This window comes from Malus sylvestris, chromosome 8 (assembly GCF_916048215.2).
Source record: "Malus sylvestris chromosome 8, drMalSylv7.2, whole genome shotgun sequence".
Classification (NCBI taxonomy): domain Eukaryota; kingdom Viridiplantae; phylum Streptophyta; class Magnoliopsida; order Rosales; family Rosaceae; genus Malus; species Malus sylvestris.
Window position 1 is genome coordinate 20,040,205 of NC_062267.1, and position 72,089 is coordinate 20,112,293.

Genomic DNA, 72,089 nt, shown 5'->3' on the forward strand with positions numbered 1-72,089 from the left:
GTTACTTAATCTTTGAAGGTTTTTTTTTTTGCCATTTTTGGTGTATACGATCTCGAAGCATATGCAAACAAGTTTGGCGGTTGGATTGTTGAAACTAGTTTCGTACAATGCGCATCCCATTAAAACAATAGATTCCCTAACACTTCGATTTTATTTATACTTTCATCAAGTATAACATAAGATTTTGTGGTATCCACTTGTGTAAATATTTTAAATTGACGATCGAATTAGTTACTTGCATTCATATTGCTGTAAAAAATCACCAAAATCAGAGTTAAAATAACCGTTAAATCATGATTTTTTTGTTTATAACCGTCGAAATATTTTGTCCCGTCACTTGATCTGTGAACGTTTGTTTTTTGTGATTTTTGGCATATGCGATCTTGAAGTATATACAAACAAGTTTGACGGTTGGATCGTTGAAACTAATTTTGTACAATGCGTATCCCATCAAGTTCAATGGTGTGTATATATATACATATATTTATTTATTTATTAAGTAGATTTAAATTTATTTATTTTGTATGTATAACACTTAAGAAATTGAATGGTATGTGTATTTATTAAGTAGCTTTAAATTTATTATTGTAGCTTGGGTCTGAATTTTGTTAAAAAAATATATTATTGTGGGTTTTATGTAAAAAAAATAAGTTTAAGGGGAATAAAGTTAATTTTTAGTAAATTTTATAATAATTTTTTTTTAAATATACTTTGCGCGACGACAGAATGTGATCGTTGCGCAAAAGCACTTTGCGCGACCTCATAATTTATAGCTGCGTCGTGCAATTGTTAAAATTTTGGCGGTATAATTGAAACAAATAGGCGCTTTTTTAGGGCTTAATTGGAAAAGATTCCAGACGCTACCCGCCCATCTGTCTCTCTCTTCCCTCTGGCTCGCTCGGTCTCTCTTCCCTCTGGCTCGCTCGGTCTCTCTCCCATCTCGCTCATCTCGCCCTTTCTCTCACTCCATCTCGCTCACGCTCAGAGCCGAGTGCTCCTCCTGCTTATTTTCACACAGCACAAGCTCACAATCTCTCCTCTCCTCACCTAGACGACGTCGTTTGCTTCGGTTTCCTCCGAAGAACAACTTGGAGTTGAGAGTCCTTTCTCGTTCTCACAGTTGGCTCTGCGTGTGACTGTGTCTGAGCGATGAGCAGTCGAGCAGTGGAAGACGACGCACTGGCCAAAGCCGCAAGAGCTGCCGAAGCTCTTTACCTCCTCCGAGACACCTACTTTCCGACCGACCCGAATGACAAAATCTTCAGATTAAACACCGATTCCGATCTTGCCTTCACCTCATTGATTCCATTCCTCTTGGTAATTTTTCCATTTACCCATTTCGTTTTGTTTGTACCATACTTGACCAATCCCGAAACTACTGAGCACCGGTCAACGTTATACCGTCAAGGACCAAGAAGAGCTTCCTTTCAACCAGGAGGCCAATCACAATGCGACACGTGTCGACATCAGAAGCCAATCACAGCGCGACACGTGTCAACATCAGAAGCCAATCACAACACGACACGTGTCAATGTTAGAACAAAACTAGAAACTCTCTTCTATAAATAGGGATCATTCTCCCACAATAATCTCTAATGTCATTTTGTACTAAACTATTCACTAGAACTCACAAAATGAGAGCTTGAACCTATGTATTTGTGTAAACCCTTCACAATTAATGAGAACTCCTCTACTCCGTGGACGTAGCCGATCTGGGTGAACCACGTACATCTTGTGTTTGCTTCCCTGTCCCTATTCATTTACATACTTATCTTCACTAGTGATCGAAGCAACCAAGCGAAGGTCACAAACCTGACACTTTCTATCTCCAAAGTCCTCGCTGATTTTGTGCATCAACATTTGGCGCCGTCTGTGGGAAAGACACTTACTCCCACTCTCTTCAGCTTTGTTAAGCTGGTTTCCACCGCTCGTACACTTTCTTTTGGCCAAACATCTCTCTCCAACATGGGGAGCGAAAGAAGCTATAGCACACAGAATGACACCCCTATTGGACCTAGTATGAAGCAACGAAAGCAGGAAGGAAATAGAGTTACTCTTCAAGCTAAAGTCGATGAGTTAGAAGCTCAGAACAACAAGATAGTGATGAGGAACGAGGTCCTCCAGGAGCAGTATGAAAAACTTTTCGAGATGCTTCACGAGGCTAGGCATGCTCAAGCACACAAGCTCGTCGCCCCTGCTGAGGTCAACAATCATCTGAATGAGACTTCTCTCAACCCAGCTGCTTCAACCCGAAGTAGAAGGAGTAGAGGAAAGCACCTCCTCACAGAAGGAGTGGAAGGATCAAAAGCCGTCTATCGCGATTGTCGAGACTTCCTAAAGCAACGTCGAGAGAATCCCATCCACATAAGCTCGAAGATCAATGACCCAAGAGTTTCTGAAAGACTCGGTCCTCTCCCACGACCTAGGCCAGCAATAAATCTAGGGAATGGGCAACAAGTCCCAGAAGAACATGAAGGTACAGGGGACTCGGAAATGTTCCGACATACTCACTCTAGGAGTCAGTGTGACGAGTCCAAGGAAAAATCATGCTATCTTGATCAAACTTTCCTACTTCCAAGAGGCGATGGGGACTTAGGAAGAAAACTTCAGTGATGCACAACTCAACTCCTTGTCCTACAGCTTCTGGAGGAAGTAAACAAGTTGAAGGCTGAACGTCAAGCCGAGATACCTGACTGGAACCAACCCAGGCCTGGCCCCCTCACAAGAAGGATCCTCAACACCCCCTCCAAGCGAAGACAAAGCAGAAGCTTGACTTACAACTCTATACTGGAAGGGAAGACCCGATTGAACACCTTAACCTCTTTGAGTCCACCATGGTATACCGGAGACACACCAATGAAGAACGGTGCCTTCTCTTCCCATCCACCCTCTCTGGCGGAGTTTTAAACTGGTATTGCCGTCTTCCACCAGAGACGGTAGACTCATTTGAAGAGTTGAGGAAGTTGTTTGTCTCTCAACACATCTTCCAGACCAATCGCTTGCATTCCGTAGATGACTTGTACACTATTCGCCAGAAGCCGGACGAGTCATTACGAAAGTATGCTGGCTGCTTCAGCCATGAGTATTCCCTCTGCGCTGAGGCAGATGACAAGACCGCCCTCAAGGCCTTCACGGCAGGCTTACGTGACTGTTTCTTCAAGTACATGATCAATGCCAACACTTGGAAGACTTACTCTGAGGTGATGGCACAAGCTTACAACCATGCCTCTACCGAGGCAAGGACATATCAAGGGAAACCCCCTACAGTCACCCCTTATCAGCAAGTAGGGAGTGGAGGCCAGATCCAACCGAATGAAAAGACCTCAACCTTCCAAACGGTAGCAGCACACCCCCCGGCCTCATTTAATGCTTCGCCAAGTTAGCAGACATATCAATCCCAGGGCAAAAGGAAAGATTTCCATCCTCACCAATCTCATTTTAATAAAAAGAATAAGGGGCACTATCGCGATAACTCAGTATATCGTCACAATAACACCCATCCCCAGGCAGTCAACGCAGTGGGCCAATCGCGTGTCAAGACAGGCCCTACCCCGAGGTATGAGACATACACACCTTTGAACGCTACATGCGCGACCATCTACCCCAGTATAGCTTACCTGATACCAAAGCCAAAGCCAAGGCAGCCAGATTACAAGTCCACGAAGAACACGGGCGTGTTTTGCTGCTACCACGAGTACAATGGCCATGACGGCGAGAAGTGCATCATCCTCCGTGATCATATCGAAGCTTTGGCACGTGAAGGAAAAATTGATCAGTTCCTTCTTCACCCTCTAAGGGATAACCGTAACCAACGCCAGGTGAATGTGATATACTCCATAAGCGGCGGCACACCCATGTCTGAATCTTCCAATAGAGCCATGAAAAACAGTGAACGAACTTTGAGACATGGCCATCAAGTGTTTCACGTGGAAGACATCAGGGGAGGCAAGTATCAAAAACCTAACTGGGATCCAATATGTTTTTACCCTGAGGTAGAAAGAGGTATCATCTACCCTCACAACGATCCGCTGATCGTGGAGGCTCACATAGCAAATTTTGATGTGAAACGAATCCTGATAGACACAGGTGCTTCAGTCAATATCATGTTTGCTGAAGCTTTCAAGGCACTTAATGTAGCTGAACACTTGCTCGATCGCTCGATTTCTCCTCTGATAATCTTCTCTGGCGATATCGTGCAACCTTTAGGGAGTATACACTTACCCTTCACCATTGGTACAGGCCCCTACACAGCTACTATTACCACTAACTTCCTAGTGGTCAATTGCCCGACGGCATACAATGTGATCTTTGGGCGCACAGGCATCAATGATCTCAAGTCCATGGTATCCACACATATGTTGTTGATGAAGTTTCCAACCCCTTTCGGCAATGGATACATTAGGGGAGATCAACTTAGTGCTCGATCATGTTACAATACTTCAGTTAAGCAACAACACCTGCCTGTCCCCAAGGAGACCCTCTCTATACATAACCAGGTAGTAAAGACCAGTCCAGATGAAGCCAACTCGAATCTTCATGATGGCAACAGTCAACCCGACGACCTTCGAGATGACTCATTCACCCAGTAAGCACAACCTGCTGAAGAGTTAGAGAATGTCTCTATCTCCAAAGACCATCCAGATCGCATGGTGAAGATTGGCACCACTTTGTCACCACCCATTCGATTGTCGCTAATCTCCTTTTTGCAAGAGAACGCCGAGGTCTTCTCTTGGTCATATAAATATATGCCGGGCATCTCTCCCGATATCATCTGTCACCACTTGAGTATTGATCCTAAGACCAAACCAGTAAAACAGAAGCGAAGATCTTATGATGTTGAACGATATGAGGCGATGAAAGCAAAAGTTGAAAAACTCAAGGACATAGGCTTCGTCCGTGAAGTCAATTACCCAACATGGGGTAGCAAATGTTGTCCTTGTTAAGAAAAATCCGACCAAGGAAAGTCTCTTGCTTCAAAAGGTCTTGTGGAGAATGTGTGTCGACTACACCGACCTAAACAAAGGATGCCCGAAGGATAGTTTCCCCCTTCCTCTCATTGATAGACTTATAGACTCTACGGCAGGGTGTGAGCTCTTGAGCTTCATGGACGCTTATTCAGGATACAACCAAATCCTCATGAACCCCTCAGACCAAGAACACACAACCTTCACTACTGACAGGGGACTATATTGCTACAAAGTCATGCCTTTCGGCCTAAAGAATGCAGGAGCAACTTATTAGAGACTGGTCAATTTAATGTTCACCGAACAGATTGGGAAGAGCATGGAAGTTTACGTTGATGATATGCTAGTCAAGAGCAAACATGCTGACCAACACATCACCAACCTATCTGAAACTTTCACCATTCTAAAGAGGTATCGAATGAGGTTGAACCCCAACAAATGTGCCTTCGGCGTGGGATCTGGCAAATTCTTAGGCTTCATGATTAGCCAACGATGCATTGAAGCTAACCCCGAAAAGATCAAAGCAATCCTCGACATGAAAGAGCCAGTAACTTCAAAAGACATCCAAAGCCTTACTGGCAAGGTGGCAGCCTTAACCAGATTCATCTCTAAGGCCACAGACAAATGTGCTCCTTTCTTCAAAGCACTCAAGGGAAATAAGAAGTACATTACATGGACAGAGGAATGTGCCAAGGCATTCAGGAACCTAAAAAAGTACATGAGTAAAGCCTCTCTGCTCTCCAAACCAGAAGTTGGTGACACTCTCATTATCTATCTATCGGTCTCGGCTTCAGCAGTCAGTTCTGTTCTTATCCGAAAGGACAGTGGTGTTGAACGGCCCGTCTACTATGCTAGCAAGGCCCTACAAGATGCGGAGACACGATACTCCAACATTGAGAAATTAGCTCTAGCATTGGTCATGTCTGCTCGAAAACTTCGCTCTTATTTCCAAGCACACGTCATCATCGTGCTTACCAATCACCCTCTTCGACAGATACTCCAGAGTCCTGACACGTCTGGGCGAATGATCAAATGGGCGATAGCATTGGGTGAGTTTGACATCTCCTACCAACCAAAACCAGCTGAAAAGGGTCAAGCAGTAGCAGATTTCATCGCCGACTTCACATATCCTGTTGACATTGCTTCTACACCTGAAGCGATAACTTTATTACCATCGGAAGCTCAGAAGATAGAATCAACAACCCCAGCATGGAGTCTGTATGTTGATGGCTCATCCAACCAACAGGGCTGCGGAGCAAGATTAGTCCTCACTACCCTTGACAAAGTGGCGATAGAATACGCTATTCGTTTCAAATTCAAGGCATCGAACAACAAGGCCGAATACAAAGCCCTTCTAGCAGGCTTACGTTTGGCCAAGCATCTTGGAGTTAAACAAATTGATATCTTCAGTGACTCCCAATTAGTGGTCAAGCAAGTCACGAACAACTTTGATGCTAAGGATAGCTCCATGGCAGCATATCTTGCGCAAACACGACTTTTGCTCAAGCACTTCCACTACCAGATCACCCAAGTTCCTCGAGCGGCAAACAGTCATGCAGACGCTTTGGCCCGCCTCACCTCGGCAGTGGAAGACAAGATTGGGAGAAAAATTCATGTCGAATTGTTGGCAACACCAAGCACCATGGTCACGGAAGTGTGCAATTTACAACAAAGAGATAGTTGGATCACCCCAATTTATAAATTCCTTGCCCATGACACCCTCCCAAATGACAAAGTCCAAGCTAAGCAGATTCGATACAAGTCTGCTCGCTACCTGATCATTAATGACCAACTCTACAAGCGCGGTTTTACCCTGCCCTACCTAAGATGCCTTACACCTGCGGAGGCGAAAATTGTCCTTCGGGAAATACATGAAGGAGTCTGTGGAGATCATGCTGGGTCTCGATCCCTAGAACACAAGACTTTTTGCCAAGGATATTATTGGCCAACACTCCACCAAGATGCCATCAGAATATCTCGCTCATGTGATAAGTGTCAACGCTACGCAACTATCCCTCACTCCCCTTCCGAGCCGCTCACTCCTATAATCAGCCCTTGGCCCTTCGCCTAATGGGGACTTGATTTGATCGGCCCAATGCCTGCAGGGAAGGGCAAGGTCCATTATGCAATCGTTGCAGTTGACTACTTCACAAAGTGGGTTGAAGTAGAACCCTTGGCAACCATTACTGAGGCAAAAATAGAAGACTTCGTATGGAAGAATATCCTCTGCAGATTCGGCATTCCCAATGCGATAGTCACGGACAATGGGCGGCAGTTCGACAACAAGAACTTCAGGATGTTCTGTTCTAAGTTCAACATCAACTTATGTTTTGCCTCTCCAGCCCATCCCCAGTCTAATGGACAAGTCGAGGCCGTTAACAAAATAATCAAGCGCACTCTGAAAACTAGCTTGGACAAAGCTAAAGGTTGTTGGCCAGAATTCGTACCCCAAGTTCTTTGGTCATACCGCACTTCATATCGGACTTCCACAGGAGAAACTCCATTCTCACTTGCTTTTGGTACAGATGCAGTTGTCCCGGTTGAGCTTGAGCAAGCAACATACCGAATCCAGAACTACATGCAGAGTGAAAACGACAAACAACTCACCCTCAACCTAGATCTAGTCAAGGAACACAGAAATCAGGCTCACATGAGGAATGTCGCCTACAAGCAGCGCATCTCCAACTACTACGACTCAAAGGTCAAACCTCGCTCCTTCAAAGTGGGAGACTGGGTACTGAAGAAAAGATTACTCTGTGATAGAATCCCGAGTGAAGGAACATTCAGTCCTAACTGGGATGGACCGTTCGAGGTCGTCGGCATCAGCCGCCCTGGCTCCTACAAGCTCAGAAGCTCCGACGGCAAGACCCTTGGTCATCCATGGAATGCTGACCACTTGAAGTACTATTACAAATAGACTCACATTGTACAAGTGTTAAGCTACAACCGTTCGGCATCCTATGTAACAAAGACCATTTGGTATGAATTCAATAAAGAGGTGATTTAGCCAACTCGGCCCTAAACTCTTTTACATTCTGAGCAATGAAACACTCAAGTGTTGAAGCTTCAACGTAAATGTTTCCAATACAAAACAAAATCTAAGTATGTGTCAACAAGACTATACAACGGATCTACATCATACATTCCAACACATTCATACATAAACATCATACATTCCAACACATCCATACATAAGCCAACTGTGCTTCGAAATGGTTCAACACACTTTGTGTCATTCGACATTTGCCACAATGTGCCTCGACACCTTGCCCTTATTCTCACCAACTAGGTGATGAAGGAACTCACCTTCGTGCCACCAACTAGGTGATGAAATGTACAACCCGTACTCTAATATTATTTGGAAACTTGCCACCCTTATCACCAATCAGGTGAAGAAGGAACTCCTCTTCATGCCACCAACCAGGTGATGAAATGTACAACGCGTACTCTCCTTCATGCCACCAACCAGGTGATGACATGTACAACGCGTATTCTCTTTCATGTCACCAACCAGGTGATGAAATGTGATGAAAGGTGATTAAGGAATTCACATTCGTACCACCAACCAAGTGATGAAAGCAACCCACCATTCATTCCACTAACCAGAAGACGAGTGGTACAACTTGTACATGTGAACTCCTAGCATTCACAAATAATCAAAAACCCTCAAGCTTTACAACTCAACTAGGGGAGCACTTATGCCTAACAAGAGCTATAGTCACCAACAAAGTCTTATTGCAAGCCAACAATGACTTCAGTGCATGGTATACGAAGATTAAGCTCTTCAGCCCTCTTGCATCTGCTACAGACATTTCTCCTCTGTAACAATGCAAACACTACAACTCATAGAAAGCTTCACACGCTCTTGATCAAGACTGTTCGAAGCAAAGTCAATTTATATGGTTCATCCAAACCTTCGACTACTACAAGATGTGGCTTGCATCACAATCTCTCGCTCAACAGTGTGGAAGCAAAATTTGTATACGTTGTCTCTCCCACATTTTCAAATTTCTAGTTTTCCCAAAAAAAAAAAAAAAAAAAAAAAAAAAAAGCTTCATCAATGAAGGACAAATATCAATCTCAAAAGCTTCGCACTATCTTCATCAAGATAGTGTGAAGCAAAATCAATTTATGGTGCCAACAAAAGCTTCATCAATGGAGGACAAATATCAATCTCAAAAGCTTCGCACTATCTTCATCAAGATAGTGTGAAGCAAAATCAATTTATGGTGCCAACACAAGCTTCATCAATGGAGGACAAATATCAATCTCAAAAGCTTCGCACTATCTTCATCAAGATAGTGTGAAGCAAGATCAATTTATGGTGCCTACAAAAGCTTCATCAATGGAGGACAAATATCAATCTCAAAAGCTTTGCACTATCTTCATCAAGATAGTGTGAAGCAAAATTAATTTATGGTGCCAACAAAAGCTTCACCTATAAAGCTTCAACCCCAAAGCTTCACCTATAAAGCTTCAACCCCAAAGCTTCACCTATAAAGCTTCAACACCAAAGCTTCACCTACAATACAAAATTTCAACACCAAAACATATAAAAGCTTCACACACTCTTCATCAAGATAGTGTGAAGCAAAATCAATTCATGGTGCCCAACAAAGCTTCAACCTCAAAGTTTCACCTACAAAGCTTTAACACCAAAGCTTCACCTACAAAGCTTTAAAATATATATATATATATATATATATTATTTTTAATTTTTATTTTTTCGGAAATTCGAAAATTCAAAAATCCGAAAATTTGAAAATTCAAAAAAAAAAAAAAAACCGAAAAAAAAAAAAAATTGCCTAGGCCTCCTCTTCTTTGGGCCTAACAACTTTCATAACAAATATATATGAAGAAGGAGTTTTGGGCTACCACTTAAAAAGGAAATGCCTCATTCGTCAACTCCCTCAACCAGAGACTTGGGGGACTCCTACCATATGCTACTGCACCTTGATACTCGGAAGTCTCACGACCACTCAGTGACTTGGATTTTTCAAGTCTCCAAACGAGAAGTTTTCCTCACTCGGGAAATTAAGGGAGCACTACCTCAACCTACATGCTTCACTCACAAAGTTTCAACATACAAGCTTCAACAAAAGGAAAAATTCAAAGAACTTAGTGAAGAAGGCCTTGGTGTATTTAACACAATACGTTGAAATGAAGCAAATCTTGTTTATTGATATTTCCGATAAGTTACAAATATGTACATATACATGAATCAAAATAAACAAACAAAAGGGAGCCTTCACAAAGGTTGCTCAGGGGAAGTCTCAGCAGTCGGTAGAGCCCCAGAAAGAGAAAGCACCGGAGGGTGGTTATCCGGAGCCTCAGTACTGGACAGAACCCCAGAAGAAGGAGGCATCGAAGGTTGATCATTTGGAGCTTCATTACGCAGTACAGCCCCAGAAGACGACAGCAATAAATGCCTTTGGAACAAACCCACAAACCGTTGATGATCAAGTAAAACATGACCATCAGATTCATTCATCTGGTCAAGCTTTCTCTTCATGTTTGTAGCATAGTCATGTGCGAGCCGGTGCAACTGTTTATTCTCATGCTTGAGCCCTTTAATCTCCTGTTTGAGACTCATCACTTCAGCAGCCAATGATTCAACTTGGCGGGTTCTAGCAAATAAGCGTTAGGCCATATTAGACACAGAACCTGCACACTGAACACTAAGAGCTAGAGAATCCTTAACATCCAACTCATCAGACCGTTTGGAAAGTAGTCTGTTATCTTTGGGAGTGAGAAGGTTCCTGGCCACCACCGCAGCGGTCATATCATTCTTCATCACAGAATCCCTAACGGTAAGAGGACCAGTAGGGGATATGAAGGATGGGCGCCATATGTTGTCTGGAGAAGGCGTGGCTGTCTCTTCTCTAAGGTTCAAATCAAAACGACGGTCGGAGGGGCCAGACATTTTCAAAGGTGTTAAAGAAGGAAGAGGTCAGACAAATCAAGATCTTAGAAGTGCAAGAAGGGAGCTTCTACTGGTAGAGATTCAAGTGTGCTGTGGAACTTAATGCCAACCTCTATAAAAATCTGCACTTGACGGAGCTTCAGAAATCGAAGAGGCGTTTGCTTTCTCGAAAGCTGAGCTGCTCAGAGACCACGAGGGTCGATCTCAGAAATCGAAGAAGCACCTGCTTTTTCAGCCTCGTCAGCACCTGTCACATGCACACTCAACTTTGCGAAAATTACGGGCAATCTGTCGAAGATTTCTGGTGAAGTAGAAAGCACGTGAATCTTACTGTTCAATCACCACTCTCCACACGCACCATCAACTCCTCGGGTACCACATATAACTTTGCCAAAGATCTCTGACAAAGTGTAGGCACGAGAATTTCGAAGTTCCAGCTACCCTACTATTACCTAGGGGTGGGTTTGGTACGGTTACCGTACCAAAACCCTCGTACCAATTACCGTACCAAATTTTCGGTTTGGTAAAATCTATTACCATTACCATACCAAACTTTCGGTATACCGAAGTTCGGTATTGCCAAATGTTCGGTTGGCATGGTATGGCAATGGTAATTGCCACTTTATTTTGAGACAAAATCTATTTTTGCTTTGTTCAGCATTTCATATTTTGTGCCTCTATAATAAGACAAAGATATATAAACCAAATGCATAGACGGAAGAAAATTCTCATAACAAGTGCCCAAATGGATTTTGGATTTCCACCTTCAAATGGATTTACCGCATGAAATGTTGATGAATTACTTGAAAATTATAAGCCTAAAACAAAGAATGGAAACATAAAGTAGTAATTTAAATTGTAGCCTAAATTCATCTATTATTCATCATTCATAATTCACACACACAATAATTCAAATTATGCATCAAAATGAAAATTAAGCTTACAATCCAAATAGAAGTTACAAACCAAAACAAATAGAAGTTAACAATCCAAATAGAAGTTAAAGTTTCAAACCAAAGGAAAATTGAAACTAAACTTCAAAAGGTAAAATTCATTGATCAATTCTTCAAGTTTAAGATGTCGAAGCTTTTGGAGGAGGCATTGAACTTGTCGAAGATTGAGTTTGTGTCAAGCCTATATTACAAACGAAGAAAACATATTAGTAGCAAGAAGAATTAAAGTTGAAAACCATTTAACAAACAAAGAAAATATATTATAATTTATAAATGTGTTATATTATAATTATATATTATATAATTTATATAAATTATATATTATATTATATTTTCAGTACGGTATGGTAATACCGTGGTAATGGTATCCATTACCAATACCGTACCACGAACTTTCGGTACGGTACAATACCATACCATTACCGTTGGCACAAAATCGGTATGGCACGGTTGGCAATTCGGTTGGTATGGCAATTTGGCAAAAAAATCCACCCCTACTATTACCCACAAGGGTAAAGGAACAGCACCACTGCTTGACAACGGGAAAGTCCCTATGTGTGTCGACCTCCGTGTTCTGTGGCAAGACAGGCTGGCAAGAACGTCCAACCTTTACTCACATTCGAGAAAAGACTCCCAACATAATTACTTTCTTAAAAACCGAAGCGGTATCGCTTTCCGAATCTCGAGAGCCAAATCCCCGACGGGATTGCATGTTCGAAAACCGAAGAGGCACAGCCCTCAGAACTTCGAGAGCCAGATTTCCTTAGATAAAGCTTGTCTGTAATCTTCACACGCAACATCAGCTTTCCAGATACCACATACCACTTTTTCAAAGTGCTCTGACAAAGTTAAAACACGTGAAGCTGGCAGCTCTCACTACATTGCTGTGACCAAGAAGGGTAAAGGAATAGCATTACTACTTGTTATTGGGAAATCCCTATATACATCGACCTCCCTCCTCAACGGACAGGCAAACCTGCAAAAATGCTCAACCCTTTCTCGCATTCGAGAATGCACCCTCAACATAACCTCTCGAAATACTTAGCTTTATTTCCCCCCGATAATACCTCAGCAAATAAGCTACACCAAGAACAAGAGTATCTCATATCATCAGGGTCGAAAGCAAGAGTATCCCATATCATGCTTTCTCCCTGTCCTTGTCTTCATCCTTGTCCACACCTGCAGGACAAAGAGAAAGAGAGCAGTCAGTCGGAACCTGAAATCAAACCTCCAATCTGGAACTGACTGCCTGAGACCTTTGCCTGGTTGCTTACTTAGCATTGCTCTCGAGAACTCATCCTCAACTGCTGTCAAGGTCATGAATTCCACCGGCAAATACCTCATGACAGTTGATCAGATATTGGCTCTTTACACTGAAGCTGCCAAGCGTGGATGAGTCACTATGAATGAATGTTCTGAAGGAACATTTAAATGCAAAGGTTGCACACCACTTCTGCCATGCAAAAGATTGAAGCAGAAGGTTCAACGGTGAGCTGAAACAGATCATTACAGCACGACACCTTTCCATACCACATTCACTATTCCGTCAACAGCAAAAGTATCCCATATCATCAAGGTCGAACATACTCTAGATTTGATGGACTTGTTTTGACCCTCAAATTCTTGAGTCGGCCTTATACTCTGAAGGGAACCAGAAAACCCTCCAGCACAGTTCAAGAATAAGCCTGTGGAAAGTTACTTCTTCAAAAGCAAAAGTATCTCATATCATCTCTTCTTCATTTGCTTCTCCTTATCCTGGCAGCTGAATGAGAGACAAGGAGAAGGAGAACAATCAACCGGAAGCCGAAGTCGAACCTCCGATCCTGGGTTGCTTGCTTGGAAGTTTGACTGCTTACCTTGTCTGTCACCTCTTTCGGCAAATCTCCTAGCTCGGCGACTTGGGGGACTCCTACTATAAGGTTTGTATAGCATTTGACCAAGCCCGAAACTACAAGTAAGCTTCAAGTGAAATTGATACATTACCTTGTGCATCTTCATCGGTTAAAGATACCACCCATGGATGGAGGAAAAGTACTTCCAGAGAAGATGCCACATCTACATATGAGACAGATAAGGCACGTGAAAATGATACCACACTTCGGTACTTAGAAGTTTCGTGATTACTCAATGGCTTGGATCTTGCAAGTCCCCAACCGAGGAGCTTCCCTCACTCGGGAACTTAGGGGAGCATTGTTTGTACCATACTTGACCAATCCCGAAACTACTGAGCACCGGTCAACGTTATACCGTCAAGGACCCAGAAGAGCTTCCCTTCAACCAGGAGGCCAATCACAATGCGACACGTGTCGACATCAGAAGCCAATCACAGCGCGACACGTGTCAACATCAGAAGCCAATCACAACACGACACGTGTCAATGTTAGAACAAAACTATAAACTCTCTTCTATAAATAGGGATTATTCTCCCACAATAATCTCTAATGTCATTTTGTACTAAACTATTCACTAGAACTCACAAAATAAGAGCTTGAACCTATGTATTTGTGTAAACCCTTCACAATTAATGAGAACTCCTCTACTCCGTGGACGTAACCGATCTGGGTGAACCACGTACATCTTGTGTTTGCTTCCCTGTCCCTATTCATTTACGTACTTATCTTCACTAGTGATCGAAGCAACCAAGCGAAGGTCACAAACCTGACACTTTCTGTTGTACCAAAGTCCTCGCTGATTTTGTGCATCAACACGTTTTAATCTCTGTTAATACCATTTGAAGCTGACCTAAGTGCCCTTTTATTATAAACCCGATTTGTGCCTTTCTCTTTTGTGGGTTTTCGTTGATATGCTCGTTTCAACTTTGAAGTTCCAATTTTGGACTACATTGGTACACATAGAAGCTTAAAATTTGAGAAATAGACTAAAAAGTTGATGAATTCAAAATCTCCCCCTGATAAAAGTGTTGTTTCTGTAACGATAATGCCTACATTGTGTTCTCGAATCACTGTCACTGCTAATTCCTTTATTATTATGTTGCACTTGTTTTTGTCTCTTATTAGTTCAAGTTTCAAACACTGTATCTTTTACTAGAGCAAAGAAAACATCCGGCTCAACGTGCGAAATACGAATATCTGAGAGAAAAGATACTAGATGTTTTACCAAACTATAGAAAAGAAGCAGAGGATCATCTCTCAAAGGATGTAAGAATGCATTGTGACTTCATGTAGTTGAGCATGTTTGTAATGCTTTCAGTTCACTTCCTGAAATATAAACGGCGATGTAGGTTAAGTTGAATCCATCTCTTGCAGATGCTTGACTATGTTTAGGTAACTGCACTTGGAAGAAGGGAGATCTATCTTCAGCCAAGAACTGCTTTAATCTTGCCCTAAGCAAGGTTCTTCTTGATTAGATTTTTGTAGTTTTATTATAGTGACCTCTCGATTCATTGTACTATAAATTTTATGATTGATATGTGCATTGCGTTTGGAGGCATGGTCCAAACAGGCAGATACTTTGTCAACTTTCGATGCTTGAAAGAAAAAATGCTCAAGGCAACCGTTTTGTCGCTCAACTTGTTTTTCCTGTTGTTTTTCATGATGTGTGCGTCATTATGCTTACCAAATTTTCATCATTTTTCTAGGTACCGACAATGAGGCAGAACTTGTTGATGAAAGCATTCAACATGCCAAGGAAGCCATAACTCTTAATGTCAAGGATGGCAATTCATTGTGTAAAATCTCATAATCAACCTTCTCAAAAAGTTCTATGTTCTTCGGATTTGAGTAAGATTTATACTTGATAAGTTGTATAGCATGTAACACTTACTTTGCTTTGCCATTTACCTTGGATGTTTGCTAGCCTTCTTCCAGTTAGCATAGTTTGACTGGTATCATGTACATGCATAAATATTTTCTACTGATTCACTTAATCCCTTGTTTCATTTCTTTGGTTATTTCTTGGAGATCATTGCTTATTTTGTTTAACTGAATTTTTCTAACTTTATTGGCAGACAATCTTGGAAATGCATGTCTTACAAGTTTCTTTGTGACTGGAGCTTGGGAACATTCCAAACTTTTGCAATCTTTGAAGGCATACCAAAATGCTGCAAGTGCTTAAAGTAAGAACTACCGCAGAGTCAGTTGTCTATGTGCTGTATTTCTTGTAAGTATGGATCTTCTGTCAGTTAGAAGATGTTCTAATGTTTTATGTTGCGTATCAGGAAAAGGATGAAAGAATGCAGTCCAATCCAGACCTATATTTTAACTATGCCACTATAAGCTCAGTTTTTCTTGTGTTTTGTCTGGAATTAGTACTCATAAGTTCGTCAAGTAGATGATGATCCGTCAATCTTTCTTTTCTATGAATCAGTGTCTAGATAGGTTAAAGATAGAGTTTTACTAATACAAGTGGAGAGAATAGGAAACAGTAATGATAAATTATATATTATTTTCTATTTTTGTTAAGTAAAGAGGAGGATGTATGAAGTGACATAAGTTGGTGTTGATGGTGGCCCTGCTGCGAAGGACTTGGCTCCCAAGTTTAACGTGTTCAAGAAAAAATTATCTGCTAAGCTAGGGGTTACAATACTGGAGATAGACGTAAGTCTTTTTATTTCTTTCTCTGCAGTTTCTCCCTTGGATTCTATGGTCAGTTGTGTATTTGTAGTTTGACTTTTGATATCGGAATTCAGATTTCAATTAGCTTGCTCAGTTAGTGGGTCGTTTCCCAAAAGCGAAAATGGACATCATGGAGTTAAACCCCAATTCTTTTGAATTGGGTTGTAAATCCGGTTTTCGGCCCGGGAAGCCCAAGAAAGCGAGATTGCAACCCAGTTTTCGGCCCAGGACGAGAAGATGAGTATGATCTTACGGGCTTTACAGATGTTCAGCCTCCAAATCTTGATGCCAGCACCTGATCTTGCTCCACCTTCGACCTCCCAACCACTTCGCTTAGTCGATACCCAGTAGCTTGATGCATCAAGACTAGAAGACTACTTGTTGTAGTTTTTTTTTGGGTAAATTACATAGTAGCCCCTCAGGTTTGAGGTCTATTACAATCTTATACAACATCTTTAAAACATTTCACTTTCATACCTCAAGTACTATTTTATTTCAATTTCATACAACCGTTAGATTTTCCATCCATGGATCTGTTAAATGCTGACGTGGCTGCCACATATATGACACGTGGCTGCCAAATGTCTGCCACGTGGCAAATAAAATAATTTTTTAATTTTAAAAAAATAAAAAAACATATCTGCCACTTTTTTTTTTCTCTCTTTCTTCTTCTTCTGGGTTCGGACCCCTTTTTTTTTTTTTTTCCTTCTTCTTCTTCTTCCTCCTCCTCCTCCTCTTTCTTCTTCTCTTCTTCTTCTTCCTCCTTCTTCTTCTAGGTTCCGTCCCTTTTTTTTTTTCTCTTTCTTCTTCTTCACTTTCTCTTTCTTCTTCTTCTTCTCTTTCTCTTTCTCTTTCTTCTTCTTCTGGGTTCGAACCCCTTTTTTTTTCTTCTTCTTCTTCTTCTTCTTCTTCTCCCTCCTCCTCCTCTTCCTCTTTCTTCTTCTCTACTTCTTCTTCCTCCTTCTTCTTCTGGGTTCGGTCCCTTTCTTTTTTTTTCCTTCTTCTTCTTCTTCTTCCTCATCCTCCTCCTCTTTCTTCTTCTCTTCTTCTTCTTCCTCCTTCTTTTTCTGGGTTCGGTCCCTTTTTTTTTTTTTTCTTCTTCTTCTTCTTCCTCTTCTTCTTCCTCCTCCTCCTCCTCCTCCTCTTTCTTCTTCTTCCTCCTTCTTCTAGGTTCGGACCCCTTTCTTTTTTTTTTCTTTTTTTTTCTTCTTCTTCTTTCTCCTCCCTCCTCTTTCTTCTTCTCTTCTTCTTCTTCCTCCTTCTTCTGGGTTCGGTCCCTTTCTTTTTTTTTTTTTTTTCTTCTTCGTCTTCTTCTTCTTCCTCATCCTCCTCCTCTTTCTTCTTCTCTTCTTCTTCTTCCTCCTTTTTCTGGGTTCGGTCCCTTTTTTTTTTTCTTCTTCTTCTTCTTCTTCTTCTTCTTCCTCCTCCTCCTCCTCCTCCCCCTCCTCTTTCTTCTTCTTCCTCCTTCTTCTGGGTTCGGTCCCTTTTTTTTATTTTTTTTATTTTTTTCTTCTTCTAATTTCAGGTTTTTTAAAAAAAAATTAAAAAATTATTTTATTTGCCACGAGCAGACATTTGGCAGCCACGTGTCATATATGTGGCAGCCACGTCAGCATTTAACAGATCCATGGATGGAAAATCTAACGGTTGTATGAAATTGAAATAAAATAGTACTTGAGGTATGAAAGTGAAATGTTTTAAAGATGTTGTATAAGATTGCAATAGACCTCAAACCTGAGGGGCTACTATGTAATTTACCCTTTTTTTTTGTTTTTTTTTATATTCGAACATCTTGTATGTACATTTTCATATATTTTATAAATAAATATTTTTTCTTGGTTTATTAATTATTATTTAGAATTTAATTACAATATTTATTCTTCTAAAAAAATTACAATATTTATTAAAAATTAAATAATTTTTGCAAAAAAAAAAAAAAAAAAGGTTTGCGCGACGAAGAAGTTCCTACGTCGTGCAAAACCATTTTGCGCGACGTGGGAACCTGCGTCGCGCAAAGTTGTTTTGCGCGACGTAGGAACTTCTTCGTCGCGCAAACCCTTCTGTCACTGCCTTGGCGCGACGGTTGGTACACGACGAAAGTTCGTTGGGCTAATTTTTGCGCGACCTTTTTTTGACTTTGCACGACGAAGGACCTGCGTCGCGCAAAGTTTTTTTTTTACTTGTGAATGTAGGAGTTTAAATTACTTTAATTAAATGTTTTTTAATAGAAAGAGTCATTAAATTGTAGGAGTTTAAAAGGGAAAAATTAAATTTCCTAGATTGTAGGCAATTAGTTACAAGGTGAAGTGAAGGTGCCTTTAAACTAATTATATGTAATTTAAAGAATAGAAAAATGTGATGTGGCAATTGACCAAAGCCTCTTAATCAAATCTTAGAAAAGCACGAATGTTTAATCTAAAAAGTATTGAAAAAATGCAGGGGATTCTAATTGCATTCTCCACCTGCAACCATATATAATTTGTAGATATGGACCATGAGTTTATTGGGTTAGAAATATACTTGAAGGTGAAGGAAGTTAATTGAAGGTCTATGTAAAATTATTGGCAATATGCATGGGATAATATCTCAACTTATGAGCACATATAAGGTTTTTTAATGTTCTGATGTGAAATTTGCACTCTATACACATTCTTTTACATGTGACATTATTAATGCAGAGACATTACATATTAGGTGATATGAAACACATGAACGATCTGTCTCAACACGTGGGTAACGTACTTTGTTATCATGAAGAAATTCGAGATTCTATCATAAAATAAACTGATAGTATACATAATACTAGTCTAACTCTTTATAAGCTCATACAAAGTATCCTAAATGAAGGCTTGATTTATATTAGTAATTTTCATGTGGCCACTAATTTCCTGTCACGGTAAAGTCTTGTGTAGTCTTTTATTTGCTTTACTAAAGAAAGTTAGAGGCACCAACTTTGGTGCAAAAAATTATGATTGAGAGTGGTACTAATTTCCTACTTGGGAAAAGAAAGGATGTAATTAAGGTTGATTTGTGTAGCTTGCTACATTTTACCTAACGTTAGGAAGCAGTTCTAAATCCCACCTTTATTAAAGTAATTTCTTATCTTAAGAACAGTTTAAAGAGTGATGAGGTACTAATTAACTTCTATTTCCAGAAAGACTTTGTGAGAGTGAGATCTTTGTTTACATATAGTTTCCACACAAAGTTGCTAGTTATTGTACAAAGGTTGGTTGGTTTGGCTCTTAAACTTCTTTCTTTGGTAACAATTTTTTTTTTTTTTGAACAAACAATATTATCTACACCAAGGGGTGAGGGGAATAGGCTAAGCCTCACAATGGGCTAGCAATAATATGGTTCAAATTTGCTTTTGGTGAGAATCGGACCTAAGACCACTCACTTACAAGTAAAGAGAATATTGCTAGACCGTAGTACTATGTGGCTCTTTGGTTCAACAACTTATTCACTTTAATTTCATTCTAGCTAGTTGATATGTTATTCTTTTAACACAAAGATAATTTATATTAAGGCGGTGGGAGATCAATTGCTCTAAATTACACAATGGGTCAGCTATGATAATTGGTATTGAACTCGTCATTCACGAGAATTGAATCTAAAACTTCTTACTTACAAGTAGAGAAGAATACCACTAGATATTATTACTAAATGACAGTTGATCAATTACTTAAGTACTTAAGTATTTTCCTTTTTGGACGTTCAAGTATAAACCTAGCTAGAAATGGTAATTTCACTAAATTTCAAACCATTATCAAGATAATTTTTAACTTATTAAGCCATCAAATAATAATTATTTACACTTTGTGAACCAATGCCATTTTTCTTAGAGTTGCGCTTCTGGCTGAATAAACGAAAATTTTCCCATATAAAGCCGCATCACATAAGTCATTAATTAATGTATCCCGTCATTGTCCTGTACAAAAATTACCCTATATTATTCCTCTCAAAAAATAATAATTCATCTGTACCTACAAGTTTAGTGGTAAGAACATTTACTAAAACCCTAGCAATTCTGATGATGATGATCTACGATTTGCATGGATGCCAAACCCTAGCTAGTCTAGAACATTCTCTACATGTTCACGCAATCGTGTTGCACCAAAATGTATGAAATCCAAAAGGTAGATAAGTTGTTTCCCCATCAGTCTGTCATCGGCCAGCAAAACTTGCCTTTAAATTTCATCACGCACGCACTTGCTTGAACCATGAGAAGTGCTCGCACACATTGCCATTTGCCAGCCAGCCTGGATATGGCAATCAAAGTCTTCCTTTCAATCAAAACACCACAAGAATTTGTCATATGGTATGAGAGGTTTCTCAAGCCGAATACAAAAGGAACCCCACAACACCGACCCACCGCCCATTTTATTTTGAAAAAGACAGCTTCAAAATCCAATAATTCTAATTTTGGTGAGTTGTGTTGATCTGATGATATGGCATGCTAACAATAATATTAAATGGATCCATCCATCCATCCATCCATCCATTTTTCTATGGGATTATTGGTGGTCGGTAGATGTGGCAAATCAATCAATTGGATTGTTAATGGGTACCTATTAAGATCTATTTAGTTTGATTTCATTTTACACCATCATCACCATTGTCAATCTCACTTATGTATTCTAGTAACATGAAAGTAAATAGATCTTAATGGATACATGTTAATAACTCAATGAGTTGATTTGCCACCTTTAATGGTTGGTCTAATAATCCTGATCAGGTAGTCTATGTGTATAAAAACCAACTGCTCAATATATATATATATGCACCTTCTAAAAGTGGTTTTTCTTGGGACATGAAAGGCGTGTAACATTGATTTAGAGGAGGCAGCACCATATGGTTTTGTTGCTAGATTTATAAAATTGTCTCATCACCTCCTTGTGTGTATTGTTGCCCTTTGAAGATTTTTGGGAAAATGATGCTACATGGAATATGTTCTAGAAGTTTCAACGGCAACACACACACACACACACATATATATAGTCAAAATATTCTTGATCGTAGAAATTTCCTTGGAGCAGGGCATTTTTTGGATTTAAAGAATTATCGACATTTACTGTAACTACCTCTTCTCTGGAGTTGAATTTTGTTGTTGATGTGCTTTACCATTTGCACTCACAAAAATACTTTTTTTTTTATACAAGAAACGATAGAGTGGTATTGCATTGATCAGCACAAACAAATACATAGGTGCCAATTGGGTACATAGCTTCATTGACCAATAAATTTATCTGAAGTGAATTTGCACAAATAAACAAAAAGAGTAAACTCCTAAACGGCCACCGCTTGCACAAATACAAATAACAACAATCCAAGTTTAACACAAAACACGATAGATGCAACAAATTCGAATTGTTACCCACAATGGTCATCGCTGAATAGCAAAATTACATACATTCATCGCAATGAGCGAGACCAATACAATCATAGTTAAAAGACAAGACCACATAACTCACCGGTCAAAGGCAAAAATCATATCTCTCATCCGTCAAAGGCAAAAACCACATGTGTTAGGGAGGTTGGAGTCTCAAACACAACACACTAGTTTGTGCTTGCAGAGTTTACCAAAATTGTCTATCAAAATTTTGTATTAGTTATCTTGTTTCGGGTATTAATAATGTCTTTGAAAATCATGATGTCCCCGTCACATTAAGATGATTGAGATTAATGAGAAATCAAAATATGGTCCAGAAGATGGTGTTTGGGTTAATATTTAACTTTAGGTTTAAAGGAATGAAAGCCCAAAAGAGCTCAATATAGGAGATTTTGCATGAGGCCCAGAGTCAAGCCCAAATATCCATCTCGAGACAATATGACAGCTCCCCATTTAATGCAAAGGTTAGGTGCTTACAAGAGAAATGACAACCGATGGAAATCAACCTACTTCCGGCCCAAAAGTACTTTCTGAAGGGCATAACATGTAAAAATGTTGATGACTCACTACCCTTCAGTTGCTTTCGAGCAAGAGCAAAAACAGCACAGTCGGGCTAATTCGCTTATAAATAGAGGAAGAAGGCTTAGAGACAAGGACACTCAACTAATCAAATATACAATTTGCCTCTCAGTCAAGCAAATATTCAGAAAGTTGTGCTTTGTCCAGATTATGCACCCTTTTAGCCTTAGACTTCCTTTAGAAAGACATCATTTGTCTATGTAAAAACTCTACTACCTTTTCCAAATGTTGTAGTATCGATTCTCTTGTGTAAATCAATTTACCTTTCATCCTTTTTTCAGTACCTAACCCTTTAGAACTACAACAAAGAAGAGACTGCAAGACATTTAACATTGCCCGACAAGGTGAAATCTTGCCTACCTCTCTTTGTTTTTCCTTTCAATTAATAGATCTGTTGTTATAATGTATTCCCCAGTATATATTCTAGTCATTCTAGTCTTTTGATGATCCAAAGTTCCATCAGTTCTCAGATCTGGTTCACTTAGTGGTTTTATTGTCATAAGAAGATTAAAACTGATTAAAACTGATGACTTGATCAGATCTGGATCTCCACCCTTTAAGCATACAAGATAAAGAACTAAAAGTCATTGATCTCAAGGCATAGAAAAGAACTTAATGTAGACTTAATCCATCTACGACAATCCTTTGATAACAAGAAGTCAGAATAACTTGGGGCACAAGTAATCGGCTTAAATACACTTGTTCTACATCTGCCATACAGAGATGGCAGTGGCTCGCCTTAGCACTTAGTTAGTTTTGAATGCAAGTCTCAAGGCCTACACCTAAGGCCCCACAAAGGCACCTTTTAGAATTAACTTTAGCCTCCTCTTGTAGCATCTCGACAAGCTGGAGCCCGACAATCAACCAAAGTGCCAACTCCTCAGTGAGTTGTGTGCTCGAGCCAGGGACCCCTCCTCGTGAGATTTCCTGCTCGAACAAATGGATATACATACATACATACATATATATATATATGAATAGTTTGGTTCACATACACGTAGCACCAATCCATGCTAACCAAATATAAGTTAGAACGTGGACCACTTCATATTAGCCATATATTATAGTAGCTAAGCACCACACCTCAACCCTAAATCTTTGAGTAGAGAAGGAAATCAGAGAGAAAGCGAGGGGAAGGGAACATGATCCTATCCCGATTCTTTTTACGATGATCTTAGGGATTAGTTTATTTTATCCATTTGTTAGTTATTTTACGGCAAGAAATTATGTAAAAAAATTTATTTAAATTGAACACAAATAATACTCAACAAAAATTAATCGCATCATATACGATGAACGAATAAGATGAATTAATCTCTAAGATCCTCAAGAATTCAGAAATGATCCTCATCCGGGGAGGGCCTTTAATGCCTGCCAGCATGCCAGAGAATACCAAATCTGAAGGTGGTATATTTTATTTTTTTTAATAAAACAAATGTATAGGAGCAGAGCAGGACTCCATGGACCATCGCATGGGCAACCCAACATTCGCACTCCCACTTGAGAAGAATTCAGAAAAAGGCCCTTGGCCTGCCATTGTCTAGCCCTCAGACTGTGAGCCTGCCCACACTTCTGCTACAGCCTAACAAATACTACCCTCTCTCTTTAGGACAAACGACATACTCGAGGAGGAAAAAATTGAACTGGAATCTCGGTCGCAAGACTAAAAGCACTGCTAGTGTATTGTTTGCTTGGTTAAAATTCTGATCCATTTGTGCAATTTTTCCGTTTTGTTTCATACAATACTGATTTGGTACCACAATCAATATTTTACCACGATTCCAGTTCAATTTTTAGAATTATAAAAAAAAAAACTAATGAAAATGATTTCAAATATTTGCATTTTAATAAAAAATTATCTACTAACTTTATTTAATAATAAAAACAGAAAAACCAAAGCCACATGCGCTAGATCACGTAACCCCACCCCACGTAACCCCACCCCACCCCACCCCTCCCCTCCCCTCCCCTCCCCTCCCCTCCCACTTTTTTTTTCTTTTCCCGTTGTCTTAAGAGTGTTTTTTTTTTCCTTCTTCTTTTTTTCTTTCTTCTTCTTATACTCTCCAGCCTCCATCCAACCTTCTCAATTTCCCCAATTCCCCTTCATGCAGTCAAAGCCCTGATCTTTAATTTCTGCAATTTTCAGTTTTTAATCACACACGATGCACCTCGGGCTTCTCTGAGAGTATTTTCACTGAATATGAAAGCCCCAATGCTCGTGCTAAAGCTTCGGCGTCAAGTGTTGCAATTTAGCCTCGCTTTACTCCACGGCTTTTCTATGTCAAATCGACCGCTACATCTCCCACAAAAACCCAAAATCTTTTCTTTCTTCCTCTTCTTAGAATAAAAGAAAGACTTCAAAAATTGGACTTACTTTAATAAATTCTATTGGCTAAAAAAATTGGACTTATATCAAGTTTTCCCTAAAATTTAAGCTCTTTTGTCATTTTTATTAAAATTGAAGGGTTTTTCATTAATATTTAAATATTTTCATTAAATAAAGTTATAGCATGATTTTTTGTTAAAATAAATTTAGTCCAAGTCCTTTTCATTAAAGCTCCCTAATTATTATTATTATTATTATTATTATTATTATTATTATTATTATTATTATTATTATTATTATTATTATTATTATTTTGTGGAAATCTGTCTAGATGAAGATGCTTATAGTGATCAAATTGTATCCTTTCTCTCTTTATAGTGTGAAACACTTGAGAACAACAAAATATTTGTTCACGAATATCTTTGGTCATGATCTGGCAGGTTTGGATTTCTGTTTGTCTTTTTGGTAAAACTGAATGTCATTGTAACACATCTTGTTAGATATTTCTTTCATATAAGGAAACGTACTTGTCAAGTGCCTTCGCCCATGAGCGGTAGGTCTCGGGTTCGAGACTTGGGAGCAGCCTCTCCATAAATGGGGGTAAGGCTAGCCGACATTCACCTCTCCCAGACCCTGCGTAAAGAGAGAGCCTTGTGCATTGGGTACGACCTTTAAGGAAATGTACTTGTCAAGTAGATTATTTGACGCGCAGCATTGTGCAAATCTTAACGAGATATCTGCTGCAAAAGTTGTTTAGCCCTGGAGTTGCTGGTGTAACAAGCAACCAAACGATTCTCTACCTTGATCTTCCCTCTAATATGGTCCCTCTCTCTCTCTCTCTCTCTCTCTCTCTCTCTCTCTCTCAAACAATCACTCATTCACACACATGCACAAATGTATTAGTCACCATTATTTGGCAGTGTGTTATTAATAAACAAGTTTCTGTAAAGTTGTTAATCAAGAGTGTCAGGAGGGACTTGTAACTACACATGGTATCATGATTACTAAAGTTTAATCAAGTTCCTTAGTACCTTTGTTTTCATAGTAACCTCTGTTTTCATAGTATTTTCTCTACATCTTTTCATTTCTAGTCATATTTCTTGGTAGTAATATGGAAAACGGTGGATGATGTTCCAATGCAGACTTAGTTCCTAATGCATTTTTGTAGGTTGGTTCTTTCTTGATGGGGTGGTTGGGTGTTGTTTTCAAAAGAGATATATCCTATACGTCCGACAATTTGGCCATTCGAATTACTTAGGAAGCCTTACAACTTCCAACGGTTGGAACCAGAAAATGCTTGAACTCAGTGTTGAACACCATTGGGTGTTTGCTCTGCTCGGTTTTCTAATGGGTAAGATGTCATATTCTAAAGAATTGCTGCAGTAGACATGTGGCTGGCTATGGCAAGCATGGTGTTTGATTTTCATTTGAACCTAGATGGTTTAAGCTTTGATGCTTATTATCCATGAATTAATCACAAACCAAATGTAGCTCAAATTGCTGGACTAATCCTTCTCTTTTATGTGACGGATTGTATCGGTTTGTTTCTTGCGGCCTACTCAATCATTTTTAGGGTAGAGACAGCAAGGGGTTTCAGGCATCTTGTTGATAGGAGCTTAATATGTGGTGTCACTAGCTCTAGAAGGAGCTCGAGGGTTGATAGCTATAAGCGTCACCTGGTAGCTTTAGCAGTATTCTTGCTTATGCTAGGTGCTCTATGGGGTGTGAGTGGAATATTGTTGAGAGAGGAATTTAATAGCGACAGCAGCGAGGTGCAACTGTGGTTGGGTTGCATAGTTGGACCTCTTGGTGTGTGGATCCAGTGGTTCTTAGCCTGGCTTAATGGACGTGGATTAGGGATGGCGGGGTTGTTTAAATGGGTTCTATTTGGTACTCTAAGTGCCAATGTTTCTGCAGCTTGTATCATGGTTGCCCTGTCTACCGTGAAGAAAGCGTAAGTTCTTGTGATATGATCTCTGTCCATATCCACATGATGACTTGATCCTCACCATTATCAGATTGCAGAGAGAGGCTTGTTTTCCATACAAGTTCTTGATAGAGAGGGAGACATTTGAGAGAGAATAACAATTTTAGAGAGAGAGAATTGTGTTTTGTATATTCATCATCATCATTTTACATCAGTACATATATATATATATATATATATATATAGACAAGGTTTTCCTTGGTCACTAAGTGAGCTAATTGTCAATAACAAATTTAACCAACATAGGCACCTTAATCTATGTACACTTGTCATCATCTGAAATAACTAATACATCTTTACATCCCCCCGCAATCTCATGCTTGGATGAACCAAGCATCAAATTGAAACAATGACATTGAAACAAAGGTGCAACAAAACCCTTAGTGAGAATATCTGCAAACTGTTCTTTGGAAAACACATGAGAAACATTCAAATCTCCTCAGATCACCCTTTCCCTGACAAAGTGATAATATATCTCAATGTGCTTCACTCGAGAATGAAAAACAGGATTGGAAGACAAAGCAATTGCTGAAATATTATCACAGTAGATCACAGGTGCAGTGAATAGAGAAACATGAAGATCATACAATAATTGCCTAATCCATGCCGATTCTACAGCTGCAATAGCCAGGGCTATATATTCTGCCTCAATTGAAGATCTTGACATTGTGTGTTGCTTCTTAGAGGCCCAAGAAATTGGACTAGAACCAAAGTACACAATATGACCAGAAGTTGATCTGCAATCATTAGGATTACCTGCCCAATTTGCATCACTGTATGCTTGCAGATGCAATTTTCCAGGTTTGAAGCTAAGACCATAGTCTATTGTGCCACTGAGATACTGAAGAATCCTCTTAACTGCAACAACATGAGAATTCATAGGATTGTGCATAAACTGACAGCATTGGTTCACTGAGAATGCTATGTCTGGCCTTGTAAAGGTTAAATACTGCAAGGCACCAACAATGGTCTGATATTGCTCTGGATTATGATATGGAGTGCTATCATCCTTGAGGAGTCTGTGATATAGCACGCAAGGTGTAGGACAAGGCTTTGAATCTTGCAAGTCAACTTTATCTAACAAATCCTTAATATATTTGGACTAAGAGACAAACAGGCCAGTAGACTGATAAGTGATTTGTAAACCCAAAAAATACTGCAACTGTCCTAAATCCTTCATATCAATTTCCTTGGTTAACTCCACAACTGTATCAGTTATCATTTGAGAACAACTGCCTGCAAGGATGATATCATCCACATAAGGTAACAATGCAACAATACCAGTAGCACTATGTTTGACAAACAAGGAAGGATCTGCAAATGAGGACTTAAAGCCCAAACCAGGCAAATAACTTGTAAGCTTTACATTCCACGCTCGGGGAGCTTGCTTCAAACAATATAGTGACTTGTTAAGCTTGCAAACATATTAAGAGGGATGACTAGAGCTATGAAAACTTGGAGGTTGTGCCATATACACTTCTTCATTTAAGTCACCATGCAGAAATGCATTCTTAACATCTAACTACCTTAAAGACCAATTAAATTGTGCTGCCAAAGCCAAAATTAACCTCATAGTAGTGGGTTTAACTACAAGACTGAAAGTCTCACTGTAATTAATGCCTTCCTCTTGACTATACCCCTTGGCAACCAATCTAGTTTTGTGTCTAGCTATAGACCCATCAGGGTGCCTTTTGATCCTATATACCCACTTGCAGCCAACCAAATTTTTCCCATAGGGTAAAGGAACTAAGCTCCAAGTCTTCAAAGCATGAAGAGCGTCTATCTCTTCTTGCATAGCTACTTGCCACTCAGGAAATCTACTAGCAAACTTGTAGGAAGTAGGTTTAATTGCATTTGTAGGTGATTGAACAGTTGTTGAGAACACTTTCTTCTTGGAAATCCCACTTTTGGACGTAGCTTGCATGGGATGCAAACTAACTGAAGTTATTGGAAGGACAATAGGAATATTTTCTAGTTGAAAATCTGGATCAACAGGGATTGGAGACTATGTAGATACTTGAGGTTCTGGCTCATAAGGTAGAATAGGGGTAGAGGAATCCAAAGACTTTGAGGCACTAGACAGAAGAAAATGAAACAACTTTATAGCATTAGGGGTTCTTGAATTTGAAGACTCTGAGGCTGTAGAGGATAAAACATGTCAAGAAAGTGGTTGAGGAGGAATAATTGTGTTATGTGAAGTAACTAATGGAGGTAATGCATGTGGAGCAGTGACAGATACCCTTTGCTGAGATGAAATGTTATGAGGTGCAGTGGATGAATGCTGAAGATTTGAAAAAGGAAAATCAAATTCATCAAATAGAACATGTATGGAGACAATGATCTTGCTAGTATGAAGATTTAGACACAAGTACCCTTTATATTGGCCCGCATATCATATAAATACATACTGAGTTGTTTTGGGTTGCAACTTAGTAGTATTGTATGGTTTTAAAAATGGATAGCATGCACAACCAAAGATTTTAAGATGAGAAATCTGAGGAGAGGTACTAAACAAGCATTGATATGGTGATGACATGTGCAAGGTTTGATAGGGCATTCGATTTATGAGATACATAGAAACAGCACATGCATGAAACCAATACTTAGAGGGCATTGAAGCATTTTGTAAAAGTGTAACAGCTATTTCAAGAATATGTTTATACTTTCTTTCTGCAAGACCATTTTGCTCGGGGGTATAAGGGCATAATTTTTTATGAACCATACCCTTGTCAAGTAAAAATTGTTTGAACTTGTGACTGGAATATTCACCTCCTCCATCACTTTGAAATACTTTGACATTTGCAGAAAACTGAGTATTCAAAAATTCATAAAAGTGAACAAAAAGACTGAACACTTCACTTTTATTGATTAATGAAAAAATCCAGGTGAACCTAGTACATTCATCCACAAAGGTAACATAGTATTTGTAACCTTCAACTGAAACAGTAGATGAAAGCCCCAAACATCACTATGTATAACCTTCAAGGGTTTTACAGTTTTATTTGCAGGAAAAACAAAAGGGAGTCTTGTAAACTTTCCCTTTAAACATGATTTACAAACAGAAGACACATGAGAAACAAGCATATGTATATTGGATTGTTTCAACATTGCAGATGTCATAATGTTGGAAGGATGTCCTAGCATGTGGTGCCACAACATTATTTTGACTTGCTTGCCAAGAAAACATAAATGTGTTGCAAGTAGTGCAGATGATTGTTGTGCTTGATTTATGAGGTGTTGTGGAATATATAAGGGAATGGGGTACAAGCCATCCCTACATAGTCCCTGGAGAAAGATTCTCCTTGTGACCTTGTCCTGGATCCAATAATAAAATTCATCACATATAAATCTGCATTTGTTATCCTTACATAGTCTATAAATGGATAATAAATGCTGAGATATATGTGGAACATGCAGAATTTTCTTCAGTTCAAAAGCATATTGAGGTGTCCTTAATGTACTGGAACCAATATGAGAGATGTGCAAACTTGAACCACTGTTGTAGTTACTGTATCTGTGTCAGAGAGTGGGTTTGATAGATTGAGATTTGCCAAATCAGAAGTTATGTGGGAAGTTGCTCCTGTATCTACCACCCAAAATTGCTCATGTGGTACAGATGGTTGAAAGGTAGTATACATAGCAGAAAGATTGGTAGATGGAGCCCTTCCTTGATATGAAAAGTCAGCTATGTGATAACATTGCAAGGCAGTGTGTCCAAATATTTAGCAAATTTGGCACTGCGGCTTGGAAGATTGAGTATAGGAAAATGAGTGTCTCTGAAAGCAGTCAGCTGCAATGTGCCCTCGTTTGTTACAAATCTGGCAAGTAGGAATATCATAACCATGATCAGGGCATGTGGACATATGAGGCTTTCCAGGACCAAGAATCCTTGCACTTGAATTTGAGAAACTAGGATTGCTTCTGTTATTGGAACTGTTGTTATTTATGCCTCTTCCTCGACCTCTATAAGAAGAACTGTATCCACCATTGTAGTTAGAAGAGCCACCATTATAATTGCCAGTGTTGTTTGATCCACTAGCATTATGATTTTGTGATTGAGATTGAGTGGATTCTTCTCCAAGCATCAAAGCATTTCCCTTGTCTTTCCTGTCATTTGCCATCATGGCTGACACAAAGGTGTCATTCACAAAGATATTTTCAACGGTAGCTTCTTCTGCCAAGAGTTGGGATCTAAAATCCTTTAGTGAGATCACATTATCTCTTCCCTTTATAAATGTTTGAAAGGTATTGTACTCAGTAGGCAAACCTTTAAGTGCCAAGATAACAATGTCATCATCTTCAAAAATTACTCCTGCTGCTGAGAGATGATCCCTAACATCTTTGATCCTTTGAAGATACTGAGAGACTGAATCAGAATGTTTCTTTATATTTCACAACTCATTTTTCAATTGAAAAATGATGGCTTTGGTAACCGTAGAGAATCTATCCTTCAAATTAGTCCACATATCATGAGAATTGAGACAACCAATGATGCAGGACATGGTTGTTAGAGACAATGTAGCAACGAGTAACTGCATAAGAGCATGATCATGCATTTTCCAAATATGAAATTCCTCAGTTTTAACACCTTCAACATCATAATCATCTCTAAATCTTGTAGGACATGTTCGAGATCCATCAACAAAGTTGAAAATGCCATGAATTTCAAGAAGCAAATGAATTTGATAGTTCCACACAAGATAATTTGTATCATCGATCTTCACAGTGACAAAATTAGAGACATTCGGAATGAGATTTGTAATAGGAGATTGTACAATTTGTAATTGTGCGGTAGTCACCATGGTTGTAGAGAAAAATATGCAAAGATTCAAGAACTAGTGAAAGAATCACATAATTAGGGTTTCAAAGAGAAAATTGAGCAAAATTACTCAAGAAATTCAACTCAGAGACGAATTTGGAGGAAGAAAACAGATATCAATTCAACAACTTTCAGTCATGCAATTGATCAAATAGTTGGTGAGCATAATCTCGTAAAAACGTTATAGAAGAACTGCGCAGAGAAGAGAAGTCGCAATTCAATGAAGAAAGAGATGAGAGCAGAAGATCACACCAAACAATACAGATCAAGAAGGTGGAAGCAAGAAGCAGCGCATGATCGGAAGATCTCCAGCATCAGTAAAGATACCATATCAGATTGCAAAGATAGGCTTGTTTTCCATACAAGTTATTAATAGAGAGAAAGGCATTTGAGAGAGAATAACAGTTTTAGATAGAGAGAAAGAGAGAGAATTGTGTTTTGTATATTCATCATCATCATTTTACATCTGTACATAGATATATATAGACAAGGTTTTCCTTAGTCACTAAGTAAGCTAACTGTCAATAACAAACTTAACCAACATAGGCACCTTAATCTATGTACACTTGTCATCATCTGAAACAACTAATACATCTTTACAACCATTACTTTCGTGTGTTATGGTCTTGTGTTCGGGAAGCTTACAGTTCACATATATTTGTCACATTATAAACAACCAAGCATGTTAGTTTGGATTTTTATTATCTCGTCGAGGTTTTAAAAGCATTTTGAAGTGTACTTGTTTCTATTGCAATACTTTGTATGTTACCTTTGTCCTGCATTGTCTTGATCCATGCTCATGGTTGTTTTATAGAAAATCTAACAAAATCTAATGTGTAGAAGTTTTTCTGTTTGCGCAGGTGAACACTAGGCTTGCGACATTGTTGCAACAGGCATGCAATTTGGATTTCTGAGTTGTCTGAGTACTGTTTCTACCTTCATTGCTGAGTTCAATGCAATGAGAGAAAGCTAATACACTTGGAGAGCATACGCATATGCCATGCATGGCTACAATATACACCTCGTTTGGTTTGGGGATCCTGATATATTGTGTGTGTGTATATATATCACATATGCCTTGGCTACAATATGCACCTCGTTTGGTTTGGGGATCCTGAGATATATTGTGTGTGTGTGTATCATTATGATTTTCATTGACTAGTTTCTTGTGACGCTTGCATGTGTGGTTTTTTTTAGCTAAATTGAGCTTTTCATTTTTGTTTACAAACCCTTAAAAATCACAGGTGTTTTTACCTTTAATTTGTCCCTTTTTATAATTTATTGTTTTTCTTGCTTAAGGAAACTATTTCTTTTTTTGTATATATCAATTTTTGGAGATTCTTTCTGACTGTTGTTGTGTGGTGCGTTGATTTTTGGGTTTCTGCAAATGATCATCCATAGGTCATTCGCATTATTCTATTCATTTGTTAAGAGTTTAGATTGAATATTTTCCCCTAGTTTTGTTTGTTATATTGAATTTGGTTATTATGATTAGCTTTTTTTCATGAATTTGGTTATTATGATTAGACTAGAGCTTATTGTATTTGTTTGGTTAATTAAAGTACTTTGTTGCTTTATCCACGCATTGCATATTATATGATTTGGATGGTTTTTGTTAAGTATGTCATGAATTAGTTTTTTGTTACTGCTACTGCTTCCATCATACTAAAAAAAGGTCGTACCCAGTGCACAAGGCTCCCGCTTTACGCAGGGTCTGGGAGAGGTGAATGTCGGCTAGCCTTACCTCCATTTATGGAGAGGCTGCTCCCAATGCTTCCATCATACTACAACAAGAAATTGGAAAAGTGAAGCCCAAGAGTGATTATTGTGCTTGGACTTTGGAAGAGAGCAAAGTGTTGTTACAATTGCTTGTTGAAGCTACATTGCATGGATGGCGTGATGCTAATGTGCAACTTTTTCTCTTGTTTTTGTGTGTTTTGAACAATGCACTTATTAGAGTTTTGGACCCGGCTGATTTTGCAGTTCAAGTTTTGCTTTGATTTTCTTTTATTCTAATTTGTTTGGCCTTCAATATTTTGTAGTTACGAGCTTTTGTTCGTTTTGGACTATTTTTTGGGCATTTTTTGTATTTCTGAGGCCGATCATTGCATAACAATTGTGTGTTTGACTTACAGGTTTGAAGAGTCCTCACGGTTGTATTTCAGAAGCGGTTTCTTGTGAGCTTAGGAAAATATACAGTAAATGTTTCATTTTTCCACTTGCATGTTTGTTTCTTTCTGTATTCTTACTGTTGTTCAAGTTAACTCATTTCAACCACTCTTGATTTTGGTTTTTCTTTTTTATTTGAGAAGTTTTCGGGTTAGATGTGTGTGTTTTGCATATGTTATATACATGTACATCATTGTATATATTTGATTTTCATTGACTGGTTTCCACCACTCTACATGTGGGTTTTTCTTTTCGATTTCAGAATTTTCGGGTTCTATGTATATATATATGTGTGTGTGTGTGTGTCTATATATATATATATATATATATATCATTATGATTTTCATTGACTTGTTTCTTGTGACTCTTGCATGTGTGGTTTTTCTAGCTAAACTAAGCTTTTCATTTTTGTTGACAAACCCTTAAAAATCACAGGTGTTTTTACCTTTTATTTGTCCCTTTTTATAATTTCTTGTTTCTCTTGCTTGGGGAAACTGTTTCTCTTTTTGTATATATATCAACTTTTGGAGATTCTTTCTGACTGTTGTTGATGTGGTGCGTTGATTTTTGGTTTCTGCAAATGATCATTCATAGGTCATTCGCATTATTCTATTCATTTGTTAAGAGTTTAGATTAAATATTTTCCCCCAGTTTTGTTTGTTGTATTGAATTTGGTTATTATGATTAGACTAGAGCTTACTGTATTTGTATGGTTAATTAAGGTACTTTGTTGCTTTATTAACGCATTGCATATTATATGATTCGGATGGTTTTTGTTAAGTATGTCCTGAATTGATTTTTTGTTACTGCTTCTGTTTCCATCATACTAGTAATTAGAAATGGGAGATGAACAACAAGAAATTGGAAAAGTGAAGGCCAAGAGTGATTATAGCGCTTGGACTTTGGAAGAGAGCAAGGTGTTGTTACAATTGCTCATTGAAGCTACATTGCGTGGATGCTGTGATGCTAATGGTTTGCTAACCAAAGATATTGTGACGACAAGAATACTTCCAGCACTTAATGAAAGACTAAAGTGTAATAAAACTTATATGCATTACACAAGTCGAATGAGATATTTTAAGAAATAATATGGGAAGTATAGTCAACTTATGGGAAGCAACTCTGGCTTTGGGTGGGATGCAAACACAAAGAGATTTGTTGCTGATGACGAAGTTTGGGAAGAATACTTTAGGGTGAGCTTCTTGGCTTTTATTTAAAATATTATATGTAACTTGAATGTACACTTATAGTTTATTGAACAATTGTGATTTTCTTGTTTATTTTGTAGGCCCACCCATACCAAAGAAGCATTCATAAAAAATCTTGTGATGACTTTGAAGATTTACAAATCGTACTTGGGGATGCAACTACTACTGGAAAACACTCATTGGGATTGGGTGAAGAAACTGATGCAAAAACTTTTGTAGTGGAAGATAGACAAGGTGGAACAGAGGAAGATGAACAAGTTGGAATAGAGAACTTGTTTTATGATGAGGAAAATGGGGCTTTGTACTAAATCAAAACCAAGCATCACACCAAACTTCATCATTCGATCAATCATCCCCATTCTTACCCACTCAAGCCACTAGCTCAGAGATTCCCCCAGAAACCACCAACCGTAGGAAATGAAACAGAACCCAATACCAAGGGAATACTAGATCATCTGAGACCACTAATCAAGCTAGAATTATGGAAAATATTTCACTTACTCTCGGTTCAATTGCCACTTCCGAGGAGTCCATATTCTATATAAAAGGGATAAGGATAGAGAGAGACAAAATTCTATATGGGATGCCATCAAGGAAACGCCAAATTTGGATGAACTTGCTCGCTATCAAGCGGTGGCTTTGCTCGATACTAAAACAAAAAAGGATGCATTTCTAAAGATGTCACCAGAAGAGCGGTCAAATTGGATACGCTATAATTTGAAAGGGTGATATGACTCATGATACATTTAGTTTTTTTTGTTCGTTATATTTTGGATTATGTTTAATTGGCTTATTCATACTTTTTGTTAACTGAATTATGTTGGATTATGTTTAATGAATGATGTGTTTAATTTAATTAATGATATTATGTGAGAACGTAGGATTTAGCTCTGTTGAATTTGGATAATGTACTATTGCTATTATACTATAAGTGTAGGAAATTGAATGTGGGAATGTGGGATTTAGCTCTGTTGAATTTTGGTTGTTGTTAACGGAAAAGGCTGCTTGGCTTCCCCCAATTGAGGAAATCCGAACTTTACTTGATCATAGTGTTCGTGGAACACTCTCCACTTTTTCTCAAGTTTCTATATCAGTGTTTTTCGTTCTTTTCTGAAATGAATTTGTGTTTCATTGTTATTTGATTCTAGATTAATGCGTGACATTGTTACACTTTGTAAGCATTAGACTATCCACTTAGTATTTCTTGGTCTATTATGGAGATTATGAGAATGAACTACCAGATAGCAATCCTATTTAGATTAGATGTCTCTCAGAGTATGATTAAGGTTAAAATCCTAAGAAATCTTTGAAAAAAGTCCATATAAATCTTGAGAAATCCATGAAAGAAATCCATAGAAATCTATATTAGAAATCCATATAAATCTGACAAAATTCATATAGAATTGAGAATATTTTAAAATCCTTTAAAATCTGTTACTTAAAAAAAGTCTATTAAAATCCTGTGAAATCCAAATTGACTGCACCCCCACACTCATTAAACAAATGGGTTGGTCCATTCTGATTTCCGATTCCAATCCCAATTCCAATCTCTAAGTGGTAGTACAAAGTGAACATTATTTATTTTTCAAATTAAAGTGTGCCCAAACCCTTTTTTTTTTTGTTCCAAAAGCATTTAAAATGCTCATACAAAAAAACATCAATTAATGTGTTTTTTTGCAGGAAGCACTTCAAGTGTTTTTACAGGATTTACTTGCATTTTTACAAAGAATTGATTTAAAAAATATTTTACCAAAAACACTTTCAACCATTCTAAAACAACTTGCAAACGAGCCTATATTAACACTACAAATTACAGGATTTTTACAATATAAGGGATATCTATATGAAACTTATCTAAATAACAAGCAGAAAGATTCGAGCATGATTACAAAAATGATAGAACACTATTGTAGTTAATTTATATTTTGTCAATAGTTAAGTGGGGTTTTAAAGGAGAAGATGGTGAGAAAGCCTAGAATAGGGTGAGTAGGCCCACAATAATTCTTTGACTTCTAGTATGGCCCTTACCCTCGTCACCGTGTTATACTTAATTTGACTAAACGTACGTCAATTATTGTTATAATTTCTGTTTAGCTGCAAAATCTCAATGTATGTATAAACAAAATAGTATATTAAAATAAATACCCTAAAAAAGTATATTGTCATACATGTCAACGAACCCTAAACCTCAATCCAAGAAAGTTGACAAAATAATTTCTCATGAATGTCGAAAATAAATACTTGAAGTTGTTTGAATCTACCGAATCTAACATATTCATATACCTATTTAGGTATGCCGCAATGAGCTGCTTGAATATGAACTTTAAATTCGTACCATATAGGCTTGCATGCCCTCCTATCCTATCATCATAAGATGAAAATTGTTGATTAACGGACTGAAGTCCGAATATGATTTTATGATGAGAGTTGGAGGAAGAGCATCCACCTGCAATTCTTATTGATGTGCTAATGCAATTGCACGATTGTGCTTTGTGGCGATTTATTAGTTTTCTACTATTTTGTGCTTTTCATTGATAATAGTTAACTATAAGTTTGTTAGTGTGGGAAACTTTTTTCATTCGATTAGGTTGAAATCTCTTGCAAAGTTTTTATGAGACCTAATTATGCAGGCTATGCTCATCCTGATTTGTACGTTTTCCTTTTCATCAATGAATATCGTACCTACTCTAAAAAAGTTCACCATGACATATAATAGTATAAATAATTGTTAGAGTGAGAGAATATAAAACGTCAAAATATGATAAGAGTAAATATGGCAAATTAATGAGCAATATGGCATTTATAACAATAAATATTGTAGCAAGAAAACATTATAGGAATTAATATATGGATGCAAATTTGACGGTTGTTTGATTTTAATTTTCATTTTGGTTATCTTTTTTTTATTTTTTTTTTGAGTCAAGAGATAGTGTTAGTAAGTTAAATGTTATATTAGTCACCGACAGAATTTGAACTCACGTTATCATGCAAAGGCACAACACATTTCTATCACTGCAGTAAAAGGCCACTTGTTGTGCTGCCTTTTCTAAATCTACGTGTGAATGGTGGAGGAGAAATCAAATTATACATATGATTCTCATTGAATAACTTATTTATGGATTTTAGGGTTTACTTGAAAATATGTTAGAGTTTGTTTGGATGTGTTTTTAAAATAACTGAACGCGTTTTTTGTGAAAATATTTTTAGAAACAATTCTTAGTAAAAATGGTAGTAAATCTTGAAAAAGCACTTAAAGTGCTTTCTAGAAGAAACACATAACTGGTTACACATTTTTTAGTTTTTTTTTAATATTTTAAATTTTGGGTTCGTTTGTTGCTTACTGAAATGCTTAAAATTTTGCTTCTTTGTCATTTGTGGGTGCAGAAATGGCATCCGGATGCAAGGACCAGGACAGTGCCACCTCTAGGTTTCAAGATATAAACGAGGCCTATCAAGGTTCCTTTTTACATTCTTGCCCAATATGCATTTTGCTTATACTTCCGAGCTAGTGTTGGTTGCCTAGAGTTTTCGCACTCCCAGGAACAATGGGTTTGTTGAAAGAATTTGAGCTATTACTAAGAGCACCCAATTTGATGTGGGTAATTTGTGTGTAATTTAGGACCATGTGTGCCCAATGGCACTCTAGTTTTGATAATCAGACACTTCGTTATTAGATATGGCGATGTGGGGGTTAAATAGTTTTTGGGCTAGGAAGTGTGGGCAGTGTTCTTGGTTTAGTGTTCTTGAGTTGATATTTACAATGTGATTCATAGTATAAACGGTTTTGATTATAAGTATAAAACTATGTGATTAAATACTAAGAGTTTTAAGTATGAGTTCCTACTCATCTTTGAGTAGCCAAGTATTGTTCAAGAGAGGGTCTCTATTTTAATGTTAAGGACTTCCGTTGTGGGATCAACCGCAGCTGGTCATCCGTCTACGTGGCAGGTGGGGGCCCACTGGGAGATTAATTGGACGATGGAGGAAGGGTTGTACGGAAGGACAGCGCCTTGGGGAAAGGGTAGGGTTTGGGATAGTGGCTTAGCTTGTTGGTTGGGAGAAGTATTTGAAACCACAACGTTACGTTTTGTGTTAATTATATATTGTAGGTAAAAAGTTTTTTACATTCATTATAGTATTATTGATATAAGATGTCATGATAACTGTGTATCTATGCTAGCTAAGTTGTTCTTGTCTGGAAGAGAAATGATTTTTGCAATCATTTTTCATTTCATATACACTTTTTTTTCTAGCTGGAGCACATTTTTTTGGGGCCAAGGGCAGTTCAAACCAATCGCTCTTGCAATTGGGTGACTTTATGATCTTAGTTGGCCTTGTTGGGTTGGATATTTTATACAATATCCCCACCTTGACGTTTTGTGCTAAAGACACAACTGTATGTGAAAAAAAAACATTTATATACTTTGTAGCATTATTAGCACAAGACACTACCAAAATGGTTGGAGGGAGGGTGAAGTTTGGCCGGGGTTGGCAAGTGGGAGGGTTTATTATATTTTGTTAAATTTTGGGTATTAATTATATATATGTTGTAGTTATGGACTTGGCTTCTTTGCCCTCCCACTTCCCATACACTCTCATCTCCTTCTATTTGTGCGGTCACAGTTAAGTCACGTCAACATTTTATATTACTATTGTTTTTTGTCTTATTATCTCTATAAAAAAATCAAAATAAAATGTTGACGTGACTTAATCGTGACCGCACAAAATAGGAGGGGTGAGAGTGTATGAGAAGTGGGAGGGTAGAGAAGCCGGTCCTGTAGTTATCGAAGTTGCTGTGTTTGGACAAGCACAGAGGATTATAGGGTTCTGATGAGAAGATTGTGCCCTGCATAGAATGATTGAGGAGGACCCGTCCAAATTACACTCTTTGGGACCACTTCACATGTGTTTGCTTCACCCTCCTACTACTTTTGCATTAATCTCACTATTTATGAAACTGACACGGGTACTACAATATTTATTAAACTGACACATGTACTACACTATTATTAAATTGACTGACTATTTATGAATAGAATGATTGAGGAGGACCCGTCCAAATTACACTCTTTGGGACCACTTCACATGTGTTTGCTTCACCCTCCTACTACTTTTGCATTAATCTCACTATTTATGAAACTGATACGGGTACTACAATATTTATTAAACTGACACATGTACTACACTATTATTAAATTGACTGACTATTTATGAAACTGAATACTGACTATTTTTATAAATTGGAGTTCATGCATGCATGTGTGCCCTTCTAATTAATAGAGGATAATGCTAAAGAAAACCAAATTTGCAAATCAAATTATAAACACAATAATTAAAGTTTAAGTAATAATTCAATTATCAACATCATTTTATTTACAAAATTTGATAAAAATTTGGTCTCGATGGTATTAACAACTAGAGAGTGAGTATTTGTTAATAATTGATTGGCACATATATAATTACGCATGCATGGTAAGGAAAGAAGAAGATTGACTCGGGGCTCGGAGTACCAATCATTGACAACCAACAATACTTAAATCGAAGATAAATATTAGTTATTGCTTCCAAAATTCAACTTCAACTTCAAATTCAAGAAGTACATCTAAAGAAGCTTAGTTAAAAGAATTTAGTTTTTTTTATTTTTCTTATTTTGTTTATATTATATTGTTATTGAAAAGAACATTGAGGGAGAGGGATGTGGAACAAGAGAAGCATCAAGGCCACCGAATCAAGTGATCCGGACATTTGAAATTTCAGTCTCATATACACGTATCAGCCATGAATGGCACCTGCCAGTGCAGAGTTTAATAATTTATTAACGTTTCGATGAACAAATGAAAAGCCCAAATCCCATCTCTCTTTGCTGTACTTAATTGACTTTTACATTAATTGGGTTCTTGTTACTTGCAATTTTTTTTTTGAAGTGCCAAATAGAGGAACTGTCATTGGTTGGAAGAAAGCCAATACCACAATATCAATGCCTGGACCTTTCAACTCACAGCGCGATAGATAATCACATTTTAAGAATAACATTGACAAGGTTACTAATCCTCTTCTTTAGGGAAGGAAGTCAACGAGGATCACATAAAGCTTGGGGAGACTGGACCCTTTGAAAGCCCAAGGCGAACTTCCATTGCATGATGTGTCCACAGGCCAGAAGGTTTCAGATTCCCGGGGGGTCAGGTAATCCTCAAAGCCAAAATCATTCAATCTTCCGGTCATAGCTTCCAAACCCAGCATTGAAGAAGGAATTGGTCCGGCAGACCTCTGGAATCGAGAAGGGAATCCATCTTCGGTGGAAATGCACTCCCTATAAAATAATGTGATAAATAAAAACAATACATAAGAACAAGTATGAAACATGATCCATTGTTCAAATTGGTGATATGATAATATAACACTCTAGGCCGTTTCACTATTGATCTTCTAAATTTAAGATCTGAAATCGATTAGATCATGTAAATTTTAGATCAAATCGGTTCATTTTACACCCTTTAATTAATTCTGTGATGGAAGATTCCCTATTTTTTTTTCTTCTTTTCTTTCTGAACATGGTACCAAAATATCTTTCTTTGTAATTTAGTACCATTATTGTATACATGAACAGTACATGTACTACCTTCATGCTAATCGGATGGAGGTTTTGAAACTTTGAATGAACAGAACATGACACAAAAGAAATATAAAATACAAGTCAAATGGTAAACTCACAGTAATTATGTGTGAGCGGTGAAACTCACAGTAAATACAAGCCTATAAATTTTAGACTACAGTCTTTCACAACATTTGTTTCATGGGGTTCCCCATTCTAGTGATTCTTCATCACATGTTGGTGGCTACCCGCAACTAAACAAATGCACCATATCTTCTCCATTCTTACTATGGTGGTAGTCAAGACTGCGCTTCTTCACCATATAGTGGCGATCCTGTGCAACATCAGTCTTATTGGGTTCCCCATTCTGGTGATTTTTCATCACATGCTGGTGGCTATCCGCAACTACCTATACAGTCAAGTGCATATGAGCTTCCCCATTCTTACTATGGTGGTAGCCAAGACAGCGCTTCATCATCGTATGGTGGTGCTTATCATGGTGGCTATTCAGGGGCACTATCACGGCTACAACAGCAACAGCAACCAGTAGAGTCCGAGCAAGAGGCACAACCTAAACCTCGCCTATTGACAACCAAGCTTGAACGTTTAAGCTTCGGAAAAATGTTACAGGACAAACCAATATGGTCATCAACGAGTCATGTTAAATCATTCTATCAAAGAGCCGTTTTGGTAAGTTTCTTGAACAACTTAACGTTATGTAAATTACTGTATCATTCATAACCCTTATTGTCAATTACTAATTTTATTTTTATATAAAGAAACATTACAGTTTGATGATCACTAATATGGCACAATCTCAAACATTGTATTTAGTAATCAATATTTTGATCTGGTAAACACCCAACTAATTTAGTCAGTAATGTCCGATGACATATTATACTATCCAATTGAAATAGTCAGTACAGTTCAAGCTGCCAATTAGTATTTTAATAAAAATATCTAAAATTTAATATTAAAAAAAATTTAAGTGACCTGTTGTCTATTTTTATTTATTTGTCCAATTGATCATAACATTCATTAACAGCATAAAAAAATATAAGAGAACATATAAGTTCAACGTTAGAAAATGCTTCACTTGAGTGAGATAAAGTAAATTTATTTATTTATTTATAATTTACTTTGCAACTGGAATTATCAATAGGCTATTTATTGTGATTTTGTTGAATATGTTATAGTTAAATAACCATCTGATGCGTGTAGAGGGAATTCAAACCTCTCTTTCTTCGAAGTATGCTATATAGCTATTCCTTCAGAGTGCAATAGAACATGAAACTTAAAATAAAATATTATGTACTTTTTCGAAAATTCTAAGGTTAAATCTTTTTATTTATTTATTGTGTTTATAGCTAAAAAGGTAATTTAGCCAAAAAATCAACAAAATTTTTACTCCTTAGTCATATATCAATGACATAAAATAAAATATTATGTACTTTTTCGAAAATTCTAGGGTTAAATCTTTTTATTTATTTATTGTGTTTATAGCTAAAAAGGTAATTTAGCCAAAAAATCAACAAAATTTTTACTCCTTAGTCATATATCAATGACATAGTAATTATGCATAGGTCATGAATGTTATGGAGGTTGAAGTCATTATAAATAGTCAGAACTTGACTTTTCTATTATTTCATTATAAATAATTAGAACCAAACTCTTCTGTTCTTCTCTTTCTCTCTATATGAATGTCATATGGGCTTTAACTCTCTAGATTTAGGAGCTCCTAGGCAAATTCTTATTTTAGGAAGATTTGAATTTTTTTTGGAGAGGATTTGAAAAATTCATCTCCAATAGAGATGTTTTAACTGTATTAATGAATGTGCACATCTTTGTACTTTCAGCCAACTAATAAATATTTTGGTGCGACTCGAAAAGGAAGGAATAGTGTGGGGTTGTCTAGATGAGTTTAAAAATATCGTCTTTGTTGGTGGTGAAGTTATGATTGTAAACACTCAAAAAAGAATATTTTAGTCACCATCTTCATTTTTTTTTCTTTTCCTTTTGAGTGTTTAAAAATATCGAATTTTAAATAACTAATTTCCAAACTTCAAACTTCGTAAATAGTTTAATTAAAATCTAAATTCAAATAAATTAATATAAATTCTTGAAAAATAATATAAAATCTCAATAATATAACTACGTAGATTATAACAGTGAAATACAAGAATGAGATTTCACAATTATTGCTAGTAGTAGCTAAATTTTATTCCCCACAACTATATCCAATAGGGACCTTCAGTCAACCAAAATAATAATTATGTCTTAAAACTTTTTAACATTTCAAATAGGTCCCTAAACCTTTGATAATTTCACTTTGGCCCATGTACTTTTAGTAATTCACAAAATTGCCCCAAAACTAAAATTATTTTTCGCAATTTGGTCCTTGGTATGAAACCAGCAGGTTTCAGGTCTGTTTTCCCAGACTTTTAACATATATTTTCATGCCAAAACACAATCCGGCAATAGTACAACTCATTTCTTCCATACAAACGTCCTTTAAAGCCCAAATTCGATGTATTTCGAATCAAACATCATATTCTCTAAATCTCATTGATATAAAACTTGTACAAAATCCCAGCAACCTAATCATATGTAAATCTTTACTTTAATATTTCAGAAATCGTTCTCCAATCATCAAATAGGCTTCAAAGCCCTCAAATCGTGCAAGAACAAGCTTGAAATTGAAAATTTGACTCTAATTAGCCATAAACCCCAATTTGAACGAATTATTCAAATTTAAGTAATAATCCTCAAAATTTACCTTCAAACGTTGGGTTCGATTCACTGAGCATGTAAGCAAAAACAGTTCATCAATCAAATTCCCAGTTCGAAAAATGCTACGAACTCGTGGTCTCACCTACTTTCAACCTATCACCTCAAAATAATCATTGCTCTCATGTAAAATTATCACTCATTTAAAATGAATCATAAATTGTAAAAATCGAAGACACTTCGAAATTCATAACAAACACTTTATAAGTACTTTAAAAATTGGGCAAAAGACTGTTTACTACCTTCATGTTTCGTGGTTTTCAACATTTAGTACATCAAGTTTTTTTCGTCCCAGAGTCATACCTAAAGTGTAAATTTTGGGACAGTCTCATACATCCGTTAGTCAAACTGTTAAGTCTCCCGTTAACTGATGACGTGGCACCCATGTAGACAATGACTGGGCACCACGTGTCATTAAAGGGTCCACGTGGAATATTAAAAATTAAAAAAATAAAAAATAAAAACAATTTGTGATTTAAAATTAAAAAAAATTAAAAAAAATTAAAAAACCAAACCTAAACCTAAAAAGCCAATCTGGGTTCATATCTCTGTTTCTTCTTCCCCACCCAATCCAGCGACCAACCCCTTTTTTTCTGTTTTCCCTCTCTGCTCCGCCCTTGCTGCTTACCCGACGACCCCATCCCTCCCTTCTCTCCTTGCTCAGCTCCAAGTATCTCTTCCCCCACGCCTCAATCAGCACCGCTGTCGTCCCCTCACTCCAGCAAATCACTGAAACTCCTCCACAATCTACTCATCGACTCTGCCGTTCCCCAAATCTCCCTCATGACCCTCAACGGCCTCAAATCCCCGCTCTTGTCCAGTTTTCGACCCAAGACCGGACAACCCAGGAGAAAGGAGTAACAATGGCATTGGCAGAGAAAGAGCTCGAAGCACAGCTTACGGAAGCTGGGAATCAGCTCTTGGAACCTCCGTCTTCCGTCCCTGACCTCCTTGATGTTCTCGACGTAAGCCCTAATTCCTCTTCGAATTGTTGGGTTTTCTTCTTCTTTTCGTATTGTGAAGTATTTGCGTCTCAGTTGCTTTCGTTCCGTGTTTAATTTCATAGGTTTTGTTAATTAAACTGTTTTTTTTTTTTGTGTGGTTATTTGTTAATTTAGTGAATTGTGGTTTGAATGTTATTGCTGTGAAAGCTTCTGATGTGAGATTCAAGTAGGTTTTAACATTTCCGTGTTATTTTTTTGTGATTTGTGCCAAGTTTTTTTCCCCATTTAAATCCTGATGCTTGTATTAAGGGGCAATCGTGGGTGCTACCGTGCACTGGAACGGAAGAGAGGAGAAAAAGGAGGGAGGGGGTCGGGGTTGAGGTAGGGGAAGAAGAAGAAGAAGAAGAGAGAGGGAAAAAAAGCTAGGGGGGGGGGTGCGGGTTGCAGGGAAGAAGGGTTTTTTTTTTTTTTAATATTTTAAAATTTTTTAATGACACGTGGCGCCCAGTCATTGTCCACGTGGGCGCCACGTCATCAGTTAACGGGAGACTTAACAGTTTGACTAACAGACGTATGAGACTGTCCCAAAATTTACACTTTAGGTATAACTCTTCAACGAAAAAAACTTGATGTACTAAATGTTGAAAACCACGAAACATGAGGAGGTAGTAAACAGTCTTTTGCCCTTAAAAATTTATGGTCTCACACAAAGAACTTTGCTTAAGATTCACTGGGAGCGGACAAGTAATCCAATCTGAGAAAGTCACCCCAGACTACAATGCGCATATTGAAGATTTCAACAGGGCAAATCATGGAACAAGTCTTTTTTTTGTTGTCTTATTTTTTGCAAGTTATCTCAAGAGCCAGGCCACTATCTCAAATCTGATAAATGCACGGGTAAGCTCGGAGCAAAGGATTCCTCATGAAAGTGTAACCAGCGAGAGGTTTTCAGACAGTCAAATCGTTTCGTTCTCTCACCATTGCAGTACAGTAAACTTTTCTTCGCTGATAATTTGGAGGCCTGTTGTTCTATAAGCGGGGATTCCTCCTTTTTGAGGAAGTATTTCTGTTTCTCATCTCTTTGGTTAGTTGATTTTACTCCCTTTTTTCTTCTTATCCCTCGGCGTTTCCTCAATTTCGAAGGTCCCTTCTCATCTCTCTCTCAACGTTTTGCTTTAATCGTTCTTTTCCCTTTTTTTTTTTTTTTTTTTCTTTTAACAGGAGACGGCATCATCTCCCTGGAACCTACGAGCTTGGTTTGGGTTCCGACGTCAATCCGCCAATTCCAGCGACGTCCAGTTGGTCTCAAACCATTCTCCATAATCTAAGGTACCTTCTAGACCTACTGCATGGCAAAATTTGCTTCAATTTTGTGATTTAATATAATTGGGTTTTACTAAATTTATCATGAATTTGTAGAGTTTTACGTTTAAGGTTCTGGTTTTGGAGAATTATTCATTAAATTTTTGGCTTCTTTAGTTTCGCTGACCAAAGAAAAATGATCTAGGTTTTAGTTTAGGGAATTTTCAGCAAGTTACCAATTTTTTTGTACTATTGTTTCCAAATAAAATTTTGTGGTCCCCTATAGCTTCTGATGTGTGATCCAGATGTGGACCATTCTGTGAATTCTGATAAGTTAGAAGGCCAGTCTCCCCCTATTCAGTTTGTGAATTCTTCCATTATATTTATGTGTTTGGTATTGGTTTTTGATTTTGTCTAGAGGTGGCCTTCATCTATTGTATTTTCTGACAATTTCAACTTCCAGTGATGCCAAATGGATGGTTATATACTCAACAACTTAAGCTTTTTTATTAATAGCTGCGTGGCTGGGTTTTTATTACCAGTTTATCCATGAATGTGAACTATCAAGCTTTTTGTAAATTAGAATTGGCTAATTCTTTTTAAGAATTTGTTTTTACTTGCCATTTTAGTTCGTCTTCGTATAAGTACATAGCGTAAGCATGTAGAATGTCATGTCTATGTGTCGTATGATTTGCATAAGAATTACGGATTGGGAGCATGTTGCAATGGTGTAAATGCAACTTTGTATTTTGTTTGTGTGTAAAACTTAGTCCAGTTGGTGATTGTTTTCCCATTCTTTTCAACTTCAGTGTTTGAGTAGCATAGATTGTTGAGGAATTCAACAAAAAGTTTTCCAGATAAAGCCCGCTTTCTTGTTTCCAAGGTTTGTGCATTTCTCCATTTTTTCAATGTTTAATTTTTTTTAGTTACATATTTTTTTCTGGTTTAAATTATTGTATTTCAAGGCCAACTTTGTTATATTAACTCTGAAATTTGAACACAAGTTTCTAAAATATAATGTTCTTTGGAACTTTCCATATTTCTGAGTACACACTGCATTGCTTAAGGTTTTTTAAATTTAAGGCCACAATGTTTGCATGCCTGCAATCATGTGAATTGAGACTAAAACTGATGCAAAGTTTGATGACATCAATTCAAAGATTTAAATTAGTTTTCTAACATTAGTCACTTTGTAAACTGGGGTGGGTGCCTCCTAAAGAGTATTTGATGGTACAATCTATGTTTTTTGAATGAGTTTAACTGAAAGGTGATTTCTGGCTATTTTTCTTCATGTTTTTGTATTGTTTCTGTTTATCGCATATGTCAGTAGCCTATTGGTGCTGTATTGGCCGCTCGGTAATCTAAATCCTGGTCAAGGAGAGGAATTATCCTACAAATGCTAAGGTAACCACGCCTGATTGGATAATTTGGACTTTGATGGAGATATCTACTGCTCTTTGGAATTGTAACTGCTAAGTAATCAGATAATATATGTGTATACACTACACACACAAACATATATATATCTGTGTGTGTACATATTTTAGGACAAGCTTATTGGGTTATATGTATTTTCTGAGTTTTGTTTCGTATGCTCATGTAAAGCACTGTTTATTTGTTCTTTTTTTTCTATTCTATTTGTTCGTCGTGTTCGTAGGTTCTCAACTTTGTCTATTCTTATGCTCTTGTAAAGCACTGTGTTGATTATTGTGGTTAAACAAGATTCTGTTGGAGATAGAATTAACATTTTCTTTTAATTACTGGGTTTTTTGTTGTTGGGTTTTAATGGTGCAATTTGGGTTTTTGAATTTGTTTAAACAGATAGGTAATTTTTGGGTATTCTTGGTATTTTTCTTCTTGTTTCTGCGAGTGTAATATTTTTGTATTGATTTACTGATATCTACAAAATCCTTTAATTTTCAAAACTGTTTTCGCTCTTCTGTCCATTGAGGATATGGACAAAGTTAATATCTCCTATGTTACATTCAATTATTTGCCAATTCCTTTACTGTTGTTCCAGTATTTTTCTATTTTCGAAGGCTCTGAATTGCTAATGAATATACCTTTTTTTATGTTCAGAATTTTGGGGTCATTGGCGGAACAAATTTTGTTGCTTTACATTTTGATGTATATAATTTGCTTTACTTTGGTTTCAGTTTCTTCAGGTAGGTACAGACTGGATATGCGTTTGCTATATGCGAACTATCTTTTGTATGTACATATCAAATCTTATGTCGAGATGGAATGCTTTTTTGTTAACAGTTGCATGGCTGGCTTTTTTATTAACAGTTTATCCATGAATGTGAACTATCAAGCTTTTTGTTAATTAGAATTGGCTAATTCTTTTATTAAGAATTTGTTTTTACTCAGCCGTGTTAGTTCTTCTTCATATAAGTACATAGCATGAGTATGTAGAATGTCATGTCTGCATGTCGTATTACTTGCATGAGAATTACAGAGTGACACCATGTTGTGATGGTGTAAATGCAAATTTGTATTTGGTTTGTGTGTAAAACTTAGTCCACTTGGTGAATGTTTTCCCGTTCTTTTTAGCTTCAGTGTTTGAGTGGCGTAGATTGTTACATTAACTCTGAAATTTGGACACTTGCTTTGAATTATGCTATTTCAAGGCCGACTTTGTTATATTAACTCTGAAATTTGGACACAAGTTTCTCAAGTATAATGTTATTTGGAACTTTCCATATTTCTGAGTAAGAACTGCATTGATTATGGTTTTTTAAATTTAAGACAGCGATGTTTGCATGCCCTCAATCATATGTGAATTGAGGCCAAAATGGATACAAAGTTTGATGAGATCAATTCAAGATTTAAATTAGTTTTCTAATCAGATTAGTCACTTTGTAAAAAGAAAAGGAAAAAGAGCATCTCTTTCATCAATTATATTTCACATGCATCTTAGTATGCAAACAGTTCTCAGTTTTCTGTCTTCCCTTATTCTTTTATTTTGTGTGTGTGTGTGTGTATTTAACTATTTATCTATGTATATACACAGATATCGGATACTGTAAATCTAAGTTAGGCTGATAATTTTAACATGCATCTCATACTCCTTTGTGCAGAGATGATATAATCATTACAAGGAACTCAATCCAACAACACTTTTATTACTCTTAAATGCATCCTGTGAACCTTGAGCTGAAGTAAGTCCTCAATTTTAATGTACTTTTTATTTGTTGATGTCTAGGTATTTACATGGTCTTTAACGATTAGATCGCCTAATGTGTATAATTGTGTTGTTTCTGATTTTGGTATAAATTCCGTTTAGTTCCCAGCAAGATGAACCATGGCGTGTTTGTATTAATGGTATTGAGTATAATTGGAGAAACTGGTTGTTCAATGTGTACATCATGTTGTGGGATTTTAAAGTCGAAACCACTTGCTTTGAATCTTTTGGAAGAAATTAGCTTTGTAAAGTAATAAAACAATGACATTTCAGGAGGAATGGGATAATCTGTGTATTTTGATTACTGGGTTATGAACCTTATGTCATCAAAGTGTTTTTGACTTGGCCTGGCCCGGTCGCCTTATGCGACCAGCGTTTCAAAAGGCAAAACTCTCATCGTAGTTTGGCGTCGTAAGGGGCCTTTAGTCTTTTGATTAGACTAGGGGTCACGAGAGAGCAGAGTGTACAGCCCCGCTATTGTCGCGAGTCTTTATATAGTCGCGACTAGTGTCATAGTCAAGAAGGTTGAACTTCCACGAAAAAAATTGGAATTGGGAGGGCGAACTGGCCGTACCCCAAACAGACGCCGGTGAACAAGTAGAGTACACTAGGGTGCTTGAGAGAAACATGTCGAACGAGTGCGGTGAAATGGCCTCGTAACTTCTAGAGTAGGGGTGCTCTCCTATGTTTTGATTAGGAAAGCGGCACATACCGGAGGGTAGTGATTGCTTATTAAAAACACAGGACTCTGCTATGCGGTAACACAATGTATAGTTTGACACCTGCCCGGTGCTAGAAGGTCGGAAGTAGAAGTGTTAAAAGCTTTGAATGGAAGCCCCGGTAAACGTCGGCAGTAACTCTAACTGCCCCACTGTCTCTGACATGGACCCAGTGAAATTGAATTCTCTATGAAGATGTGGAGTACCTATGGGTAGACTGTAAGACCCCGTCCACCTTTACTATAGCTTCGCAGTGACAACCTTGATCGAATGTTTAGGATAGGTGGGAGGTGGTGGCACACAACCTATTGGTGCTGTTTTGGCTGCTGGGTAATCTAAGTCCTGATCATGGAGAGGGATAAGGTAATCTAAGTCCTGATCATGGAGAGGGATTATCCTGCAAATGCTAAGGTAATCACTGCCTGATTGGATAATTTGGACTTTGATGGAGATATCTACTGCTTTGTGGAATAGTAAGTTCTAAGTAATCAGATAGTATACATGTGTGTGTACGTATATCTATGTGTGTACGTATTTTAGGAAAAGTTTATTGGGTTATATACATTTTTAGCATTGAATATCTTTTTGAGTTTTGTTTCGTATGCTCATGTAAAGCATTGTTTTGATTTGTTCTTTTTTCTATTCTATCTGTTCTCGTGTTCGTTGGTTCTCAATTTTGCTCTGTTCTTATGCTCATGTAAAGCACTGTGTTGATTATTGTGGTTAAACAAGATTCTGTAGTGTAACTGTACTGTTATGTTGAAGATATGATTAAGTTTTTCTTTTAATTACTGGGTTTTTGAATTTGTCTAAACAGAAAGGTAATTTCTGGGCATTCTTGGTATTTCTCTTCTTGTTGTTGTGTTGTTTCCCTTCTGTTTATCCCTTACGCGGAACAATTTCATACCTTTTCTATCATAGTGTCCGTTGTTTGTTTGTTTCCTCTGGTCCTTGCTTTTATGGTTTCTTAGTTGTTAGTTTGTATCGTGGTACTCATTGTTTTAGTTGTGTACTCTATTGTTTACCATGGGTGAAATATTAGAGAATATGTCAAGTAGCAAGTGAAAGCAGCCCGTTGCTTCTCTTAAATTGGTTTCTTTTACCTTTTTTTTTTTTTGTACTTTTTGGAGTGATTAAAAAGTGATCTCCGAATTTGTCTTGAACCTATGATTTGAAGGCTCTTTGTGATCAACAAAATGAAATCAAAATCAAAACAAAAGGCAATGATCCTTGGAGATATTTGGGCGGATCCAAAGTTCTCGATTCGAATTCTAAAGTCAGTTCAACAATGTCCACTCCTAGGACGATCTGACCAGTCACTTGCATTTATTACACAAAGAAGTGACTTTATTGTGGCTACTAACCAAGCCACGGAAAGACCTTCATCACCTTCCCATTCTAACATTGAAGAAACTGTTGGATTCAACTCAAGTTTCTGATCGTTGGTGCAACAATCATGTCGTCCAAAAGATCCGTCTATATATTAGGTTCGTATTCATTAATGGTTAAGATATCATCGTTGTTTATTTGTTTTTTCTGAAATGATGTTAATTGTGACCTTTATCTTTCCTACGAAAGGCATGTTGTTGACATATTGTACCAGATGGAGGTTGGAGACCATAAACGTGGCTATTTGAGTAGCGCTGACATAGCTCTCGTACAAGGACGAGTTGCGGTCCTGGTTAGTCCTAAGATAGGACCATTCCCTGAATATAAGCAACAATTCAAGGAGTTGATAATTGAGGTACTGGGGGCTGACACAAGTGACAAACCTGAGTTAGCGTCTTTCTACAAGTGGATTGATGAACGGTGAGTGACCTTCTAAATGCACTTTCTGTTCTTTTATTATTTTAATTGTTTTGAATCAAGTAACAATGTTCCTTCTTTTTCCTTTGTGAAGTAAAATATTATTTGAATACTCTGCATGCACCCCCTTATCCAGTCTCCAAAGGAGCGATTGTATATGATGGCGGAGGGTCCATTATATTTGGACAAAAGTTTTCATCGTAAGCATGATGAGGGCTGGGGGATATGTATAGGAACTTTATACAGATGTGGTATTAATCGAGGATGTAGTAAAAGGGGTTATGGGATTTGAGGACGTCTTCTACTATGAAGGAGACACTTGGTTTAAGGACGAGTGAGGATCCGAACGAGCGGTACGAGAAAAACGATCTTGGGGTTTTGAAGTTTGCCAGAAATGCTGTCATACACATAAACAAATGCCTAGCGGAAGTGGGTGAAAAAAGAATGGTATGCAGGTTACTTAAAGATGCTTAGATTGTTAATTTGTTTGATATAATTGGTTTTACAACCCTTGGTTCTATCAAAACTTTTTGCATGAGGAAGAAGAAGTGGAACGAATGCCCTCTTCGATGTTCCCAAAGCATGTCACCAATTTATACAACTTTTTTGCTCATTATCATATTGGGGTGAAATTCTTATTTGAAATGAGGTAAGACTTATTAATTGCATAAAAACTAAGAAAGAAAACCCACATGTTTTAGTCCCAAGTTCCAGCCTTTGGATAAGCCACCCTTTTGTCTCTCTCTCTCACTTTACATTTTAATCTGTTTGGAAAGTTTCTTGACTATCATTAGATGTGGGTGAAATTAATGTATGTGTTTTTTGTTGTTTTCTTTTTTTCAGAGCCTCAAAAGCATAGAGATCCAATGTTGCAGGTGTCCCAAGATTAAAGAACTCAGAGACTCTTATGGATAGAAGATTCCAATGTTTGTCATTAGTATTATGTTGGACACTTTGCGTTTCCTATATGGGAAAGCCAAAGTTTCTTAAGAAATGCCAAAATAACATATAGGAAACGCAAAGTGTCCAACGTAATACTAATGACAAAATCAGAATCTTCTATCCATAAGAGTCTCGGAGTTCTTTAATCTTGGGACACCTGCAACATTAGGTCTGTATGCTTTTTAGGCTCTGAAAAAAAGAAAACAAACAAAAAACACATACATGAATTTCACCCCATCTAATGATAGTCAAGAAACTTTCCAAACAGATTAAAATGTAAGGTTCAGGAGAGGAGACAAAAGGGTGGCTTATTCAAATGCTAGAACTTGGGACTAAAAGATGTGGGTTTTCTTAGTTTTTATGCAGTTAATAGGTCTTACCTCCTTTCAAATAAGAATTTCACCCAAATCTGATAATGAGCAAAAAAGTTGTTTAAATTGGTGACATGCTTTGGGAACATTGAAGAGAGCATTCGTTCTACTTCTTCCTCCTGCAAAAAGTTTTGATAGAACAAGGGTTGTAAAATCAATTATATCAAACAAATTAACAATCTAAGCATCTTTATGTTAAAAGTAACCTGCATACCATTCTTTTTTCACCCGTTTCTGCTAGGCGTTCGTTTATGTGTATCACAGCATTTCTGGCAAACTTCAAAACCCCATGATCGTTTTTCTCATACCGCTCGTTCGGATCCTCACTCTTGTCCTTAAACCAAGTGTCTCCTTTGTAGTATAAGACGTCCTCAAATCCTGTAACCCCTTTTACTACATCCTCAATTAATACCACATCTGTATAAAGTTCCCTATACTTATCCCCCCAATCCTCATGATGCTTACGATGAAAACTTTTGTCCAGGTATAATGGACCCTCCGCCATCATATACAATCGCTCCTTTGGAGACCAGATAGGGGGTGCATCCAGAGGAATTCAAATGATATTTTACTTCACAAAGGAAAAAGAAGGAACATTGTTACTTGATTCAAAACAATTAAAATAATAAAAGAACAGAAAGTGCATTTAGAAGGTCACTCACCGTTCATCAATCCACCTGTAGAAGGACGCCAACTCAGGTTTGTCACTTGTGTCAGCCCCAGTACCTCAATTATCAACTCCTTGAATTGTTGCTTATATTCAGGAAATAGTCTTATCTTAGGACTAACCAGGACCTCAGCTCGTCCTTGTACGAGAGCTATGTCAGCACTGCTCAAATAGCCACGTTTATGGCCTCCATCTGGTACAATATGTCAACAACATGCCTTTCGTAGGAATGAGAAAGGTCACAATTAATATCATTTCAAAAAGAAAAAAAACAACAATGATATCTTAACCATTAATGAATACAAACCTAATATATAGACGGATCTTTTGGACGACACGATTGTTGCACTAACGATCAGAAACTTGAGTTGAATCCAACAGTTTCTTCAATGTTAGAATGGGAAGGTGATGAAGATCTTTCCGTGGCTCGGTTAGTAGCCACAATAAAGTCACTTCTTTGTGCACTAAATGCAAGTGACTAGTCAGATCGTCCTAGGAGTGGATATTGTTGAACCGACTTTGGAATTCAAATAGAGAACTTTGGATCCGCCCAAATATCTCCAAGGATCATTGCCTTTTGATTTCATTTTGTTGATGACAAAAGGTGGACTGGGTCTTACAGTCTACCCGTAGGTACTCCGCATCTTCACGGAGAATTCAATTTCACCGGGTCCATGTCAGAGACATCGGGGCACTTAGAGATACTATTGACATTTACCGGGGCTTCCATTCAAAGCTTCTAACACTTCTACTTCTGACCTTCCAGCACCGGGCAGGTGTCAGACTATACATCGTGGTACCACATAGCAGAGTCCTGTGTTTTTAATAAGCAGTCACTACCCCCGAGTATGTGCCGCTTGCCTAATCAAAACATAGGAGACCACCCCTCCTCCAGAAGTTACGGGGCCATTTCGCCGCACTCCTTTGACATGTTTCTCTCAAGCACCCTAATATACTCTACTTGTTCACCTGCGTTTGTTTGGGGTATGGCCAGTTCTCCTTCCCAATTCCAAATTTTTTTCCTGGAAGTTTCAACCTTGATGACTATGACAATAGTCGCGACTATAAAAAGACTCGCGATAATAGCAAGGCGGTACACTCTGCTCTCTCGTGACCCCTAGTCTAATCAAAAGACTAAAGGCCCCTTAGGACACCACACTACAATGAGAGTTTTGCCTTTTGAAGCGCTAGTCGCATAGGGCCATGTTATGTGGGATAGTTGAAACACACAACAATGATTGATTGGGTTGGAATACAGTGAGACTAGCATCCTAGTTGTAGATATGTTGCGTGATGATTTGTCTTCTATATATGAACTGAAATTCATGAAGTTTGATACTGTAAGTTTGAACAGAAATTATGTTAAATTGATAAAAGTGAATGGAAATTGGTTTCAATACTGATTATTGGATCGAAAAAATTATTAGGTGTGCTGGATTTAGGTTGGTTTAAAGAGCATTTTGTGATTTGTTTGGTACTGAGATTTAATCTAGTTGGTAGGCCCTTGCATTGGCTTTTTGTTGGTATTGTTAAACCGTGTGGAGTTACTGAAAAAGTAAAGGAAATTAGATGATGGCAATGAAAGTGAATGTGTGTCAGAGGCAGGAGATATTCGGGATCGGGGCTCCTCACAGAAACAGGCACAGTGAGAGTGGCAGCATCCACTTGTTTCCTTGAGAGGGCATTTAGCTCCAATCCTATGGGTTCTGGGTCGTGACCTTGTTGCATCCAAAACAATTTCGCCTGTTTCTCCCTTGCTTGAAGAAATCATATCTCCTATTTCCAGTGATGCGATCATACATGAGGACAAAAAGAAAGTGAGCTTTTAGGTTGATACCTCTTATTGTATATAATCTTCGTTAGAGATAGAGATAGAGATCCTTGACCATGTATAGGAGATTTGGTTTGCTTTTTCATTGATCACGAAAGTAACAAAGTCAACCATGTTTGAGTTTTCCCCCATCTTGGTTGGATCATGCTAGTAACATTAAGTTATTGTGTTTGTACATGCAGGACAATACGATAAGGTTGCCAAAATTCTTGGAGTACAGTTCATGCATGGTTCATTTAGTTGTGTTTGGCAGTCTCCAGGGTAACACACTTAACTTTGCTTCTTAGTGTATACCAAAGTGCATTTTATTTGAATCGCAATATATATGGAGTTTGTAGCTGTTGTTGCCTTCGTTTGACAAGATTTGGATCTTCGGATGCTTGTGGAAGAAAACACTAGCCATATTATATTGTGAAACACTCGAGAACAACAAAAATACTTCCTTTCGAAAATCTTTGATCATGCTCTTGCAGGTTGGGATTCTGTTTGTCTTCTTGACAAAACTGAATGTCATTGTAACCAATGGTGAAGCCACATTAAGGGTTATCCTGGGCTATAGCCCAGGTAGTTTTCAGTGAAAAATAAAAGGCTTATTATATTAACATTTCATAAATTGTTGAATAAACCTCACATACTTAATACACTTCATATTTGCTTTTTCAATGAAAAATTATCTTAATACACCCCACATACTTTCCTATAATACCTTCACATTCTCAATATACACCTTACATTTTCTACATGCACTCCATATTTTCTATACACCCCACAATTCTCAAATCTTATAAAACTTTTAATTTGGACAAAAAATGCCGACTAGAATTTTGACAAAAGATGTTGCCTGAGATTTAAAGCATATGTGGGTTGTATTCAATTGCACAATTAAAACCCATGTCGTCTATTTTTAATATTTGGTGGTAATTTTAGGTGTTTAATTTTTCATGTAATCCCTGTGATCCCTAAAAGATGAATACGACCATAGAAGCTTGAATAACGCAACAAAAGCAAGATTAAATAATTATTAATGACGTCAAAATCACTAAAACAATAAAGAATATGAAGTCTTATCTCATGTGAAGATTTCAAAACATCGATTTTGTGTTTCATTCATCAAAAATAATTTTTCTCAATCAACATGTTTGTAGTTTCATTGGTTAGGGTTTTGTTCAACAATGAAGGGTCGAAGGGATTTTCATAGTTGAAGAAGATAAATAATACGTTAAAAGTGATTTGGGGTGTATTTATAATATTTTTTTTTAAACCTAATAATGTCAAAATTGTCCTTGCATAGTAGGGTAAATAAATCATTTAATATTAAATTTTAATATGCGGTGCATTCAATATTTTGTGGGGTGCTAATATAAAAAACCAAATAAAATTTTACATGTAATTTTTATTAACTTTTTAATATAACCCACCATATATTTAGTTACTCATCCAAATTCTCTCAATTTGATTATATAAAATTATATAGTACAGCTTACAAACCATCTTTTTTTCTTACATCCTTTTTCTCATCACTTCTTGTACCTGTACAAGTTTGGATTTGTTTAAATTTTAACACGTATTTGTTTAATAACGAAAATTCTTGGCTCACTTTGTGAAAATTTTCTTAAGCTAACTGATTATGTGAAAAATACATCATGTTATATATTTCTTTCATATTAGGAAACCTACTTGTTAAGTAGAGTATTTGACACGCACCATTGTACGGATGTTAACGAGTTATTTGCCGCAAAAGTTGTTTGGTCCTGGAGTTGTTAATGAACAAGCAACCAAACCATTGTCTACCTTGATCTTCCTTTTAATATGGTCTCAACGAGATATCTGCCGCAAAAGTTTTTTGGTCCTGGAGTTGTTGATGAACAAGCAACCAAACCATTGTCTACCTTGATCTTCCTTCTAATATGGTCTCTCTCTCTCTCTCTCTCTCACATGCACAAATGTACTAGTCCCCTTTATTTGGCAGTGATTTATCGATAAACATGTTTCTATAAAGTTGTTAATCATGAATGTTAGGAGGGACTTGTACTACACATGATCAAGTTCCATAGTACCTATGTTTTCATAGGTTTTTCTCTTCATCTTTTAATTTCTGAAGTCATATTTCTTGGGTAGTAATATAGAAAATGTTGGATGATGTTTCAGTGGAAACTTTGTTTCTAATGCATTCTTGTAGGTTGGTTCTTTCTTGATGGGGTGGTTGGGTGTTGTTTTCGAAGGAGATATATCCTATACGTCCGATTATTTGCCATTGGATTGTCAGCCGGTTACATAGGAAGCCTTACAACTTTCAGCTGTTGGAAGCAGAAAATGCTTGAACTCAGTGCTGAAGGCCATTGGGTGTTCGCTCTGCTCGGTTTTCTAATAGCTATGCCAAGCATGATGTTTCAATTTCATTGAATCTAGTTGGTTTCAGCTTTGATGCCTATTGTCACATTCCAGTTCCGGCTCCGTCGTAGCACGATATTGTCTGCTTTAGGCCTTGGCCATGCCTTCACGGTTTTGTTTCTAAGAACTCAATCTAGAACTTCCCAGTGGGTCATCCATCCTAAGATTGCTCTCGCCCGAACTCGCTTAACTTCGGAGTTCCGATAGAATCCGAAGCCAGTGAGTTCCCAAAAAGTCTCATGCTATAGGGAGGGGAGCATATACGTATAAGGCACATCATCCCCTCTCCATTGGTCGATATGAGATCATACAATCCACCCCACTTAAGGGGAACCCGGCGTCCTCGTCGGCGCAGCCGCACCGAATGGCAGAGTGGCTCTGATACCATTCTGTCACATCCTAGTATTGGTTATATCGTAGCACGATATTGTTTGCTTTGAGTCCCAACCATGCCCTCATGGTTTTATTTCTAGAAACTCACGCGATAACTTCCCAGTGGGTCACCCATCCTAGGATTGCTCTTGTTCGAACTCGCTTAACTTCGAAGTTTCGATGGAATCCAAAGTCAGTGAGTTCCCAAAATGCCTCGTGCTTATAAGGCACATCACCCTTTTTCTGTTGGTCGATGTGGGATCTTACACCTATTATCCATGGATTAACCTACGTTAATATGAATGATCATATTATAAGGGATAAAATCTGAGCATCAGATCACTTTGACATATACATATTACAAGGATAAAAACCGAATAGCATCTTCCAACTCATATCTAACAGCTCCACTAGAACTGCAATTAACATGAGTTTTAGAGTTCAAAAGAAAAGCAACACAAATGCCTGACAATTGGTAAATTTCTTATCTTTTCTTGCGGATTTTTATCACAAATGATCCTGAAATTGACTCTCATTATCAAGATGATCCTTGAAATTGAAAATCAATCAATGTAGTCCTTAAAAATAAGTGTCGCAAATCAATGTGCTCCTTCCGTCACAATTCTGTTAAGTGCTGATGTGGTATATAAATAGGCCGCATAAGTCTTTTTTTCCCCACAAATGGTCATTGAAATTAACCCACAACATCAAAATAGTCACTGAAACTGGTCTGTGACATCAAAATGGTCCCAAATGTAGTCATTTCGTCACAATTTTGTTAAATTTTTTGTTATGGGCTGATATGACACATAAATGGGTCACATAAGTCTAATTAAATTTAAAAAAAATTACAAATAGGTTTAATAATTTAATAGTTAATAAAAAAGTTGCCAACCCAAAACCCAGTTCTGCAATCACCTTTGAGTTCACATTCCTCTACCTCCTCCGATGTCTATTCTCTAAATAAAAAAATCTCAATATACCCATCTTTACACACTTCGACACGTTTCACTGAACTGAACCTGGATCGAGATTAGCTTTGATGACGGCTTAGCCGATTGGCAACGACTTCTGGGACATCACCGTTAACATTTAGGCAACCAACATCCTCAGAACTTAATCTTGGAGAGCTTGTTTGGCGCTTCCCTGATGGTCTGGTGAAGCAAAGAACATCAAGGTATGCCTTGAGATAATGAGGTTATGACCGAGGTGCGTCTATTGTTGGTTGGAAACTATTTTCAACCCCTTCTTTAGACCTTGGTTAAGCCCTGTGCCTTTGATAATTCATGAAAGAGATATTTCTTCAAAGTAAGCCCTACTATAAGAAAAAAAAATTTCATTGTGCAAAAAGGTATTTAGACAACTTTTAAATTAATTATTAAACCCACATCAACACATAACAATTTTTTTTTTTTACAAAATTGTGGCAGAATGATCATATTGATTTGAGAAACTTATTTTCAAAAACTACCTTGGTCGATTTTCAATTTCAACGACCATCTTGATGGTCTGGATCAATTTCAGGAATCATTTGTAATAAAAATTTATAAATTTTGTGGGACCCATTTATATGCCACATCAGCACTTAATGAAATTTTGAACTGAATTATGACGGAAGGACCACATTAATTTGCAACACTTATTTTCAAGGACTACATTGATTGATTTTCAATTGCAAGGATTATCTTGATGGTGAAAGTCAATTTCAGGAACCATTTATAATAAAAACCCTTTTCTTGCAAAAGCATAAATTTCCAAACTTTTTCAGTGCAATACAACATAAACACGGGGCATACCAGCGGTCAGTATTTAATCCCACCAATAAACTATGTTTGGTTGCAAAGATAAGAAAAGAAATTATAAACTCAATCCAAAATCATACAGAAATGATAGAAGCCTCGAACGTTTAGAAAATGCTTTGAGGTGTTCGAAAATGGTTGAAGTAGTTGAATAGGAGGATCACTATGACTATAGCCCTTGGTAAATTTACAAAAGATGAAAATGATTTATTTGATATTATGGATGACTGGTTACGAGGGACAACTTCATTTTTGTAGGTGTATCTATTTTAGTTACCATGAATCATACATACATATATACTACATAAGCAATACGAATATTATAGTAAATAATTATATGTGAATCTCAATCATATATTATATTGCCTTGTGGTCTGATGACAAAAATTAAATCCTGATCCAATCCTATAGAAAAACTTTCTTCGTAACCAAACAGAATGTAAGGCTACATACATACATATATGTAGGATTAGATAATGGTATCCTGATTGGGCAGAAGTTGTTGAACCGATTGCCACCTAAATAAGATTACATGCACGTAGTAAAATCATGCCACCTACAACGCCAACTTCAAAATATTAACATAACAAATGGGCTTTAAAATAACGGGTTAAAGAAATAGTGGGATAGACTGATAGTTAAAACTGGGGCAAAATATTGATACAAACGTAATAGAGTCTCACTAGCTGAAAATATTAAAATACGGGCTCTCGCAATTGATTAAATGGACTCCCACAAAAAAAAAAAAAAAAAAAGTCCTTTTCTTCTTTCTCTTTCAACAAGCACAGAGCTCGGTTAAAAATGACGCGCGTCACAACTAAGTCGCTAAAAATATGTAAAAAGAATTATGAAAAATAAAAAGGCGGTCCTCCCGGCGAACTAACCATACCGCAAACCGACTATTGTCATAGGATTTTGTTATGCTTATCATCTCTTCTCAAATCCTACAAAATCTCTTATTGAAAGAAATCCTTCAAAATCTATGAATTTTTTAATACCTATAGATTTGCATGGACTCTATAAAAATCTTGAAATCCGAGTTGACTACACCAAGATTCTAAAGTATTTTAAAATCCTTTAATTGACTACCCCTATATTTGAAATGATTCTTTTAAAATCTTTTAAAATCCTAATTGACTATACCATGATTAGTTTAAACAGAAAGAAGTGATCAAGGTGTCTAATTTTGCCTTCACTGAATGACGCTCTAGAGGAGTATTTATCTGATCATAATTTATGTTTACTCAAGCTGTTGGAATAAATATAATTGCCGAAGAAAATGATCACTGTGCCTCATTTACTATGTTTTTTCTTCTTTTTTTTTCTTTTCAGAAAGGCGATCCTTTCAAAGCTCCCCTTTTTTCTATATTTGAATCTTCCAAGTTCTCTGATTTTTTACATTTTCTTCACGTTTCTACTTTAAGATCGCATGAATTTTACTTTAATGTCTCTCCTGCACTTTAAACTTGTGTTATTAGAATCTAGGATTGTTTTATAATTCTGGGTTCTAAAAAGTTTCACTTTTTGAGTAATTTGTGTATAATTTAATAGTTCATAGCCAATAGAAATTAAGTCTTTTGCTTTTTTTGGTATTTTCTATTTTGGATTCTTAGACCAACTCCAATGGTGGATTAAAAGCTTAATTACCCCCCAAACCCACTCCAACCCAAGGGGAAAATTTAGGCTAAATGCTAAATGCTAAATGCTAAACCAAGGCCAGATTCCATTCGAAATTTAGATTAGAAATCGGAATTTACATTTTTCAATATTTATCGGAATTTAAATTTTATTAGATTAAAATGTTAATAAAATTAATTTACGATAGTCTACATATTTATTTAAAAAAATTAATTTAACAAAAAAAATAGCCTAAGTTCATTCTTTAATAATCCCGGATTAAAATTTTAGGCTAGAACGGTTGGAGCAGAAAAGCTGTTTCTGGGCTAAAAACTAAATTTTTCGGGTTAAAATATTTAGCTTTTAGTCCAACCATTAGAGATGGTCTTAGGGGAGGACACATATCTTTTTGTCTTTAGAGAAATGAGAACCAACTTTTTATGGGTCCCAACTTGTTCAAATTGTTACCCAGTAGTCATAAAGCAAAAAGATTTAGCCTTTTGGACCTTAGCTATAGCCAGGAGACCGTGTCAGTATTCTAAACCCATCGAGCAATGTTATGTGGGATAGTTGAAACCCCCGACAGTGTTTGATTGGGTTGAAATATTGTGAGATTGGTGTCCTAGTTGTAGGTATGTGGTGTGAGGATTTGTCTTCTGTATATGAACTGCAATTCACGATGTTTGATGCTATAAGTTTGAACACATATTATGTTAAAATGATAGAAATGAATGGAATTTGGTTTCCACACTAATTATTGGATCGAAACAATTATTGGGTGTGCTGGATTTAGGTCGGTTTGAATGGGCATTTTTGTGATTTGCTTGGTACTGAGATCTACTCTACGACTTCATTAGCCGGTACTTGGTACTCCCTTGCATTGGTTTTTTGTTGGTGTTGTTAAACTGTGTGGTGCTACCGATAAAGTTGAGCAAATTATCGTTCTGCAGTGTAACTATACTCTTCTGTTGAAGAAAAACTTGGCCATTTTTGTGTCATCTTACTTGATGACAAGTAGAAAAACATAGTGTACATTCTTCCAATTGTTTAGAATAATCAATGACATCATTCATCGATTCTATAATCTTAATATGTAAAATAATGAATATGTTTAGGGGTGTAGGTTGTTGTGTTATTGTAGAATTTTTTGGAAATGAATTTTTTGGAAATCTTGAAGTATTTGTTTTCTCTTTCTTTTTGCCCATGTCATGGCTGCTGGAGTTTAAATGTAACGTGCTGTCATCAAATTTCATGTGTATTTTTTTTTTTAAGATTTGACTTTTTCTTATTAGAGCTCAAAGAATTGTCATAATTTGTTCGTATACAAATGTTTTGATATTTTTTGACACCCGGATTGGTTAGGATTCACTTTCAGAATACAAATAGCATTTCAGCGTTTGTAGCATCAGTAATTTCATACTCGCCATGAACCAAAGAAAGTGAATGTGTGTCATGTATGCAATATATAATCGCCATGAACCAAAGATCATAGACATGCCATTAAGTCACGAGAACAAGAACATCAATTATAGTTAATGAAGACAGAATCACAAGAAACATACCTGCAGCTGCTGATGAAGATGATGAAGCCATATTGGCCTCTTAACAATTAACCTTCTCCTCTTTAACAATAACCAGTACGCTCTCTGAGAATAGGTCTAAGATCAATATGAGCCGTGTATTGTAAGAGCAGTGGCTAGTGTTTATATACTCACTATAATCCTTACTGTTCTCCTAATAGAATCAGTATAGGACTCGATTATCTATTCCATATGTATAAACACAATCTCAATCCACGTTCAAGTCACCAATACTCAAACTGTCATAAGTACTCTCAATCCTACAAGAATTAGGATTACTTATAGCCTGTTAACTTAGACTTTTCCATCTCAATTCATACACTACAACTGGACACAATGTCAATTTCATACTCATATTCTAACATTCTCCCACTTGAGCATGAAATGTAACAACTAGTTTTTTGAATTATGGAAGTGATCACCAAGTCTAATTTAACAAAGACGCCTATCTTCACATTCAAATTTACCTATACATTTCAAAGCACAGGAAACTAGAACTTCATCTGTACATTCACAGAATTAATTCAAGAATCACAAAAATACTTCAATTTGCATATTGTAAACATGTGCATAATATAAAGTCATATCATATGACTCCCACTGATCTCAACAAAACTGAATAACCTCAGCTAATCAATGCAAACCAATAGTTCCAGAAAAGCCTCAACAAAACTACAATCAATTTTCTAGCAAATCAAACTATTGTTCATAAATTTTGTCTTCTGGCATAATCAATCACCCATAATGGAAAGATTGAACCCTTATTGAAAACCAAAATAACAAGAAGAAAAAGAAATAAGCTGGAACACTACCTAAACAAATTATACCAGCATGTCATACTAGCTAACTAACTTGTACCTCAAGGTCCACAGCTTCAGCATCCAAGAACAATCAAGGAAGCACTAAATGCAGTCCTCAAAGCTTTGATTACTTGTTCACTCCCACTTGTCAAAAGACTCTAAAACTCCCATCTTCATAACATGTCCCTTGAACACATTATTTGGCAGTGCTTTTGTAAGTGGATCTGCAATCATCAAACTGGTTGCCAAATACAAAATTTCAATTTCTCCTTTCTTGACAACTTCTCTAACCTTAAGAAATTTAACATCCATCAATCTCGAGGATGAAGTCCTTTTATTATTCTTAGAGAAGAACACAGTAGTGTTATTGTCATAGAACATCTTCACAGGTCCTTTCACAGAATCTACAATCCTCATCTCAGTGACAAAATTCCTAAGCCAAATTGCTTGCTTCATCCCTTCAAAACAAGCAACAAACTCGGCTTCCATTGTAGAAGTTGATACAATGGTTTGCTTGACACTTTTCCATGAAACAACAACTCCATTCAACATAAATACATAGCCACTGGTGGACTTTCTTTCATCTCTATCACCTCCGAGTCTGTGAATCCCACTAACTCCAATGAATTTTCTCTGCCATACACTAGCATATGTCCCTTTGTTCTCAGCAAATATCTTAGAACTTTCTTTGCAGCAACCCAGTGAGCCTTTCCCGGATTTGATTGAAACCTTTCTAACACACCAACAATAAACGCCAAATCTGGTCTGGTGCAAATGTTAGCATACATGAGACTACCAACTAATGAAGCGTAAGGTTTTGACTTCATTAAATTTGCCTCATGCTCACTCTTGGGACACTGGTCTTTTGAAACGTACCCCAATCTTTTACGCCAAAGCATGAAAGAGTGACCAGAACCGTGCATCCTTTTAGTTGTGACATGTAAAACTTGTAGGTGACTCACTTCTAATGTGCATTGTAATCTCCATAGGTGATCAAACATGAATGCTTTACCAATTAAAGACCCTTTTGAAGAAAAACTTAATACATTTGTCATCACCAATGAACACATACTTCTGTTTAACCAATTTTGATGCAGATATTAGGCTTCTTCTCATGGTGGGGACATATAAGACAGTATCCAATTGCATTATGAAGCCTGTGTTTAACTTTAGTCTAACCATCCCAACAGCTTCTACATCTACCCTTGTCCCTTCTCCAACATAAACGTTGAAACAATTAGTTTCCTTTTGTTTCTCAAAACCATGTAATGAATTTGTGATGTGCATTGATGAACCTGTGTCTAACCAACATGAATTAATAGGAATCTCAATGAGATTTGACTTTTCACAAACATACACATCAGCCTTCCCTTTAGCCCTTAACCATTCTTTAAAATTTTCACAATCCTTTCTATCATAACCCTTGGTTTTGCAGTGATGACATCTGACTTTCTCTATGTTTTTAGTCTTCACTTTAAAATTGTTAGGTTTAGGGGAATTGAAATTCTTAGCAGCTATGATGCATGGACACGGACACGGACACGAGGATACGACACGATACGACACGGGGATACGTCAAATTTCTAAAAACTAAGACACGATACGGCATGGATACGGCAATTTATATAATAAATATATATTTAAAAAATATATTTTAAATAACAATAAAAAAATTAATTACTCAAAATCTAATTTATATTATTCAAACTCTTCAAAAAAAAAAAACAGGATGGTAGTGGTGTAAATTCGGTGGGCTATGTAGTTTTGGGCTTTAGTCTCATTTAAACCCTAACAAAAAAAAAAAAAAAAACTATGGTGTCGTTTTTTTCTACAGAAACTAACAAACGACATGTCAACCTAGCAGTCATCTTCTTCCCGAAGCCTCCTCCACCAGATCGGGTCGTCTCCGTGCGACGGCGTCATCTTCTTCGTGAGGTGTCCTTCCACCAGATCGGGTCGTCTCCGTGCGACGGCGTCATCTTCTTCGCGAGGTGTCCTTCATCCGTATCCAGACAGTCGGATACCCGTATCTAAACCGTCGGATACCCGTATCCATCTATCAAACGCCGTATCCGTTGATCCAGATACGTATCCAACGCGTATCCGACCGTATCAGAGGCGTATCGTGTCCATTTGCGTATCCGACACGCGATACGCGGCCGATGTGCCGTGTCTGTGCATTGTAGCTTAGCAGACACAACAGATTTATCATCAGACTTGAATTTAGAGATTTTACCAGAATTGAAGTTCTTCCCCTTGGTAGATTGCACAAGGTTAATCGATTCTGCTTCTTTGTTTTTTCTCCTGCTTTTGTCAATCTTCTTCTTGTACACATTGAGCTATAAGCTCATCCACTGTCCGAGTCTTGTCTTGTGTGTTGTAAGAGACTTTCAGTGGAATGAACTTCAATGGCAAGGCTTGCAGGATCATAAAACAATTTGCTTCTCACAAATTTTCATGTCTAGTGAATTGAGTTTCTTGGCTGCATCAGTCATCTTCATGATGTGATCCCTAATTGATCCCCCCCCCTTCAAATTTATAAGTGGTGAGAAGAGTCATGTATTGAGCAATCTCTCCCTTCTGTGATACTTTGAACTTGCCTTCAATTGCCTTGAGATAATCAGATGCAAGGTTACATCTCTTTATACCTCCTCGCACAGTCTCTATCATTGCACTTTCCAATATTAAAAGTGCAACCTTATTTGCCCTTGTCCACCTTTCAAAATCAACTTTTTTGCTTTAGTGCTCTTATCAGTAAGAGGTGCAGGTTGCAGTGTATCAAGTGCAATGTCGTACTCATTGAGTGTCAGAAGCAACTCAATCTCTCTTCTCCATTTTTTGTAGTTGCTTCCATCAGTGAGTATTGGCGCTCAAGCCAAGTTAATTGATTTGAGTGAAGCTGCATCATCATCAATGAAATCAGCACTATGAATCTTAAATGATTCCTAATTTCTATTTACTTCACTCCAAATCATACACAATGAACCAATTTAATCATATATATAGCCTTACTAAAAGGAAGACATATATAGAATAAACAACCCATTGTGTTTTTTGCAGATCAGTCCATATTCAAAAGGAATGCCAATGAATTTTGCAGCACATGTATGCGACTTTCTGCAGCAGCTCAATTTATACAATCGCATAGATTTTCCTGATACCATGTATCAATAGCAGCGGAAGTAATCATAAAGTACGAAAACTTAAGCAAGTTTCAACAATTTATAATCGTGTTCCTAAATTCCACAATCCTTTAATCTTGCTATCTAACCCTAGAATTATTTTAAACTGTAAAAGGAAAATCTCAACAAACAACAGATCAATTCAAATCAACATACATACCTTTGCAGCATCGACAACAAGTTTTGGCGTGTTAGCCGAAGGTGATTGATTGTTGTGTTCAATCGCAAGAATCGCAATGATGTGTGAGGAACCATGGAAAAGACCCAAAAGGGGCTAACGGCTGGTTTGGTATTGCTGTTATTTGAAAAAAAACTGTTGCGAGAATAAGCGGCTGTGCTGTGAGAAGAAGCGGTGTTTGGTAAACTTTTTTGTAAAAGTGTTTTTGGAAAAAAAGAAAAAAACAGTCTGATAGTTGGTCTTTTCATTAAAGGAGCACTGTAGCTCCGTGTGTTTTGAAAAAAAACCAGTTTTCCAAAGCTGTAAATAGCAGCTTCAGTTTTTTTCTTTGATTTCAGCTTATTCTCACAGCAACTTCCAAAATAAGCCTTTTTTTTTTCAGTTTACCAAACACCTAAAACCCTCACAGTTTTTTTTCATGGGTGCTTTTTTTCATGGGCGTCAAGTGTTTCAGTTTAGCCTCGCTTTACTCCACGGCTTTTCTGTGTCAAATCGACCGCTACATCTCCCACAAAAACCCTAAATCTTTTATTTCTTCTTCTTCTTAGAATAAAAGAAAGACTTCAAATTTAATACATTTTCCAGTTTTATTTTTGTAATGTTGTTTCCCACGCCCCCTCCTTTTCCACTATTTTTTCTCCCCGTTGTCTTAAGAGTTCATTTGTTTTACTTAATAACTAAACACTATTTATGAAACCGGACAAAGAAAGAGACTATTTATGAGACTGGACCCAATTTAACTAGGCACTATTTATGAAATATGACCAAGAACTATGCACTACTTATGAAACTGGACCAATAAATAGTGTAGTACTATTTAATTTCATAAATAGCGTTTAGTTTCATAAATGGTGTTTCAGTTTCATAAATCATGTTTCAGTTTCATAAACAGTGTTTCAGTTTCATAAATAGTATTCAATTTCATAAATAGTGTTCAGTTTCATAAACAGTATTTGTGATGAAAGTGATTTTTTAAAATTTATTATTATTATTATTAAAATTGTGTCATTTTCATTAAAATTTAAGCACATTTGTCCTTTTTGTTAAAATTTAAGGGTTTTTCATTAATATTTAAATCATTTTCATTAAATAAAGTTATAACATGGTTTTTGGTTAAAATAAACTTCATTCAAGCCATTTTCATTAAAGCTTCCTTATAATATAGTATAGCAAGTGATTTTGGTATTACTTTTTTAACCGCCTAGATTTTGAAATGAATATTTTACCAATTTATGAAAAGCATCACTTAATACTAGGATTTAGTAAAATTCTTTTTACTTGTAAGTGATAAGTTATTTAGAGCATCTATAATAGAGCCCCTGATGGAGTCTCTACAACTGTATAGTCTCTAAATATTGGGACAAAAGGCTTCCAATGGACCGGAATTGAAATCCTCAAGGTATCTCAGTATATAGGGACTTGTCAGATATCTCAAAGAAATTCTCAAATATAAAGACTACGTATAGGGACTCAAAAAGTGGACCCCATATTAATTTGAGTTGGAATGCTATTGCTCCTTGTGTTTTGGTCTTTATTTTTTGAACCCACCCACGTGGGACATCTTCCCATTTAATTTATCCCGTATTTTTTTTTTTGAACAAACTCGGTATTTATCTACACTAAGGGGAATGGAGGTATGCTAAGCCTTATAATGGGCTAGTAATAATATGGTTCAAATTTGTTTTTAGAGAGAATAGAACTTAAGACTTTTCACTTGCAAGTGAAGAGGAATACCACTAAACTGTAGTACTAAGTGACCTCATGTACTTTGTTTTTAATAACTCTTGAAAAATCAATGGTAGAGATAATTTTTTTTTTTAATTTTAATCAATGGTCATAGTACTCCAACAAAAAGAACAATAATTTTTTTAATGATTAGTCCTTGTATTTAGGTATTATACTATAAGGATTTCCCATTGCGAACAATATTCTTTTAGGGATTCAAATATTCCTTAAAAAACCCCTAAATAAGTCCTCAAAGTTAGTGGTGAGACTCCTATTGGAGATGCTCTTAGGCCTTTCACAGCAATACCAATGTATTGAATTCATATAGAAATCACTCCTAGAGTGAGCTAGAAAATTTGAGTGTGTGTTATAGGTATCAATCATAGGCAGTGTTCCAAAAATTAGTCTAGGCGGCCTCCTAGGCGCTAGGCGGTGAAGGCCCGTCATGATTTAGGGTAAATCGTTTTGAAAAATCAATCTAGAGCTAGGCGGTCCTAGGTGGGCTAGGCAGCACTTAGGCGGTCCTAGGCGGTTTGTTTGTTTGTTTTTTTTAATTAATTGTGTGCTTTTTTAATTTTTATTAATTGTGTGCGTTTTCTTTTTTAGTTTCATGGTGATATACTTATAAAAATAATGTACCTATTGTGTAAATGATGGATTGATTACAAGTTCATCCAATTGTGAAATGAATTGGAGCACTTTTGAGGGGATACATACAAAAAAAAGAAATAAACTAAATACTATAAGGTTAAATAATTTAGTCTATGTCCAATCCAATACAAGATCATGAACAAGAAGAATTTAGTCTATCATCCAAAAATACTCCTCATTATGATTATATGCTTACTGTCTTTTAAATATTAAACTTGTTGGATGAATGTTCTTTGTGTATTTTTCTGCTTCTATTTTTGTATTTTATCATTTTTTAAAAGTATTTTTTTTAAATATAAAAATGCACTTATTTACAAAATATACAATAAAATTACATAAATTTGCCTTGGCCGCCTAGACCTACCCATTTAGTATATTTTAGAACCTTTATTATAGGTATCAGGCTTAGAATGCCTCACTTTTATATATGGGTATCAGATTCCCCAATTCTAATTTGGAAGGCCTTGTGTAATTTGAAGAGAGCCTGATTTTTGTTTTTCTTTTCTTTTCAAGTAGGTTCAAGTATTGTCAACTATTATTTGGTTGAGCGCGGAAATAAGCCCAGAAGAAAACAAAGACCAGTAATTGTAAGCATGCACGAAGAAATGAAAGAAGTTTCGATCAAATTAGGTGAATTACGAAAAAATTTCTAATCAAATCCAAAATAAAAAGTTGAAAACCATTGAAATAATTTTAATCGTTTTTCTTGATTGTATTTAACAAACCATTTGGAAAGGTAGGAATATGGGGAAGATGATTGTTGAAGGTTCCACAGGTTGATGAACAACAACTGCCCACCTTCCCCTATTTGATTCGATATTGCAGGGTACTCTTTCGGATCAGAGTGCATTGATTCTAGCACTACGCCGATACACACAATCCCTGCTTTCATTTTTCCTTTCACTAATCTACATAAATCATCACTTCAAAACTAACACATAAATCATCACTTCAAAACTAACACATAAACCAACCTTCATAAATATACAAAAACAAATAGACAAGAAAAGTTGCAGAAATTGGTTACACGGCGCGGAGGATGATGAGAGCAAGGCAGCGTGCGCTGTCTATTTATAGGAGGAGGAATACGAAGCATATCACACTAGGGTTTTGTTGCTTTCATTTCCCAAAATTGCCCTTCAAATCCATCACGCGGGCCTTTAATTTTCAGCGAGCCTAAGTCCGGCCCAGATGATTTGCTGAAAATAATATTCCAGCCCACTTGACCCAAATTAGTTCTCACAATTTTTTTTTTCTTCAAACAAACGATATTATTATTTATATTAAGAAATGTGAGTAGGCTTAGTCTCACAATGGGTTAGTAATAATATGGTTTGAATTCGACTTTAGCAAGAATCGAATTTAATCTCACTTACAAGTAAAGAAGAATATTACTAGACCGTAGTATTAAGTGACAAATTAGTTCTTACAATCTATGTATCCCAAGTCATTTCTAGTGACATGAAATTATGACATCATATAACATAAACCTATTGTTCTCTTTATTATAATCTGAAGGTTATACTTAGTAAAATTCATTTGATTTACAAGTGGTTTAGCCGTCTATATATTGCAACAAATAATATTTTCTTTATAAAATGTCAATTTGTTTGATTCATGTAAGCAATTAAGCAACGCCCGAAAGATCAATACATCTTAGTTGAACTCATTGGTGCAATGTGGATTCAAGATTGCCCTAAATACGTTAAATATTTTTGCTTATTAAGCCTTACACATTCAATGGTAAAATAAACATTT

General features: G+C 36.9%; 1 protein-coding gene, 1 long non-coding RNA gene, 2 other non-coding genes and 3 pseudogenes across 42 annotated transcripts; 4 read left to right on the forward strand and 3 right to left on the reverse strand.

The window, feature by feature from the left end:
* Nucleotides 1-1,008: 1,008 nt before the first annotated feature.
* Nucleotides 1,009-16,151, forward strand: LOC126632370 (uncharacterized; annotated as a pseudogene).
* On the reverse strand, nt 1,533-14,426 carry LOC126632374 (uncharacterized). The gene is made up of 2 exons (XR_007626716.1): nt 14,335-14,426; nt 1,533-1,648 (listed from the first exon to the last, which is right to left on the reverse strand). It is a non-coding gene; the product is annotated as an uncharacterized LOC126632374 (long non-coding RNA).
* Nucleotides 16,152-24,537: 8,386 nt separating the features above from the next.
* LOC126633654 (small nucleolar RNA snoR134) lies at nt 24,538-24,683 on the forward strand. Its single transcript, XR_007627132.1, has one exon. It is a non-coding gene; the product is annotated as a small nucleolar RNA snoR134 (small nucleolar RNA).
* Nucleotides 24,684-34,522: 9,839 nt separating this feature from the next.
* Nucleotides 34,523-35,567, forward strand: LOC126631422 (uncharacterized protein At2g29880-like; annotated as a pseudogene).
* A 9,058-nt stretch (nt 35,568-44,625) lies between these two features.
* LOC126632300 (uncharacterized) lies at nt 44,626-58,591 on the forward strand. 39 transcript variants are annotated; one of them, XR_007626684.1, is made up of 10 exons: nt 44,642-45,235; nt 46,066-46,298; nt 46,436-46,543; nt 47,326-47,399; nt 47,844-47,920; nt 48,596-48,681; nt 49,597-49,677; nt 49,803-50,749; nt 50,783-50,830; nt 56,219-56,640. XR_007626684.1 is itself a non-coding variant. In XM_050302658.1 (6 exons), exons 3-6 carry the CDS (start codon nt 49,652-49,654, stop codon nt 57,718-57,720), a joined length of 339 nt encoding a protein of 112 aa, XP_050158615.1. In that variant the 5' UTR covers nt 46,150-46,298; nt 46,436-46,543; nt 49,597-49,651; the 3' UTR covers nt 57,721-58,176. The 39 variants fall into 39 exon arrangements, 1 of the variants encoding a protein (XP_050158615.1); XR_007626674.1 differs by lacking the exons at nt 48,596-48,681; nt 49,803-50,749; nt 50,783-50,830 and adding exons at nt 55,633-56,034; nt 57,705-57,946; nt 58,216-58,591 and having other exon boundaries at nt 44,678-45,235; nt 56,219-56,297; XR_007626681.1 differs by lacking the exon at nt 48,596-48,681 and having other exon boundaries at nt 44,646-45,235.
* A 12,480-nt stretch (nt 58,592-71,071) lies between these two features.
* On the reverse strand, nt 71,072-71,220 carry LOC126633655 (small nucleolar RNA snoR135). The gene has a single exon (XR_007627133.1). It is a non-coding gene; the product is annotated as a small nucleolar RNA snoR135 (small nucleolar RNA).
* Nucleotides 71,221-72,060: 840 nt separating this feature from the next.
* The window catches only part of LOC126631041 (uncharacterized), a 9,328-nt pseudogene continuing 9,299 nt past the window's right edge, over nt 72,061-72,089 (reverse strand).

What these genes read in the sequence shown, in the direction of transcription:
- LOC126632300 (XM_050302658.1), top strand. Translation starts at nt 49,652, where the DNA reads ATGCATCCTGTGAACCTTGAGCTGAA. An exon ending in CCTGTGAACCTTGAGCTGAA is followed by an intron (nt 49,678 to 54,971) that starts GTAAGTCCTCAA and finishes CTGACCTTCCAG; the next exon opens with CACCGGGCAGGTGTCAGACT. An exon ending in TTCACCTGCGTTTGTTTGGG is followed by an intron (nt 55,190 to 56,218) that starts GTATGGCCAGTT and finishes TTGTACATGCAG; the next exon opens with GACAATACGATAAGGTTGCC.